The sequence below is a fragment of the Pithys albifrons genome, chromosome 5 (assembly GCF_047495875.1).
Source record: "Pithys albifrons albifrons isolate INPA30051 chromosome 5, PitAlb_v1, whole genome shotgun sequence".
Lineage (NCBI taxonomy): Eukaryota > Metazoa > Chordata > Aves > Passeriformes > Thamnophilidae > Pithys > Pithys albifrons.
The window spans coordinates 55,694,596-55,766,684 of record NC_092462.1 but is presented as its reverse complement, the minus strand read 5'-3'; the positions used below and the strand labels follow the sequence as shown (position 1 = coordinate 55,766,684).

The 72,089-nt window shown below is 36.1% G+C and overlaps 1 pseudogene; it reads left to right on the top strand.

Moving 5' to 3' along the window:
* Positions 1-18,315: 18,315 nt before the first annotated feature.
* LOC139672658 (octapeptide-repeat protein T2-like) lies at positions 18,316-54,775 on the top strand (annotated as a pseudogene).
* The last annotated feature ends 17,314 nt before the right edge of the window (positions 54,776-72,089 follow it).

Here is a 72,089-nt window from a genome sequence, read left to right as displayed (position 1 = left end):
GTATAGTCCCAGTGCTCCCGTAATCAAACAGATTTTTCCATAAAATAGTGAAACTTCCCTCACATTTCTCTGTTTGCTGTCTTTATTTTAAAGAGAAAGCACTAAAATAAAGAAATGCAAAACAGTTCCATTGATGTAACAGTAGCTATGTCTTCATTATCTTATTTTCAAGAAAAGGAACTGTGGAAATCTGTCCACAAGGCAGTACTCTGATCATGTTACCAGTTTGCACTTAGATTATATTACCAGGACTGCGGTGTTCCCAACAAAACATCTTGAATGAAGACACTCATCTTTTTCAGCGCAAGGAACCTATAATGTAACCCTTTATCATACCATTCATCATCATGGTTAAAGTACTTCTGAAATACAAATCAGATAGTTGAGAGATTGTGTAGGTGACTGTATGCTATTGGGCAGAAAGTCCTAGAAGCTGAGTCCTAGTTCACATCATAAAGCACCAGAAAAAAATTTACAGCGTCCCCCACGTTATGCATTCATATAGTGAGGTCACAGTCATGTATTAATAGTTGACAGTAATTATAATAGAGTAAGTAGGTAAATATATCACTGTTATGTATTGATAAACACCTGAAATCAATTTGTCATTGTCTTAATGCACTCTTATTTTTATAAATTTAGATATACTTAAATAAATATTGCTAAAAACCTCAGAAGTCTTTTCACTATACTCAAATAATCTGATTTTTAGTGATTTTAGTTACTTTACGATAAAGATATGTAGTAAGCCACATATGTTATGTCTCAATAATACTGTCTGTGCAATGATGATAGGAAATAGATTCCATGTATGGTTAGAGTGAAATATGCTTTCATGCAATGTGAGGTATTTTCATTCTTTTCATTTTATTGTATTTTGAAGAGAGATTTAATAACAACACTTTGGGATAATATGAAGCACAACATTTAAATATAGTTACCAGTGTGCTGTGTTGTCAAAAGGAGATGAAAGCTTCCTCTCACATAAATACCTATTAATAGGGCATTGCTCAGGCAAAATGGCATTTACATATATGACCCTCTTTAACCAAGATAGTTAAGTTTTATTCAACAATAAAGAATGGCATATAATTTATTATGGATTATAAATGTGTAAATATTATTAATTTTTTAATGAATATGCTAGACAATGATATATTCACCATCTTTTAAAAACTATTTTTTCCATAGTCAGAATATTTCCTTCTTTAGTATTGTTCAAGTAACTTAGTTCAGGATTCATTGAATATATAATAGAGACTTTAGGCCTAAAATTACCTATAAGTTATATTCTATCTGTCTTAGAAATCTACTTTCCATGAGAGATTGCCTGCTCATGAAACTGATTTCTATCATCCATCTATCATTGGCTTCAATCTTCCAACGGAATAGACTAATTCATCACTATTACTGTGGTGACATTCATCTCTAAGTTGTTACCCAACTGATTCTACTGCGGCCAATATGTTTCCTGAGGAATATTCAGATCCATAAGATGTCTCAAAACCAGTATTTTCTGGATGGAGCTTCTGTTGATTGATTCTACTAGTTTCAGTATCATTGCCCCTTGTGTGATGCATATTCATCTCTTAGGCATTGTTAAGGACATAGCTAAAATTACTAACTAGGGCTGTGGTGAGACCTCATCCAAAGTTCAGTGATATCAAATTACCAATATATTCTGGGAAACAAATTTTCCTTAATTTTATCTGCAATCATTTCATACCTCTAAGTGAGGTCTAAGCTTGTTTGGGTCTAAGTAAAACATATAAATTTCAAATAAATCTAACTATGGTCATGTTCTGAAAGACAATTTGTTTGAATTTTGAAAGTAGTGTCATACAGTTCCAGTAGAAGCTTCATAGGAAGTCTATCTTCTATCTTTCTCCAAATCTGCACAGCAAATTAGTGTGAAATTTCACTGAAAATCAGGAGATTTGGCAAATTGAATTTTCAGCAGAATTCTTGTTTGGTTTCTCCCAATATATTTGTAAGATGCATTGCTATTATTCATGCTGTGTTATGGTTTGACCCATGGCTTCCTCAGTAACCATTGTATCTAAGGAAGTTACAAGTATTCCACACGTGTCTTCCATGTAGCAGGGGAGGAGTGGTTTAGTGTTCTTTTTCCTTGGCTGGGGAGCTGGTGGGAGTGGTTGGAGTCTGATCCCTCTGATTGTTGGTGGGTCTCCTGTCCTGGGTGAGATTGTTTCATGCTTGTTCCCCTTCTTTGAGGTTTTTAATTGTGTTTGTCTGATTCATTTGTTTCTTTTGGTTTGGTTTTGTTTCTTCTCAATTTTCTGGTTGATCAGTCCCCTTTTCCCTTTCCCCTGGGGGTGGGATCCTACATATTGTGTATACAGTGTGGTTGTAAATGTTAGAAAATATAATTTCTTCTTTTTATTCAGTTTAGTTTCTTTTGAGTGCGTTTCTTTTCAGGTTTTTTTTTCCTTTCCTTTTCTGTGAAAGTTCTGGGAGGGGTAAAGGGGGGCCAGTCCAGGGTTGGTAACAGCTAGGCTAAACCTGCAGCATGCTGTCATATTAATGTTGTAAATATGAAGCTGTGACAGTAACAACTTCTTTGTACACATCTGCCTATGGCCTATCTATGTTGAATCTTTTAATGCCTGTGCTAGGTAGACTAAAAACTGACAAGAAGTTGTAACTTAATTTCAATGACACTACACAACTTTTCTTTTGCACTCATTTTTTCTGTTGCAGTTTAACTTTTATTTGTTTTGTGTTCCCCCATAGAAACCCAAAATGAAAACTTCCAAAAAAAGCTTTTGCAGAGAGCGGCATGAGAATTAGTTTTATGTTTAGGCAAAATATTGCATACCCAAGACAGTATGCACAAAATCAAGATATTTCCAGTTCATATCTCTCACTCTTTTTTCCAGAGCTGTAAAACGACATTACTGTACATATTGCATAGCATACATTATTCATGCTACAGTCTTAGGTTTTTCTTATATTAAAGTCTTTATCACCTGACACACCACTTTTCAGCTTCATAGTACTAACCCCTAATGGAGCATTCATCTAAATACCTTCTTTGGAAATAAGCTAGACAATACAAATTAATCCCTAGACTTTTAATTCTCATTCAAATAATTAATAGAAGTTTTTTTCCAAAAGAGCACAATGAGACTAAATTTGCTGTATTATGCTAGAACTGAATTTAATTCAAATAGAAAATTATCTATGAGACATATGATGTATAGCTAATCTGTGTACACATGGTAAATCCAACACAGAAAGTTCAGATGTGATGTACCTGTAATACTGGCCTGATGTTATTCTCTGTAGGAAAAAAGTGAAGAAACAAGGAAAGCCCACTTTTTTTTTCATTTCAAAAAATTAAAAAAGAATACAGTGATTACAGAACATAACATTTTTACTATTGGATATTTAACATTGGTTTCTTAATAGTTTGTCTCTATAATCAAATTTGATTATTTTACTCTAAGGTAATTCCTATCAATGGCAAATTCACAGGAATAATCTGGAGAATGTTCTGTAATTTATATAGTGAATAAGCAATAATTTGGCACAACTTACCTTCTCCGTTAACTTTGCTGTTCAGACTTTGAACCAAGAAAAAATGAAGAAGGGATTCATGCCACTTAATTTGACTATGAGTTTCTTGTATGAGCTGGCAGTATTTGTATGAGTGCAAGTTGTTACACTGCAGATTGATTATTGTGGGGTCAGGACCACTCTGTGGGGGAAGCATGTGTATGTGTGGATGGGACAGGGATGGATGGCACCTCACAGAGGTGGGGTGGCATCATGTCCCTCATGGCAGGGCCCGAAGCCCACATAGGGAAGCCCTGGAGCAGCTGCCAGCCACACACAGCCTGGGAAAACTATAATACCCCACAGCTCCTGGATCCCCTGACCCAGCTCGGATTGACAGGGACAGTGAGAACACTGCCCTCACCCTGGCCTGGAACCCAAGAGTGGTCAGAGGGTTAGAGGCCCCACCTGGGAGTTTGGCTGTACAGACCAGAGCAGATAAGGAGGCAGCACAAGGTCTTCATTTCAGTCCTGGCCTGTTCTCCTCAAAGCTGTCAATGTATGACCTTCAAAGTGGTAATTATGTTTTTTCTCTCCTCTTTTTCTCTCTTCCTTCTTTCTTCTCTTAATCTCTCCTTCCTTATTCTTTTTTTCCTCTTGTAGGTAAACACCCATTTTCTGTACCTCACTTGAGTTGCATGGAGTTTGTGTTTGCTGGATATAACAAAAGTTCCCTACTATAGCAATGCTTGTTAGTCCTGGTAATCTGTTGTAATGCTTTTGTGAAGTTGAATGTTAACTCTGTAAACTCCTTTTTGCCGAAACACTTATATTGCCACCAAATTAAAAGAAATCTCTTAGAGAAAAATCTGTAGGTATTCTCTGGAGGTTAACTCAAGGTACCAAAGAACCAATAGGTTTACAAGGGTTCATGTGGATGAAATCTCCTGAAGTCTAAAATTAAAATGTTCACCTGGTAAAGCAGGACCGGATTGTAGCACAGGTATACTGGAAGCAATGAGCCTACTGAAATACACTGACTGGGGAGTTAAAAGACTATAGTCTGGACCACAGATAGCTTAAGAAAAGAAGCAGACACTGATAAGACTGCAGTTATCTGATTGTAGTATAATTATGAAGCCAAAATTTTTTCAGTGTGAAGCAGAAAAACATATTTTAGATAGATGAATCTAGAATGTTTTCTTCCATTCAATGAGTAATTTGAGTTAGAATTATCTTTTACATGCATAAAATTTTTATCCTCTTTAAAGTGCTTACTTTGGGAACAGATTCTTTCAGGAGATCCTTTGACATTAACTGCTATTTTACAACTTTCAGGAGAAGGTACTCTAATGGAAAGACTGAGAAGAAAACTTAATTTTTTTCATCCTAGTTTAGCTGCCAGACAGGCAATTGTGACTAATGGTCCCAGCTTGACCTCACCATTGTCTTTGATAATGGAAAATAGAATCTTTAAAAGAGAAACAAGGGTAGAAATAGGAAAAGAAATTTGAATGCTTGGGTATTTGTTGCTCAAGATCTTATATTAAGTTTGTTATTCATAAACCAGGATAAACTGACCACATAAGAAGCAATCAAGTATGCACATGGCTCAGCCAATGTGGCACCATTATCTGTACTATGAGTCTTCTACAGAGTGTGAGTTTTCTAGAAATCTCCAGCTTTATTTTACTGACAACGAAAGTATTATCATAAAGGTAGGAAAGGTTGAAAACTGATATTATTTTCTCAGTATTACATACCTTCTATGCACTACTGAGGTACACATACAAAAATGTGAATTCAGCATGATTTTTGCACTTGTACCACATAGTCTTGTCTTTTCTGATAACAACATATATTTATTTTTATCTGAATAACCTATGGCAGAATAATCATGTGATACTTATGCCAGCAAACTCATTCCTGTAGCTAGTCTCCTGATAGAAGAGAAAGTGAAAACAAAAGGAGTGGGAGAAGGTTGCTTTTAGGTTAGCTTCTTCAGGAGAAAAAATTTTAGTAATAGTGATCAAGTTGCTGAGACATTTGAGAAAAATTACTGATTTAGAAATCCAGGCAAAGAGGACATAGTAGGATGAAACTCTTGTAGAGCTAGATACACGTGCAAAGAATAAACAGCATTAACAACACTACATTAAAACATTTTTATTTTAGCAAAATTTATTTAATATGCAACATACTTGGTGTCTGAAAAGTGTCTGTCAAAGAATGTGATTTGTCTTGCTTCTTAAGGCTCTTTATGCTACTGGTCAATATTGATATCTTCTTCAAATACTTTTTTTTAAAAATAATTCAATAGATTTATTTGAAATTGTTTTATTGTTTGGTTGGAGGGTTTTTTATTATTTTTTTTTATACTTCAGGCAGTTATTTATACTTACCATAGTTACCTGCATCAGTAATTGTGCTATTCATAGATCATTCGTCAGAAGTGTTGCTGAGTGAGTAATAAAATACAAATAAAAGATTTACTTTTTATTTGGTTAAGTAATATTAAGATCTGCATTCTAGTGAGCCTATCATTTCCTCATCTACAATAATGATGAATTAAAATTTAAAATTTTATACCCAACTCACTTGAAAGCTTACTTTTCCTTCCTATCTTTCACATGCTTACTGTGAAATAAATTATAAACCTGCCTGTGCACAGTGTGGGCTTATAACCTCAAATCTCTTTCTTTGATTAACCTCTGGGGCCTATGGTTGAAGTTCACAAGGTGTAAAGCTATACTCGTGCAAGCAGTTGCAGGACTAGAATTTAAATGTGTAAAATTGCTTAAAGACTCCTCATCTTTTAATAGCAGAATATAACAAAGTAGCTTTGAAAACTTTCTCTACTATATTATTTAATATAATACCTTGAATGTTAATTTATTTCTTTAATTCTTTTGTGTTATGCAATAATACCAGTAAATTAAAAAGACAGACTGATATTTTCATATATATAAAAAGGCTAATAAAACATAATTGCCAAGAACTCTATCTCCTTCTGTATTCTAAAGGATATTATAAAAACCCTTTATATTATTATTTATTTGATTTAATCTTATGGAGTAATTTTCAAATACATTGTTTTTATTCACTTTGCATGGTAAGTTAATCAGTTCCTTTAATTAGATATAATTCTACAAGCTTTAATATCATATTCCTTGATTTTTCATTATAATTTTTGTCTTGTGTAATACATGAGTCTTACTTTTTATTAGATTATGATTTAAAAACTTCATTCTTTTAACTAAGGACAATGTTCTCACAAACTTTAAAATAAAGGAATAGTAATGTAGCTATAGGTACAGATCGAGATGATGAATTATACTGAAATTTTAATTTCTCACTCTTCTGATCATTTATTTAAAGGGAAAAAAAGAAAAAAGTGAAACAACAAATATATTTCAACTAATTACACAAATAAGACCTATTACTGGATAACAGAAATATACCTCCTTGTAATTGAGATTTTTAGAAACAGGAGTTTGTTTGTTCTTTTTTGTTTGGTTGGTTGGTTTTTTTTTATTTAAATAAGTGGGAAAAATAAATTTTGGAGAGATTATAAAGCAGGAAAATTATCTTCCAGTCTTCAAAGTAAACTGTCAGCCTCATAGCATCATCATAGATGCATAGAATATCCTGAGTTGGAAGGGACCCACATGCTTATCTCTTATCTTAGTATAATTTTAATCTTCATTATCAGTGCAAATTGTGAGAATTAGTAGATAGACTGAATAATATAAAGTAAATGCTAGGGAATGATTAAGATATTTCTATGAAGATTTCATTTCTGTCTTGCTCCAGAGACTTTCAGTAATACATAATATTATCTCTTATTTTTCTCCCTGGCAAGTTTTTGCAAATTAATTTTCTGACATAAAAAGTGTGTCTTAAATATTAGAAGGTGGAATTAGAGAAATTGTTGTATAGCTGCCATATTATAGATCAAGGAAAAGTGTGGTTTAAATTTATCTTATATATAAACTACAGATTTCTCTTTAAATTTCAGAAAATAAAACTGATATAATAGTGTGAATTTAAATGATATTTTACCTATTGATTAATATGATTCCAAACATTAGAGTTTTCAAGTGGATTAGGAGTCTGAAGGGACAGAAGGAAAATTGATCCCTCCAGTCTCAATGAATCAAGCAAAACTTGTAAACTTGCAAGCAGTCATGACACCACAATTCTGCTCTCTGTATAATAAATAGTTATTCAAACAAGGTCCTTTTGCCTCACTCTCATTGGGTTACCATCTTTGAAATGTTTTGATTGAACTTAAGAGAACAATAATAAGCTTTACTGTCCTTAAGTGAATGAAAGGATCACAGTACTCAAAGGACCTTGTAGAAACACCCAGATACTCTTGAGTTTGCTGTATTGCAGGCACTTGCAAGCATTGGTCTTTTTCTTTGTTCTTTTACAAGAAGAAGTTTTGTGATCTGAGGACAAAGGTTCTCTGCTTTCAGATGTGACTGGGTAAAACTGGATTTTAACTATCAGTATCATATAAGATTCCTATTGAGGGTGGGGAAACAAAAAGACATGGGGAAATATAGATACACTGCATTATTACATACCCCAGACCTTTAGGACAAGTTATTGAAAAATGTTAAACACATGACTGGGCAGAGAAGTTCCTCTTTTTTCTTTACTAAATTATTTTGAGTTTGCTTCCATTCAGTATTTTTTCCCAAATCCTTGCTTTAGTAATTCCACTCCAGCTTGAATAAAGTAGAGAAAATTCAAATAAATGTTCTAAAGTCAAGAAAGCCATCTCCAAATTACTTTTTTCTCTATCTTAAGATCCATTAAGGTTCTCCTAAGACTACACACAAGTACTAGAGAAAAAATAATTTACTTTTTTTTTTGACTGAGTTATCACTCGAGGTTGTGTGTTACCTTGCTGGAGGTTATTTGGGATAAATTCAAGAAAAAATTATGTTTCTTTACAGTACTCAGAAGCTGAAACTCTAATCTTAATTTCCTGTATAACTTCATGTGAAAGAAAAAGATGCTATAAATCGGAAATTGAACTGTATGAGCAGACAAGTGTGAGGACCAGTAACTGGAGGGGGCAGAAAGGAGCGATGACAGAGTAGAGGGCATGAGCATAGGCAAGAACAGCATGATAGTGTTATAGGCACCTACGGATGGAGGGGAGATCATTTACCTTAGTAAGAAATAGAGAGTATTCAAATGCATTATGAACCTCCCAAACATATATGCAAATTACAGATTTTCTGAGGATGCTGTTGATAATGTAAAGCTGTTTGACAACTCGATGCACCTTTTTAAAGGACTGTGAGCATCAAAAAAACAAATTGCCAATGGCAGTGAGGGTTATTCACTTCACAGGACAACGCAAGCTGGGAGCTCAATTTGGTAGCAGGGCAGGAGGGAGCAATGGCTGCACCTGCAAGGAGCACGGATGCAAAGAAGCAAGCCTGGGTTAGGACCAGGTCCAGAAACAGGGATCAGATCAGACATAGTCCAGTGATCACCCAGCAAGGCTGCAGTGAACAGGTAGGTCTGAAGGCAAGCCAGAAAGCCAAACCAGAGAGTGTCAGTCATGGGCAGGGAGACAAATCAGGTACAGTTGCAGCTCCAGTGTAGAACAGGTGGGGGCCAGCACTACAATTCCAATTTAAATGCAATTCCCAAAGGAAAGGAAAAGTTGGCCCTGGATTCCATATTCCTTCACAGCAGCTTTTGTCGGTGAAGGGGCTGACCTTGGCTGCAGCCCTGAGCTCCATACCTTGCTACCTGGAATGAAGATGTCCTCAAGGTCCTTGAGTCTTTCTAGAATGCCCAGAAAACAGTCTCAAATTAAAAAGTTTAAATGATAGTTCACACAGTGTAGTAACAGTTTAAATAATCAGAGATTTGGCTGTGGCTTTGTTATACATTATTTAAATACACTGAAAAAAAAAAACAAAAAACCCAAACCTAAAAACTATAGATACTGACTCATCAGAAGACAGTTTACATATCTCTTGTTTAATGATACATTGTTTTTCAGACACTGTTTGGTGTACGCATTTCTGTTACACATTTGCTATATCATAACTTGAATGTAAGCTCTATTTGGATCTAATGTTTCTCCTGAAATAGACAAAAAATTTGTGATCATTTTATGTATGAAGCCTCAAAATGGAGAGTGGGTCAGTCTTCATCAGCAAGTGTCAAGCAGTTACCATTTTCTCTCTGCCTTTATGTGTGTAAGTGAATGGAATGGAGGAGAGAAGACAACCATGTGGAATCTAAATTGTGATTTTACATAAGTATGGAGGTTATAGGAGTGCTTCAGTTCCCATTTCCATTCATCTGAAGTATGGTACACCATAAGGTACATATCCCAGCATGGGCCCTCTTCTGGGAGTCAGTCAATTTTAGTTGAAACAGGAAGATGGGAGAAACCTGTAATTTTTTTCTGTATCTCTTTTCACTAACATTCATATCATAACAAATGTAATATCACTTAATCAAAACATCCTTTTGGTCACAAATTCAATTCAATTTACAAGGAGTTAATAATTTAAATAACATTTCACTGAAAAGTAAGTAGTGTCTTAACATTACAACCACATGTGTCCACCTTACTCTACAGTGCTAAAGCATTTGTGACCTTAAAGCATTGTGTTAATACCTTAATTGTAATTGACAAAGCAATTTCCTGTCTGGCATTGCGTGAAACAGAGATCACAGCCTTGAACTTTTAGCTGCCATGCTATTTCTTCTAATTATAAGTGGCGGCATAATTAACTAGAATATTGCCCAACAAATCTGTCTTGTGTTATTATTGGTCTGCCATAGTAAGGGTTCATTTTTCTTCATTCCATTTAATAAGTAAAACATATTGTTAAAGTTTCTCACATAATGCAAGTTTTTCTTACTCACTATGCCACATTTAAGCCTTTCAACAATATTCCAGTATGGTGCATGTTCCAGTATCAAAATTTGCTCATTGCTATATTTTTGAAAATTAAAGAGTTTCGGAACCAAGAATCAACATAAGCATCCAAATTCAACATCAGCTTTAATAAAAATACTGTCTGGTTTAGTATTTATGCTAATTGCATTATAACAGTTTCCGTTAATCATAACAAGACATTGAAATTAATTAATTTATGTATTTAAATTTAAAGATAGGTGTAAATAAATTGAAACTCTAATTAGCTGCAGCAACTAAAAATCCTTATTTCTTTGCTTGAATAACTTGTCTATGTGATGTAAAGACAAGAGATTTACCCCTCAGGACAGTGATTACTGTGAGTTTAGTTCTTGCCAAGGCATTAAAGTAGCTTTTAGGTTTAGCTGTGTCTCTGGTTTCAATGTACCTGAAAAGTCTGTGTCTCTTTCCCAAACTCTTTTCTCTTCTGGAGCTTCGTTATCCTTTACTATCAGGACGAAGCTTACTGTAAACTCTACCATCACATCTGCCAATATGTGGAGCAATTTTAGGAGTTGTCCTTAATAATTCAGAACAGGGACAAAATACATCTATACAGACCATATCTTTAAGTTCTGACTCAATTTTCACTCAGCCTTTACTCAGCCAAATGTCTATAGGTTTGTATTCACTCTAGGATTTGGCCAAATGTGCAAACAATGTAAGTTGATTTAGTTCTTTTCTTCAAATATTTACCTATCTTGATTAAAAATCGATTTGCACTACATAGTATGGCTTAGAGCTTAGAGATCTCATTCTCATTATGGACAATATTTGAACTTCTACATCAGAAGAGTTTTGAAGAATGAAGGATTTTAATATCAGTTCTTTCCATTGATGGTTTGTCAAGAAATATCAGTATTGTTGAAATTGTAGAACATTGATGTATAAGCTTGTTTTCTGTTAAGATAAACAATGGTGTTTTTAAAATGAAGGTCACTTATTATGATTTTTGGAATTAAAACTCATTCAACAGTATACTTCATCCACCACGTATGGTGAAAGGAATTTATTGCTGCTTCTTAGTATTGAAAAAGTTCATGCTGTCATTGATTGACCTTTAAAAAGAAAAATGTAGCTGGCTTATGGGTAAAAGCATTTCTTTCCCCCTCACTTTCTCCATTAGTTCACTGCATAGATTCACAACACTTTGTAGAGTCTGCCATCACAAATCAAATGTTCAATTGCCACAAGAGCACAATGACCTGATTGTATAAATTCTTGATTACAGTAATGTTTCATAATTTTTTCTTTTGCTAATCGCAAAATAGTTCACCTATCACACTTTTATAAAGTTGTCAGTATATTCCTGTTCTTTGACTTGAGAAGGAAGCACACATGCTTAGAAAATAAAGATTGATTATCAGATTTTCTGAAAATAATTAATTAATCTATCATTTCTGATACTGTGTGATCACTTATTTAAATGTGACACCAGTTTTATTATTTCATCTTCCACTTAGAAGCAGTAATTTTTACATTTCACTTATGCTCTTCTGAGTTGTCTGGGATAGTGTATTTTTATATTGAATTTCAACAACTATTGCAATGCTTTTCATGCATAGCAGTCTTGTTTAAATAGTATTAGAGGAATATAAATCAACTTGTCCTGAGGGCAAGAGTTATCTTTCACAGAAACACAGTGCTAATCAGTGAAAGTCACTCTTTAGGTAGAAAAATATACTTCAGGATAGGTAGAAATTTAAAATGTCATGACAGTACATCTGCCATCATATTCAATAAAAAATTGAACAAAGACTATAATTAAATTAATTAGAAACACTTTTTGTGTTTTTTTGATGAATACAAAAGCATTTTTCTCTTTTCACCAAACATGCAAAGTGGATTTTTTTCCATGTATTTCTTAGCACGTATTGTGCCCAAAGCTAATAGTACTGAAAACATTATTGAAAATTAGTGGATAGATTGCTCTTCTGAAGACATTAAAAAAAAAAAACACCAAAAAAAACCCAAACCCAGCACCCCCACGCCCAAGTATTCAATATAGAAACTAGTTTTAATTAAATACAAAACAATATCACAATTGAATTTTCCAGAAATTACTTCTGTCTTGAACACAAAAATGTGTATTTGCTAAATAATACACACATTGTAAATATATTTCCTGAGTGATGCACAAATAGGTCACAACTCAGCAAAAGTCAAAACAATTGTAAATAAGTTCAAAATATAGTTCCATATTTCTAACAGAGAAAGAGAATTGTGTGAGCAAAAAGTTTTCTCTACCTACTCTTTATATACTTTAGTAAGCTTGCTGGATTGTGAGTTACCTGTAGAGCTGAGGCAGACAAGACAAAGTCTCTTCCTATTATTTAATTTAGGTTGGTTTTTTTTAATTCTGAGGGTTGTAAGCACTTTTAATTTCCCATAGCTTGCAAGACTCCTCTTATTGTAGCCAAGGGTGAGGTCAGCCAGGGGAATTTTTTCTAATTAAAAGATTTTTCTTGTTTTTGATGGAAGCTGTGAACTAGATTTATTAACAAAGGTGATAGCATCTACAGTTCTACACAACTAATCTATAACTTCCAGATAAATCCTGCTTAAAATTATCTGACTATAGTATGAAGGTCTTCATATGGAATGTCTTCTAAAATGTTTCAAAAAATAAACTATTCAGTAGTCATTATTTATTTATGTCTTCTGTTTATGACAGTTCAAATTTCACAATAGTAACACTTGAAAAACTAAAAAAGATGGTACTTTTTACATTTGGAATTATTTTTGTCCATGTGTAAGAAGACTTTTACAGATTTTTAAAGTTATTACTTATCCAGAATATTTTAAAATAGGCTGCAGTAAGCTTTGACATGACTAGATGGAAAAAGTTTGCAAGTACAAAATATCATAGAATGGTTGGGGTTGGAGGGGACCTTAAAGATTATGTAGTTCCATCCCCCCGCCATGGGCAGGAATGCCATCCAGCCGGGCCTTGAACACTTCCAGGAATGGGGCATCCATAACCTCTCTGGGAAACCTGTTCCAGTGTTTTACCACCCTCTAAGTAAGGAATTTCTGTCTAACATCTAAAATAATCTGTCTTCTTTCAGTTTATAACCATTGCCATTTGTCCTGTCACTATTAGCCTGTATAAAAACTCCCTCTCCCTCCTTTTTATAAGCATCCTTAGGGTACTGGAAGACTGCTATGAGGTCTTCTCCATGCTGAGCAACCCCAGCTCTCTCAACTTGTCTTCATGCACATCAAGGGGATATGCTTCATTCCTCTGATCATCTTCATGGTCCTCATCTAAGACCCACTCCAAAAGGTTCATATCTTTCTTGTACTGAGAATCCCAGAGCTGTACACCGTACGCCAGGCTGAGTCTCACAAGGGCAGATAGAGGAGTAGAACTATCTCCCTTGACCTGTTGAGCACTCCTTTTTTGATGCAGGATACAATTGACTTTCTAGGTTGTGAGTGCACACTGTTGTCTCATATCCAGCTTTTCATCCAACCCTGGTGCAGTACCTTGCACTTGGACTTGATCTTCATGAGGTTCTCATGGGCTCACTTTTCAAATTTGTCCAGGTCCCGCTGGAAGACATCCCTTCCTTCTGTTATGTCCACTGCACTGCTCAGCTTGTATCATCTACAAACATGCTGAGGATTTACTTCATCTCACTGTCTGTGACACTGAGGAAGATATTGAAGAGCACCTGTCCGAAGAGAGCCCTAAGGGACACCACTTGTCACTGGCCTCCACCTGGACGTAGCACCACTGACCACTACTTTCTGGGTCCATCCATCCAGCTTATAATAAGCCTATCCTTTGTAATCATCCAGGTCCCTGTAAAAAAAGCAAAGAAATGTCAATGTAAATTCATCTTCTCAAACAGCTGGCTTTACAAATCAGCTCTCTGTGTTAATTGCAGACAACCAGGTGGAATGAATGTTACTTCCATCAATGACCAAAAATACTCTATGAACTCTTAATTGGAGTTGTTTTGAGTAACTCACGCTTATATAAATAAATCTGTGAGTTTGGTATAAAGATTGAGGTTCTGATATGGAAGAGAGTAAGTACACTAAAATCAATAGGAATCAGACACCTGTTTTTTTAACATCAGAAACTGGCCTCTACAATCCAACATCTAGCATATTTTTTGTTACCCTACTACACTGTCTCAGGCCTGAGTAAACACTACATGTGTCACATTGTAGTCTCACTGTGGAAATTACGTATTTGAATATGTATATTTGAAAGGGGAATTAGTCTGTTTACAAAAATCAGGAATTACATATTCTTTCCATCAAATATTTTCCAGGGTTTATCAGCTGATTTCAAACCCATTTGATTCTCCCATTCCAGCTCCGGAACTTAGTTCAGTTTTCTGTTTTGGTCTGCACTTTCCCTACAACTCTGTCTCTTGCTTTATTGTTTCTTCTGGCTCTGCTAAATTTATTTTGAGAAAATAATATATCAGACTTACTGTGTATGCCTATGTGTTAGGTAAGACACAAGTTGTGTACTGCCTTGGGCATGTCAGCTAGCAAAAAATAAATTAAAAAGCCTCAAATGATAAGTGCCGTAAGTGTGGAGGTATTGTAACTTTTCAAAGTTTGTAGTAGCTATTTTTGATGCTGATGACAGCTATCATTTGGGTTTGGGAGCATGACAGAAAAGTTCTTATGTTCCATGTACGTTTTCTTTCTCTACCATAGTTAATAATAAAGAAAAAGTGCCTTTCCTTCAACCCAGCAAAACATGTCTGATACACAGATATGTGCACATACATGCGAGTCATTAGCCAGTTTTAGATCCTTGCGTTAGAAATGTTTGGGTCAGTTACCTGTGGATGCTGTGACTTTGTTTGACAGTGGACTCCCCCAGACAGCAATGGTGCACCAACTACCATCTTAGCCCACAGCAGTCACTGCTGCACGCATTATTTGTTGCTCTTCCGGTGGAGATGATATTTCTGTTCTGATCTATTCTGATTGATGATATTTTTTATTTCCTGAAAGAAAAAAAAATTATAGTTTGGAAAATTTTTCTTATAAAGTACTAAACACTTTAAGATATTATACTTATTAATTACTATAGTATTAAAAGGATTATAACAAAAATCATTTAAAGTTGTTCTAAATTATGTGAAAAATGAATTTATGTGAAAATAGATCAATTATCTGTGTTTTATATTGTAGCACTAATGCTTACATCCAGGTACAAAATATTGTTATTAGTGATAACAGTAATAATAATTATTTCTATTGTTGTTTCTACTACTATTATTATCTGAAACAACTTTTTCCAGAGTAAGAAACTAAATTAACAAAGTAAAATCACTTCTGTGTGATGGGGTTACAAGATGTAGAACAAGATCTGCTCTAAGAGTATGCAATTCCTTTAAGTGCAGAGAAATAAATTATTGGAAAACTACCACCTGATACTACTTTGTCTTAACCAAAAAAAAAAAAAGTTACTTCAGGAATTGATTTATTCATCCCTAAATATTTTTTGTTAACATATTACTGTAGTATTTTTATGGGGTACTTATGCTGAAATAAGCTATTGCAGTAGTTATTTTTTTCTATCATTGATTTGCTTAAGTTAACCTAAAAAGACCTGTACAAGGAAGTCATAATTCATTGTGTAAATGATCTGCTATAATTTATATCACAGGTCTAGTGGATAAATATATGTGAACAATATAAATAATGAGTAGTATCTATAGAAAAAAAAAGGTTTTGTAGCTGTAAAATAAGCCTGACTTTGTGTCCCAGTGTGAAGACTTTGTGTCCTAGTTACAGTGGCCAGGACCAGTTTATCACTATGTAGGTGTAACCAAAACTGTGTATTCTGCACCCTATGTGTTTTTTCTGATGAACTGCAGATAATGGATTGTTTGCAGCAGCTGCCCAGGGCACACCTGAGACCTCAGGCTACAAGGTGGATATTAAAAAACCCTGGGAGACAGAGCAGTGTTTCTGTCTTCACACCAACGACTCAGCTGTGACAACTGTCCTCAGAGGAGGCATTAGCACCTTCGCACTCAGCCTGAGGGGTCATGTCTTCTAGTGGGCCATCAAAGATTCCAAAAATATCCAATGACTCACACTGAGAAACTCCTCACCCTGGGGAGGTACTGGGCATTCCTATCTGAACCTGAGCATATATAATCTTGGGGTTTGGGGACTTCTGGGGAGGAAGACCAGAACATCAACAGGACTTTGCCACTCCTGACCAGACTGTGACCATCATTCTCACCAACAGGTTTTATTTTTCTTTACTTTGTACTCAGGAGAGACCATGTGGTGCTCAACACAGGGCTAACAAACACCATTCTGTGTGTGCCCCAGAGTGCTGAGTTATATACTGATTTTTGTGGGTTAAAACAAATTTTTCTCTGTATAATTTTATTTATTATAATCCTTTTAGTAAATTGTAACTCTGTTTTGTAATGTATCTTGAGTCCGGTTCTTTTCTCCTGCTGGTTTACGTTTAAACCAGCACACTTCATCATCAAAAAGGAGTTTATTCCTGGAGCATATCCTTGAGTTTACTGCAGGGATTTTCTTTTGCTCTTGCATCAACGCATAAATGACTGACTCTTGTTCATAGTCCTATGGTCTGCTCTTTGTAAAGATTTCAAAACAAAAATTTTTGCCTAAATCACCATGCATCAGGAATAAACAATGAACTTTTTTAACACAGTCGTCTCACTCCAACCTATCTGTTTCAAGTTGAAACTGTGACCAACTCCTTTTTGCTCTTCATGTTATGAAAACACCTACTTGCACTTGGTGAGCACTGCTGGTAATTCTGTCAATAACAAAACTCCAGACATTTGCCTTATCTAGTTAATCATTGAGATCTGCAAAAAGCTCCGTAGTGCTTGGATTCACTGAACATTTCTTCATCTATCTTCAGTCAAGCTGATTTAGTAGCACTTACCTATCCTATTTCTTCCAGGGGTTAGCTGGTCCAGAGTTGGGACTCTAACCACCTTTTCCTCTTTGGATAACTGATTTGACAGAAGGAGATGAGCACTGTTGGTTTATCATCCTTTTAAGCTCAGAGCTTGTCCTACTTGGCATAAATGTTTTCTTTTCAGCTTGATTTTGAAAAAGAATGTGGAGAATGTCACATAAAGAGTAAAATACAAGTTTTGGGATTTTTTTAATGAATTTAGTAGTTAGCTACAATTTGTATTTAATAGTATATTTAGCAAAATTAAGGTTCAATACATTTTCAGCTTTGCAATAACTACTGTAATTTAAGAAGCAAAAGGTAGCACCTCTGCCTTAATCTAAATTCTGCAAAAAGAGTCTTTATCAAAAAAACTTATGTCCTCAGATCATCATAATGGGCAGAGAGGCCAGCTGATCATAGTGACTGCACATACAAAGAGCAAAGACTTGGATAATTTTATGATCTGTTGTTTAGATCTCATACTTATTTTGTAAATGATCATGAACCTTGAAACATGGTTTGAACTAGTCTTCCTAACACTGAAATTCCTGCTTGAATTAACATTGATAGGTATCTACTGACAACCTGAAAACTCAGAAAATTAAGGATTTGTAGGGTGGAATTTAACAGCCTGTGTAAAGAACTGAAGCATTCTAATGACCTTCAGAAGCTTCTTTGTGGCTTTGGAGGGGGTCACCATTTCTCTGTGGAATTTGTGAACTATCACGTGATCTGAAATTATGTTAGTGGAAAACATGTACCTTTCAGATCTGTTTGTCACTGCGATGAACAATAGCATTCTCTAAGCCTTCGAGTCTTCCATGATCTGTAACTATGGCATTCCCTCTAGGCAGCCTAGTATGACTTTCCTGGATGTATGAAGTAGTAGGGACTAGTAATGGAGAGCACTCCGGACTCTGAAACCCAAGGTCGTGAGTGCAAGTCTCACTGGGACTGTCCCCTGGCAGTTCAATGCCTCCCTGACATCCGATCCCGTCAGATCTCGGATGCTCAGCAGGGTCAGCCTCGGTTAGTACCGGATGCTATGACAGTCCCGAGGACTTCACTGTCACTGTCCAAGCTCGCTTGGCCGTGGCAGATGGACCTTAGGACCTAAACGGTGGGGCCAGTTCTGTGCACACTGTGCCTCACCTAAACAATCTACTGCACAGGCTGGAAGGGCACACCCACATGGGGAGAGCCCTTCCCAAATCTTTGTTCATGATGGGTGGCCGTACACATATTATAGTTACTTCCCAATAACTGTTGCTTCTTCTGTAAATCTAGAAAAATCACAGCAGCTAAGCAATGCAAAAACCACAGGATGCTTGTCTGGAAAAACCCATACATCCCTTTGTATGAACAGGAACAAGAAAATTGTCTATCTGTGCAAGTATGATTCCTTCATTTCAGCATGTACTAATAATGCTCATCTCTTGAAGAGCAGAAACTGCTGGCACATGTGTTGCCTGCCTAAACCTTTCTGGTTTTCTTCCCCAGGTGTCTCCCAACCACATAAGCTATGTTCCTGCACCATGCAGGAGGCATGCTCTGATTTTAAGCTCTTTGGGACACTTTTTTTAATTGAGAGCTTTTCAGTGTCTGATACTTCATGTTTCCAAGTATGTGCCTGAGTGGTTGAAAAATACTTACACATGACAGCCCTGACCTGATCTCACAGTAGGAAGGTCCTCTCAAAGGCTTTGTTCAGCTTGGCCTAGAACACACAGCTATGGCAAATAGCAGCTGTGGGCTGGCTCCTGTCTTCCAAGCAGATGTCTGTGACTATATGGGGTTTTTTTGCTTAAAAGCTATATGCCTTGGCATTTTGTTTGAAGTCTATCTATATCACCTCCCTTGCTATCTCACCTGCTACTTCCAAGAAATGTACAAAGCTTATTAGCAAAGCACACATTTTACATAGGTATTTGCCAGATCCAAGGCTTGCTCCACTCATAGATCCTAAGACCACTGCATTTAACTTTGGAGTTTTTAGCAGTAACTAAAGTAAAATATATGGGCTTTAGACACACTGAAGATTACAGAGCCTTCAGGATGTGCCTTCTGGAGAACAAGTTGAGATAAGGAGAGATTTGGCAAAGATTTTGTTCTCCTTCATTTTACAGGTGAAAACTCACTGTAGTTTTTGTTTCATAGTGAGGAAAATATTGTTTGCTCTTGAGTGAAACACAGAATGAATTAAGTTGGTGAAAAGTTAGTCTTGAGGATGCTGATCCAAACGGTGAGTAGCTAATCATCTCTGTAATATTTTTTCCTGTATTAGTAGCTGAGGATCTGTCTTCTCCTTGCCTGTAGAGAAAACAAACAGGTCCTCCTTTCCTTCAATAAGGGATTATGTAGAGTCATAACAGATAACTCCAAAACAGCTGGGCCATATCTAATTCTGGAGAAACAAGGTAAGTCAAACATTTTTCAGTGACAAGACAACTGAGCTCAGCTGATCTGCTGATGATATTTATAAGGAAAAAGGCAACAACCCAGACAATTATTTTCACTATCTGTGAGAAAGTGTTTGCAAGAATGGCAGATGATGCTGAAAATTTAATTCATCTGTGTAGATATGAAGAAGGGCAGTACAGAAAACACTGTGTGCACATTTCCAGGGTGCATAATGTGTCTTTATCAAAACTTTGTGAATGACAAGCTGTAGAGTTTTCATCATCTCACAGTTTATATTTACTGAAGCTACAAATAAATTGACTGTCACTAATCATGACAGTTTTTCATAGACTTTATTTCAGGTAGGCCAGTGGAGAATATCATTAGATAGCTTTGATCTCTACAGCAGCTGTTTTTTATTAATGTTCCAGGCACACTAGAGCCCCCTTCTTTGTGCCACCCCACCCTCACCTGCCACTTATTTCCCTGTTTTCCTGAGATTGTTGGTGATGTGGGTAAAGTCTTCTATATTTGTAAGCAAATATTGTTTATGTCTTGGACTCTGTATCCTAATTTACAGGGAAAATGCCCAAAGTTCTGAATCAACACCTACAATTCCCAGCTTCGAATAAATAGGTGTAAACAAATATTAAATTTGGAATAAGACCAAACTCAGTTCTAGACTGCCAAAGAAATATCAGAAGGTAATAATCTTCAGTCATTTACAACTGTAAATCTATCTTACAATAAGCTACTTAAACTTGTAAGATCAAGATGCCTTTGGCGTCTTGCATTCTGATACAGTATTAAACTTCACTATTCCGAATTATTGAATATCATGTTTTCTCAGTCCACAAAATTCTTTTCCATAAACCCAATGAAAAGAAAGCAGAAGTCCTTATACAGAGATAGACAAGACTGTTATACTTACCAGTGAACACAAATGCTAAAACAGGATTGCGATAGTCTGCAGAGCTCTAGTCTTGATCCTCTTGAATGATGAACTCTCTTCTCGCTTTAAGGTGATTCCAGGTGCTTCTAGAGTACTTGTCCAAAACTAGTCAATACCTTTTTTACCAGAAGGTTGGGGAGAACCGTGGAAGGAAAAAAAAATGAATTTGAAGCTCTAGCGGTGCTTCATTTTCTTCATGCAGCTGATACGGAGCTATGTTTTGGATTTGCACTGGAAATAGTGTAGGTAGCTCAGGGATGTTTTAGCCATTGCTGAACAGTGCTGGCAGAGTCAAGGACTTTTCTGCTTCTCACCCCATCCAGCCAGAGTGTAAGTTGGGGGTGCACAAGGAACTGGGAGGGGACAGAGCCAGCTGACCAGAGGGATATTCCATTCTAAATGACATTGTACTTATATATAAACGCATGGGAAGAGGTAGGAAAAGAGGGACACTTGGAGTGATGGCATATTATGCATGACAGAGCCCTGCTTTCCTGGGGATTGCCGAACACTTGCCTGCCCACAGGAGGTAGTGAATGAATTCCTTGTTTTGATGTTTGTTTGTGTGGCTTTTTCTTTACCTATTAAACTGTCTTTATCTCAGTCCATGAGTTTTCTCACTTTTACCCTCCCCATTCTTTCCCCTGTCCCACTGTGGACGGAGTGAGTGAGTAGCTGCATGGGACTTAGGTTCTGGTAGTGAAAATTCTTAGTTGTGGCATGGTTGCTGGCTAGGGTTAAACCATGACAGCCACTTGTGGTGTAATATAGCCTTTCATGCAAAGACTAATTCTCATTCCCCAACTGTTTTATAATGAGTGTGATAACCTTATATGACATATGGCCAAGTTTACTCTGGAGCAAGGACTACAAATTTAACTCTGTACTCAGTTGCATCAAAATAAATCAGGACAAAGATCATTCAAGCTACACCAGTTTCACTAGTCAGCCAGCACAATGCATTCTAGATCAGCTCAGAGGCTTTAGTTTTTCAAATCATAACAGATTGTAAAAGGCAAGATAAGTGAATGGCCAATCTAGCAACATTACCTCTTATATGAAAAATACCCACAGAATCAAATATTATTAGAGAGCAAGGCAGGTTCTAAATGTGAATTTTGCCTATGAGGAACAAAGGAGGGATTTTAAAGTAACCTTACTAATCTACTACTTTCATAAATATTCAGCACATTATTGTTGTAATGTGTTCTTGGTGTTAAACTTAACATTTGCTCAATTCCTTTTTCCTCAATTCTTTAGCTTTCTCACATCTCATTAAATACTATTTGAATACCTCTTTTTTAGCATTTTCTTTTGCATGTAGCATGACACCATGTAGAACTTTCCTGGCATTCTAATAATTGAGATGCAGTGTATTTTACTAGCACAAAGAAAACATACTTTAAACTGAGAATTATTGTTAGCCTCTTCATCCTTACTGTTGAACTATGCAGGCCCTTATCACATTAGTACTGCATGGTCTAGAAGAAAGGTAATTGCATCATCAGTCTCTCTTGGTTTCTGTCGCAGTCCTTTTAACATGCTCATCCTTTCCATTACTTCATGATTTCATTTAATATTCTCATGGGCTAGAATCATAGCTGCAGACAGAACATGCTGAATTAACAGTTGCTGTGTGCTCTAATCTAGATTTCTTCCTTGTGTATTGATTTTTCTTTTAATAAACAGTCTCCTTTTGAATTTTTACATCCAAATAGATGAACATTGAATATTTTTTTAGAATTTGAAATATAAAAACGTAACATAATTCTGTCTTTAATAAAATTACAAACCATGACTTTCTATGAAGTATAATCCTTTAGGCACCCAGTGCACTTGCATTCCCTTCAGAAAGTTAAAAATATGTAAAGGCCTCAGCATTGTGGCAGTTGCATGCATGCATGTTACGTTTTTTTCATATTCTTCTATTAATTTGTTTTGAATGGACAGAAAATGCAGTTCCTCAAAATGAGAAAAGCTAATTCTTGCTTTCAAATTTACATTGCTAAAATGGGATTCCTGATTTTCATATTTTCGAGGGACACAATATATGGAGAGGTAAGGAAGCTTATTATTAACGGATGTAAATTTTTCTTATTAATTATGTCATATATTTTTAGATGTCTATGCTGATGATAATAATAATAATAATAATAATAATAATAATAGCAATAATAGTTACACAACATGAAAAAATATAATTAATTTTATTACAATAAAAGACTTATGAGAGCTGACAGAGATACTCTTTTATATATCAAATGTCTTTTGCTCCCTAGTGGTGTGTATGCATTTACAGACAGACATAGATGTTATATAAAATACAAAAGTTCAATCTGTAGGTATAAAGCCTTATGCAGACACAGCCTCCTTGATAATTATAGGCAAGAAAATGAACATCTGGAATGATTAAAGAAATACTTTCATTCAAGTGCTCTCAAAGGTCAAGATGCTGTCACAAGTATTCATTAAAAGTGTTTGAATAGTCTTATTACAATAATGGGACTACTTACAGAGCTGAAAATTTCTGCAAGAAAGGAAGAAAAAGACCTAGCTAAAAGGCCTTTAAAAATGTTTGCTGGTGAGATAATACAGTTCCCCAATTTCAAGCCACGTGTCTGAACTGCATACTTAGGTGAGATGAAACGGATTCCTAAAAAGCCTGAAAAATGCCTTAGGAACCATTTCCTACTTTGCCTGGAATGCTCTGTATTTCTTTCACTACTCTGATGCTGTGCTTCCATGTTATAGCTAGAAGTTGCAGCATTATTTCTTCAGGACGTGATCGAGTGAGCATATTGGAAGTAGGAAATGATCTGCTGCATGAGTCTTATGGGTAGACATTACTTCAGGAAGGAATCCCCAAAGTCCTAATGCTTCTGTTGTTAGCCTGACATTTTTTCTTTAGCTTCACCATTTGTTTTTTTTTTTAAGAAATAGGGAGTATGCAGAAGGAAGAAGTCAGACAGTACTCTAGGGAATCATGTCACCAAGGAGAAAGCCAGGGAAATATATTGTGAGTTGACACTGCTGGCAACTAATACCAATTACTTTCAGATCTGTTTACTGACATTATGAATATATTTAAAGAGACATGTACATTGCAGTGACAAGGAAAGATATATAGAAGAAAACTTAATATTCATATTCACAAAATAGTAATTTTTGTTGTTAGAGAATGACTATAAAGTATCCACTTAGTTATCACCAGAAATACTTTATGTTCACATGAACACATCTAAGACTATAACAGATTCAAAATATTTAAAATGCATTTTCGTTGTTTGCCTCAACCACATCTTTCATTTTACTCTATTTTACTTGGATATATGACTTCTAACCTATTGCTTATTAACGGTGTAATTTTTAAACCGCTTAAATATTACACAGAAAGAGCTCTTCTGGATGTAAATTTAGATGATATCTTAAGCATCAAATTGATGATTGAACTTGAGCATTTTAGTTTAATAGTAAGTCAAACCAAATTAGATGTCACAAAGCTTTCTTCCAGCTTTCTAACAAGAAACGTAGTAAAGCTATCAATTTGGTATCAAAGAATCATGAAAGTAAATAATGCGAGAAACTGAATTAACTATATACTCGTATGATTATTTCAGAATTTATGATCAATTCAAGTATTTAGATATGACCCAGCAATCTGCGCTTGCAGCCTAGAAGGCTAGTAGTATTCTGGGCTGCACAAAAAGGAGTGTGGCCAGTAGATTGAGGGAGTTTATTTCCCCCCTCTACTTTGCTCTTGTGAGACTGCACCTGTAATACCACATATATAGCTCTGCAGTCCTTAATATAGGAAATGTATGGACCTCTTAGAGCAGGTACAGAGAAGGGCCACAGAAATTATTACAAGGATGGAGCACCTCTCCTAAGAAGATAGGCTGAATGACCTGGAGTTGTTCAGCCTGAAGAAAAGAAAGCTCTGGGGAAAGCTTGTTGGTTATGAGAAAGACAGAGAGATACTGTTTTAGCAGGGCCTGTAATGATATGGAAAGATGTAATGGTTTTAAACTAAAGGAGAGTAGAGTAAGAATGTATATAAGAAATTATTTACTGTGAAAGTGGCGAGACACTGTAATAGATTGCCTTGGGAAATTATGCGAGTATTCAAATCATTGGAAGGGTTCAAAGTCAGATTGGATGCAACTCTGAGCAACGTGGTCTAGGGGAAGGTGTTCCTATCCATGGCAGAGGAGTTGGAACCTAAATGAGCTTTAAAGATCCAATCTAACCCAAACCATGCTATGATTATGGAGTTATTACCTTTGAAGTCCATGTATGAGAAGATAAAATTTGACCTTTATGGATATTTAACTGTATTCCTTTGTCGTCTTGTGAGAACAGAAGAAATTGCTGGCAGTGATACAAGTATGATTGGATCAGCCAGAATTTTTTTGAGCTATATACAATTTCTTGCTTGTCACGACCTTAAAAATTCATCAATATATAGCAACCTCTTGGAATAAACACTCAGGCTGATAAATTAACAAAACTGTTGGGATTGGGACCTCTGGAGATCATTTAGTCCAACCTCTTTGCTAAAGCAAATTCACAGAGTGCAGGTTGCACAGGATTGTGTCCAGGCAGGTTTTGAATACCTCCAGAGAACGAGATTCCACAACATCTCTGGGCAGCCTGTTCCAATGTTCTTCATCCTCAATGTAAGAAGTTTTCCCCTCATGTTCAGGTGGAACTTCCTATGTTTCAGATTGTGTCCGTTACCAGTTGTCCTGTCCCTGAGCACCACTGAAAATAGTCTGGCCTCATACTCTTGGCACCCACAATTAAGGTATTTGCATCTATTACTTGTCCGAAGGAACAAGAGAAACAAGAGAAACAAATATCTTAATTAAGGCACTATCAAAACTAAAGGAATTGCAAAGGCTGTCTATTTTAAGTTTTCTATTATATTTTTCTTGTTCTTTCTGACCATTATATATCTGAAATATAATTTAAATTACTATCTATTCATCTCACATGCCAAGGGAGTAATAAGAAACTCATTTTGTACATAAAGAAAAATAAATCCAATAAACCATCTAAACAGCAGAAGTCAGTTCTATTTTTATTATACCTTTCCACAGCAGAATCACACTGAATAAATTATGGATACACTGCAGGTGTAAAATCCATTCCTTTCTGCCTATTATTTTGTACACTCTCTAATTCCCTTAAGTTACTATTAATAATTTCTAACCAATAACCTTTCTGTGGTTGTACGAACCCGAAAATGTAATGCCATTTATTCTTTTCCCCTTGAATAAACATCTGCCGACACTATATTAGAAGTTGATGGTTTTATCATAGAAGGAACATTCCATCGCTGAATTTAAAAAATCACTCGGTTTAATAATAATAAAAAAATGAAAGGTTTTTGACAAGACTAAAATAATATATTTAGCAGCAGCACTGTGATTTTCAGTAACATGCTCAAAAGTTAAAAAAATATTCTAAATGTTCTAGGCTTTGAGTTTACTAATATATTCAGTGATATTAAAATTAATTAAATTAATTAAAATACCTGTTTCATAAGCTACTTAGACCATGTGACTCACCCCTACTCTACTGGGAGCTGATGGAATCCATCAGAGAAGAGAAAGAGTGTCTTTGGTCGTAGGCTTGCCAAGCTGGTGAAGAGGGCTTTGAACTAACCTTGAAGGGGCAGAGGAACCTCAATCTATCCCATTCCTAAAAGTTCAATGACCATGCCAGTAAGAGATTCCCAGTGCCTGGAGAGGGATTGCAGAGCATCAGAAGAGCACCTGAAGAGCAGCATAAAGGAATTCCGGTCACTCTAGGTAGTAAGATGATTTAATTGGGGGTGCAACTTAAATGTCTTTAGGGAATGCATGTAGCATGGCGGTGTCACTTTCCTGGACTTATGCAAAGCATTTAACACTGTCTATGTAACATTCTTGTCTCTAAACTGCAGAGACATGGATTTGACAGATGGACCACTTGGTGGGTAAGGAATTGGCTGGATGGTCACAGTTAAAATGTTGTCGTCAATGACTTGATGTCCAAGTGGAGACCAGTGATGAAGGAATGGTATTGGAACCAGTGCTGTGCAACTTCTTTGTCAGCAACATGGACATCAGGATTTAGTGCACCCTCAGCTGGTTTGCTGATGACACCAAGCTATGTTGTACGGTTGACATGCAAGAAGCAAGAGATGCTGTTCAGAGGAGCCTTGACAAGCGTGAGAGGTGTGCCTGTGTGAACCTCAGAAAGATCAATAAGACTAAGTGCAAGGTCCTGCAGCTGTTTTGAAGCTCTCCCAAGCACACACACAGGCTGGTCGGAGAATGGATTGAAAGCAGCCTTGAGGAAAAGGACTATGTAAAGATTTAAAGATCACTGTCTCAAACAGTGTTTAGGCCAAAGAAAGACTTTGCCATGAGATAAAGCACAGAATGGAACAAAACAATGGTGCTAACTCCAGGCCTGGTGAAACAAGGTATGGCTAACACATCCTGGGTAATGCATCCAGATAAAAATTCTCACTGTGGCAAACTGAGTAAAGAAGCAACTGCTCATACACATATCACCAATCAATCAAAGGTCACCCCAAGTTATAAGACAGGAGGCATCTGCGACCAAGAATTGCAGATCCTCCCCAGCTCATATGCCTTCGAGGATACCTGGAACTTGGACTGTAAGTCAAGCCAATATGATGGAATAAAGGTGATACTATTGTTCAAGTGTTATCTCAGGTCTAGTGGGAGGTAAACAGAGCTGGAGGAGAGAGTCTATTACTGACACTGGACATAAAGAATGAAGCCATAATGAAAGCCAACTCAGCAGCTGTGCTGAAATCATCTTAAACTGGGTGTAAGGTAATTCTGGCAGGGGAAGATTGAGACCACCAACTCACAGTCCACTGGCTAAAGAGACCCACCAACTCAAAAGAAGAGAAAGACTGAGCATGGGACTAATTAATATTAGAAGAGAGGGAATCATTTCACTAATAGAATAAGACAACTGTGCAGCCAATGAACAGTAATTCCTTTGTTTGCAAAGAATGTATAAATAGCAAAAAGTTTTGAGTTACCTGGGGATCCCCATCATCGAGAAGCCCAGGATGAAGAGGGACCAACGAGAGGCCACTGGATCAATAGGTGATAAATATTTTCTGCTTAATCTCTGTCTCTCTTTTCTATATTTTTCTATCTACCTCACATTTTACTGTTAAATAGGTTCTGAACTGTTGACTTCAGCATATGGTCCTGTTTGTGTCTTAATTTAGGCAGAAGCATCCCTCAATAACTGGATCTTAAAAGACTTGAGGGGTGTTGGATGACAAGAAACTTAGCATGTCCTGGAAATGTGTGCTTTCAGCCCAGAAAGCCAACCATACTCTTGGCTGCATCCAAAAAGTCATGACCAGAAGGTCAAGGGAGGTGATTCTGCCTTCCTTCTCTGCTCATGAGATACAACATGAAGTACTATGTTCAGCTCTGGGGAACCCAACACAAGAAGCACATTGACACATTGGAGTTCAGAGGAGAGCTACAAAGATGATCAGAGGGCTGGAGTACTTCTCCTGTGAAGACAGATTGAGAGAGTTGGGATTGTTCAGCCTGGAGAAGAGAAGGCTTCAGGGAGATCTCATAGCAGCATTCTGGTACCTAGATGGGGCCTACAAGAAGGCTGGAGAGGGACACTATATGCTGGCATGTACTGATAGAACATGGGGTAGTGACTCTAAACTCAGGTTTAGAATAGATATGAGAAATAAATTCTTAATTGTGAGAGTAGTAGGATACTGGAACCGGTTGCCCAGAGAAGTTGTGGATGTCCCATTCCCAGAAGTGTTCAAGACCAGGCTGGAAGGGGCTCTGAACAACTGATCTAGTGGAAAGTGTCCCTGTCCATGGCAGGATCTTTAAGGTCCCTTCTGACTCAAACCACCCTATGATTCTATGATAGTGAAAAGTATAACTTCTTAGTGGCTGTAAAAATACCTGATACACTTGTACAAGGCATATGACCCTATTCATCATTTTTTTATGCAAGAAAATCCTATTTAGTACATTTTTTTCTGTAAATAGTGCAAAACGTAAGGGAACATTATACACCCCATGGAGAATTTAAGCATTTTGTCAGTAATCTGTTGGTTTCCCAAGGGCACAGGATTGACAGCAGAAGTCTGTACCTTAAAAAATATCTCAGATGCAGACATTTAAATTTCAGAACAACCACTTTAAAATCTGAGGATCAGATCTCTGCAGTCAAGTAATAAATGCATGTCAGGACACGAGGTACAGATAAGCAGATCTAGGTGAAACACATTTAGCTGAAATTGCCATGTGAGCAGGATTAAAATAAAAACCAAACAACAAAACTTGAAGCATTTTTGCTCAGCAGAAAGTACAACTGAGAAAAGAGCCAAATTTCAAGGCATTACATGTGAGCTAAGAGTTCTGATAGAAAAATCCTAATGATATCGTTGGGAATAACAAAACACACATAAGTACACAGTTAAATGTATTCTACTGAGAGAAGTCTGTGTCAATCACAGCGGAATAGAACTAGCACAGCCAATATCATGCACTGAAATTTACCATTGTGACTCTGGGTTAAGATGATGACACTGCAATAAAAGTACTTTCCTTGCTGTACTGCATATGTGCTTTCAAATTTACATTTACTCTTTTCTTTTAAAACACTAGGTTACGTCATACTAATTATGAAAGGGTACTTTGCAAATATAGGAAAGATACAAAAGCAGGTACAATCATCCTCTGATACTCACACAGATGGGAAGAACTGTTCTTCTATACTTCTGAGAACTGTGTTTTTTTTCTATTAGACGTTTCCAGGATCAGAATTTCTCATTTAGCACTGTGCTTGAACTTGAGGTTATGATTCAAGAAGGACATGTATTTTTATCCTTAATACCTTTGCTCTGCACATATTTACTCTGTTCTTTCTTTTCGATAGTTTACCAATGAAACAACAAAGATGGGGTGTTAACTAAATTATTTTAATAGATGTATAGGAACAATTTTTGTATTGCAGGATTTTCAGAGTTATTTAGTCTTATTTGTCGTAATGACATTTGCATGAGATAACTGAGATTAACTAACTTCAGCTTACTTGAGGAAGAACTTAGGTTGGATGGGTGTGAACTGCACTGCTCAGCTTCATGTCATCTGCAAACTTGATGAGGGTACACTCAGTCTTCCTGTTTATGTCATTGATAGGATAACAAAGAACACTGGTCCCAAAACAGAACCCTGAGAGACAGCCTCCATCTGGACATAAAGTAAACTTACCACAGATCTTTGACTGCATCCCTCCGGCCAATTCCCTATCCACTGAATGGGCCACAGTTCAAATTTTTGTCCTTTCAATTTGGAGATAAAGATGTCATGTGGGACCATGTCAAAGGCCTTACAGAAGTCTAGGTAGTTGACATAGGTCAATCTTCTTTTATGGACTATTACAGTCACAACATCGTAGAAGGCCATCAGATTGGTCAGGCATGATTGGCCCTTGGTAAAGCTGTGCTGGATGTCCCAGATCACCTCTTTATCCTGCAGGTTCCTGAGCACTGCCTCTATGAGGATCTGTTCCATGATCTTACCCAGGCACAAAGGTGAGGCGCAGCAGTCTGTAGTTCCACAGATCATTCTTTCTCTCCTTTTTAAAAATAGGAATGTTATTTCCTTCTTTCCAGTCACTGGGGGCTGCACCTGGTGCCATGACTTTTAAAATATGATAGAGAGGATCTTGGCTACAGCATCAGCCAGCTCCCTCAGGACCCTGGGATGCATATGTTAAGATCTGATTATTGAGAGATGACTCTACCCGAATTAAGGTACAAATGAGACCATATGCTGAAGTCAATGCTAAAGAACTTATTTAACAGTAAAATGTGAGGTAGAGAGATAAAGAGAAGAAAGGGGAGAGTTTGTGTGAGAGAGATTAAGGAGCAAATAGTCACCATCTATGAACTCAGTGGCATCGTGTTTGTCCCTCTTCACCTTGGGCATCACAGTAGTGGGCATCCCAAAGTTGTTAAAATATTTTCACTATTTATACACTTTTTGCAAACAAAGGAATTAATGCTCATTGACTACAAAGTTTTCTTATTCTGTTGGTTAAATGATTCCCTCACTTCCAAAGTTAATTAGTTCTTTGAGTGGGTGTGTTGTCTTCAGTCACTTGCTTTCTCAAGTTGGTGGGCCACAATCCCCCCCTGCCAGAATAACTTTTTAGCCAGTTTGAGCTGATTTCAGCACAGTTGATGAGTTGGATTCCCTTGTGGCTTCATTCTTTTTGTCCATTATCAGTGATCCATTTTTCTCATCCAGCTTTGTTTACCTCCCCCTAGGCCTGAGATAACACTTGGAGAATAGTATCACCTTTAGCCCATCACAGAGGCTTAACTTACAGTCCAAGTTCGAGGTATCCTCATACTTGGACGGAGCAAGAGAGGGCTTTGGTGCTTGCAGATGACCAGTTGCTTCTTTATACAGTTTGCCTTAGTGGGAGTCCTTCTTTGGTAACAGTGTTTGAGATAGACAGCTGTGATCTTTAAGTCCTTACAGCATGACATCACACCCCACAGATTGGTGGCTATTCAGTTCCTTCAGGAGGTCTCAGACCTGCTCCTCAATTGTAGTGTCAAGGACTTTGCTCTCCCAAACTCCACTTCAAGGTTCTAGAGGTTCAGGGACTTGAGGGACATGAAGGGCTGACTGCCAGTGAAGACTGAGATATAAAACTTGTTAAGTACCTCAGCCTTCTCCATATCTGTTGTTGTTACCAGTTGACCTTTATAATTTGTCAGGGGTTATACACTCTTTTTGGCCTTTCTTTTCCGACTTTGTACTTATAAAATCCCTTCTAGAATCCAACGTCATGGCACCAAGTCTGCCAGAGTTCAAGAAGTAATTGGGCTATGCTTTCAGGTAGATTGAGTGGTGCTTGGGGCTGTCCTGTGCAGGACCTAGGGCTAGACTTGATGATCCTTTTGGGTCCCTTCTAACTCAGAAAATTCTATGATCCCTTTTGTTATTCTTCACATCCTTTGCCACATTCCATTCTGTCTGTGCCTGTCTATCCTGATCCCATCGCTACACATCCAAACCATATCCCTGTACTCTTCTAACACCACATGTCCTTCCTACCACTGACTGTGCATTTCCTACTTAGTCATTAGTCTTTGCTCATTCATGTCAGCATCCACCCTGCCCTGCTTCATCCCCTGCACAGCAGGAAGGACAGCTCTTCTGCTTTAAGAGAAGTGGCCTTAAAAAGTTGACAGCTCTGATCAGCTTCACTGTCCCTAAGGACAATTTCGCAGTGTATCTTGTCTGCTAATCCTTTAAACAGCTGAAATTTCACTGTTCTAAAGTTCAAGGCCCTAACTTTAGTTTTTTTGCCAGGCACATATTCCTCAAGATCACAAATGCAACCACAGCATGGTCATTACATCCTAGCGTTCCTCCAACCTTAATCTCTTTTATGAGCCCGTTTGCACTGGTGAGTATCAATAGATGTATAAATAAATGTATGCACATACATTTGTTTATGTGTGGTGTGTAAATTACATATCAGAATTGCATTTTAAGACACAAAAATATATATTATTTTATGGGTTCAAATTACCATTTGCATTTTTTTCAAGTGTCCTTTAAAGTGAATCTAAATGTTAATTAAACTTCTAATTTTTCCTACTAAGTATCCTTCAACTCTCTAGTAAACATCAGTAGGATTTTTAAATAGATTTTATAAATAACTTATGGTTTCATTGGATGTTTTCTGCTTTCTGAGTTTTAGTAATTCAAATTCTCTTTGTCCTTTAGACTAATTTCTATTTATGCAATTTAGAAATATAAACTCTAAACAAGAATTATTACTCTTTGCTCTTTTTGTACCACAAGCACAGCCTTGCCTTTTTCTGAAAGCGCAGCAAGAAGCTCTGGTGAGAGCATCCTTTATGTTTTGACTGTAAAAATTATTAACAGGGTTGTTCTCTTGTAAGAAAATCCCATAATGGCCTGAATTATAGAAAGGAGGATCTCTGCTATGGATGGAGTTTACATGACATGCTGCATATGGATTGGAGTTCTGTTCAATGGTACAAGGATTTTACATCCCTTCAACATCTGAAGGGATGTAAAATGATCAATGATTTTTTTTTCTTATAGCATTAGTTCTACTAAATAGCATTTTAAATAATGCTCTGGAGTCTGATTGCATTTCTTATTAGAATCATGATAAAGCAGCACCTCCTGGTGTAAAATAGCTCTCCACAGATGTTGTGTGGTTGCTGTTAGGTCTCCCCAAAGCCATCTCTTCCCCAGGCTGAACATGTCCATGTCCCTCAGCCTCTCCTTACAGGAAAAGTGCTCTAGCACCTAGCAAGCATGGGATTCTTTAATGAAAAACCTCCAGTTTATCAGTACAATTTTTGTACTGTTTTTTCCAAAATTGGATGCAGTACTCTAAATGTGCTCTCACAGATGTCAAGCACAGGGCCTAGGACACTTTTTTTAAGACTTAGGCAGAAAAAACATTGAATTCCTCAGCCTTCTTCATCCACTGTCACTAAATCACTCACCCCATTTGGAAACTGCCTTAACACATTATTTTCTCGGGTTTTTCCCAACAGCTTAACAGCTGAGGCTCTTCTTTCTCCTTGATGCCCTCCGCATACTTAAAAATTACCACACAAAATGCAAGGCAATAAAGAGACAGGTCAATAATATTAAATATTGGAGGATTTTATTCTAAGCATTTTAAAGCTTGTTTAACAAAAGATTAATAAAACTGATTTGCAAAAGTCCTGAATCACCACCACTGGAGACAGAGAACACTTTAACAATAATTTAAAAGATTATTAGTTCTGTCATTGTGGTAAAAAAAAAACCAAAAAAAACCCCAACAATAGTTTATCCTCCTAATAGCTTGCTTTTGCACAAAGATAATGTCCTAACTGGAGAATACAAAAGTAAGATAAATTTTTCTCCTAATAAGATTCTTCTCATCAATATTTTCTTCATAAACTGAACCACCAAGACTAAGATCATACCAAGCGAGAAAAAGACAGTTTTAGAGGAAGTATCAAACATGTAAGATGAACTACTGTTCTTGCTCTTTCCCATAATGACAAGGGGAGACTGAAGAAGTAATATACACTCAACAGTGAAGTTTAGATAGTGAAAGTTACATGAAGTGGATCTACTTTCATAGTATTATCTAACCTTGTAAAATTCAATCACAATACGGTCCTATTCATAGGCAAGCATCTCCGTGTTTTTCATTCTCTTGTCTTTTACGTATTTTTTAAAATTCTAATATTATTACCTCCAGTATTGATATGACATGAAATGGAAAGCTACAGAAAAAAGAGAAAATTAATTTCTGGTCTTTCTTTAAGATTAAATATTAAAACTCTTTTTAAGTTTAAAACAAATTTTTAACCATCTAATTCCTTTTTGTTTTGCTTGAAAACAAACAAAAGATACTAATTTCACAGAAATTTGAAAGTATTGTAAAAAGCAGAGTGACTTAGTAGGAGCATTACTTGTACCAGGTAGTTGTTCAAGCTTCGTATTTACAATATAAGAGTATTTGCAGGCATTAAAAAATTCTGGGTTTAGGTAGTATTTTGATTTTTTTCCCCTCTTGTTAAATGTCTTACTTTCTGATCTTTTTGAAATGGTCTATGAGTTACAGAAATGTAGCAGCTGATAAAGAATGTAAGTCTATTACTCTATGTACATCTATGTCTTCTAGCAACAAGATGACAAATGGACAGGAATTTAGTCTCTGAAAGTTCAATAAGCTGGTGTTGTCCTGACATTGCGAACTGTTTGCTACAAAAATCCTCTACATCCATCACCCAGACCCAGTCTTTGCCTGATTCTAATTCTACTGATGTTGAAATCTGAAACCCTTTGTGAGTCATTTATCACACTTATTAAAATGTTCCATTGTGGATTAGAATAGCAATTCACTATTATTTCAGAATGCTGCCCAAGGGCTACTCTATGCAGAAGATTTTAATGCTTTATTGAAACAGTGGTTTGGTCTTAATAAATGATTCTTTGCAAATGCGCTATGCTTTCAATTGTGAAAAATGATGCTGGCATTTCAAAGCTGCCATCACTGCCCAGTATTATGCAAATCCCCTTACTTATTACTACATTTAAATCTGGCCTAAATACTTCACAGTTAATATTTTAACAAGTATATGTCAATGGGATTATATAGAAAACTGTAAGTAAGGAATGGCTTTCTGCTTTCTGAACTGTAAAGAGGAGTTCAGTCCTTTGGAACATAAGATAAATGATACAATCTTAAATGCTATCCAAAGGAATATTCTTTCCCTATTAAAATGACATAATTAGAAACATTTTCATAACTATTTTCCTACAAACATAATCTTGATTTTCCCCAAACCAAACTCTTAGTGAGAGCAAAATAAGCCCATGGAAAAAAATAATTTGAATCATGTCTTAAGTGATGGATTAACTTTAAAAGTGTATTAAAATAACTATAGATCTATGGTTGAAAAAATATTATTATTTAGATGTTTGAGTTATCGAAAATATGCCATATAAGACTGATGCTTATTAATGTGAATCATATATGAAATGTATATTCAGCACAATGAATTTATTTATATACTTAACTGAATGATGTCTGTTTCTTTTTAGTAGACTTTAAGTTCCATAATATTGCTTGCTGACACTGTTAGTGAGAGATGTTGAAAAGAAATTATGACCCTTAGAATATTATTCCTGTATATTTAATAACTTATTTAGAAAAGTGCTACAGCAGTTAGGGTGTTAGTCCCAGCTTTCAGACTCTGAAAATACTTTTTTTTATGACGGTCTTGCACCACATCCATGGATGAATCATTTAAATACAGATTTTTCAAGACCACTTACATAACTCCCATGTTCCACACAACTATCTCACCTTCGTGTCTTACTCTTCTTGTTTTGAAATGAGATTTGCAGCTCTTCTCCATCTCACAAGTGTTTCAAGAGTAAATATTGTAAATGTTCTGAGGCTTTCAAACATTACATGTAGGAAGTATAAATAACAACTGAAGTCAATAGACTCATAGTAACTTAGGTGAGTTTGCAATGACTTAAACTCCTTCAAAAAGATGTGAAAGTATTTATTCATCACTGCCCTTGTTCGTCAAAAATACTTTCAAAAAGTGAAAATCATGGAATATGCCACTGCAATATGTTTATTGGGACAAGTTCCAACGAATTTTGCTGGAGGAATTTTCATACACAAATGACAACATTTCAGTGACTGAAACACAGTAGTCATACTCTTAATATAGCCATTCTAAATCATTATTTTAATCTAAAAATATAAATACTATATCTCATAATCAATATACCCTATGCAGAAATATATCTGTTTTATGTGCTTTACTTTTTTTATGTTGTCTTATAAGTGACGAATGCTGTTTTGATCAATCAGAAATGCATATAGACAATCTGAAAATATGTATTCCTACAGCACAAATGTAGAATACGACAGAATTCTGCTAGTCCCTAGACATCAGTCTTTATACTGTGTATCTGTTTAACAACATGCTTGTCTAAGGTGCAGAGAGATAAAAGATGAGTAAACAAGACTCTTAAATTTATGAAAAATATTACATTTAAATAACCAAAATGAGAACTTAAGAAATCATAAGTAAGGCTTTAAACTTCAATTCTTGCTTCCTACTGTGGATATTTCTTTTTGTACTTTAAAAAAAATATATATAATTTAAAAAAGTTACTGAAGTTTTCTGCAGATCAAAAATGTGATGCAATTCTCACTGAAGCAAGTGGGAAGACTGTGCTGTCCTCAGTTTGCCTCCAACCAGGATTTAAAAACTGGCATTGTACACAAAGGATTTGTGCCACAGGATTTCTGCTGGAATGAACCAGGCAACTTAGTTCATGGACTAAGTGTGGAGGAAAGAACTTGCTTTAACTGGCAAGTGCCTCAGGTACTGGGCTTTTTTGCAAATGTCATGAAAGAGTTATAACAATGAGTACGATAAGTAAAAATCTAATACCTGCATCATAAAAGGAGTATTTAAGCAAGTACACAATTATTTGATATTGAGCTGAGAAGGAATGAAGCCCTTTGTTTATGCAGACAATGTTTTCCCAAGGGAGGGACTGGGACAGTGGGAGAATTTCTGCTGCCATACATGTACTTAACCTGTCATGTCAGATAGGAATCACAACTTGGGCACAGAGAAAAGCCATGTACTTAGTATCTTTTTAAATGCAAACATTTACCATGTTTTTGCACAAGAATCACATTAAATGGAAACCTTAGTAAAATTGCTGTTTTATATATTAAATATATAAATTTTGCATTTAGCTTTTAATATTTGTGGTCTACATCTGATTTTCAATGCTGCATGAATGAATTTTGGGAAAATAAATTCTCTTTTTGTTCTGACCATACTTTCATTAAATGTGCTTTGTATTTAAATGTCACTTAGCGTGAAACCACTGTAATGTCCTGTTTTGAAGAAGAGATGACACCTTCTTATATGTTTTCGAGTTTTACCAATGCTTAGGAATATCGAATATTAACTGCCTTAATTTGGTCTGATCAATGGTCAATATCAGTCTCATTCCCTCTGGCAGACAGTAAGATAGTATATGTATTTCAGACAATCGCAAGAAGTGGTATTTATTAAGAGCAATAAAATTCAGCCTTTTTCTGCAGATCATTCTTATGGGATCCTCCAGATGCTGATTCAGAGTTCTTAGCATGCTATTTCCTATACCTAGTCTTTTTATTTTAAATCAATCGACTTATCCAGTATTTTGTTTAGTCTTTCTGAATATGCTGATAACCTTGGTACCCACAACCTGTGGTGGAAGCAGGTGTTGAGAAATATGTTTTGTGCAGGTATCTTGATTTGCAGGCTACAGAGCAAGATGCAGATGGGGCTCTGGGTGGCAGGAGTCTGAGATAAAGGCCATGAACTACTGAACCTTTGCACAGCAAAGGGCACAGGGGCTTGTGGTCCAGCCAGGTGAATGGACACTCCGAGACACAGCAGGAATTGAAGACTCAGGAGGAAGAGCGAGAGTTTCATGAGCTTGGACTGTGAGGGTATAAAAGCCCAGAGGTTCCTTTGTTGGAGGTCCCTCCTTGGAGGCACCAGCTTGACCTGTTTCTCTGTTACTGTGCCACGATTAAATAGCTTTATGGAATGAGACTTATAAGACTGCTAAAGAAAAACTGGGGTCAAACTGGTAAGGAAGCGTGATTTGACTGCATGTGAGTGTGCAGAGAGTCAAGCGGGACACCTCTTGGATCACTGGAGCCACCCTCTGTGGAGGGGCTTTGGTCCCAGCAGTTGAAGTCTGGCAATGGGAGTGAGACTGCCAGAGTCTTGTGAATGGTCAGACTGGAAAGTTTCCTTAACAACAGGTTCCAAAATTCAAAACTTTATGATGAAAGAAAAACTTTTACCTTTTCCTAAAGTCAAAAGGAGGAGTCAAACAAATGAGGAACCAATAAATCTTCAGATAACCAGTTTGGCTACAGGATAGGCAGAAAATTCCATGCTGGACAAGTTATGACTGCTGCATGCTAAAACTAAAATTATTAACTATGCTAAAATAATCTATTTTAGCTACCAGTCTTCATCTGTTTTTAATCTAACCTAACTTTTCTTTGTTTGACTCATTCAACTACTTGATTTCAAAGTCGGAAACTAATATGTCTGTGATTAGGATACTTCACACACTACTCTGTATATTACTGCTACTAGCTATGAAGAAAGCTTTTTCTGCTTTTAATACAAGCCTAGCAAGTTGTTTTCCTTTTTAATTTAACTCTGGGTTATTTCTGACCTTGTTATATGTGTTGTATTTCATATTTGCAGACCTTTTATACATTTTTGACTGCTGACTGTTCATAATTTGGTACCCTCCTATGAAGAAGCTTAACTGATTACTATTTTTATTTTTATTCATATATTAGAAGGTGAGCTTTTAAAGCAGGCTAGTTATGGTTCCACTGGTGAGGTGAAATGTCAAAATATTTCATCAAATTTTTCAGAATAATGCTTCTAGAAAATACTTGTTCACAGAAGTGGATAGAAAATGCTGTCAGAACCATTTTCCTCTGGAAAAATGAAACTCTCATAAAATCTAAGTGGTTTACACCACTGTATCAATTTTGCTATTATTTAAGTTTTGGAAGACAACAAACCTAATGACAGAAAAATATATCTAATGTTTGTGGCTTTAAAATGAAAGAGTTAAATTATCTTACCTTGAAATAACCATCCATATATTCATTTTAATACAGTTTTTATAATTTTCAACTGAAATATATAAAAAGTATCAAAGATATTTTAGGTGGAGAAGGAAACTGATGATCCTTAAAAATCTTGCAAGAAGTCAGACATAATACATTTTGAAATCCTAAATATTTTTCATCTAATAAAATTTATATCATTTATATAACTACATTCCAGTCGGAATTACTTTACTTTTTCCCTTGCCTTCCTTTACTTCCTCATACTTTTCTTTTTGCCTGCTGTCATCATATAGTACAGCTCTCAGTTCCATTAAGGCAAAATGCTTAATTATATCTTCTGGTTTTCTTTGTAAAACAAATGAATGATAATGAGTATAAAAGATAACTGTATGATCTTTACTATTTGTCATACTCAGCAGTGCCATGCATCTATAATGAACATTTGAGCTTTTGGAAAAGAGAACAGTAAAGATGGGAGCAAGATAAACCTTTTCTTTATATGCCTTATGCTTTCACCTTTTGCAGAGATCATTTTAGGTAACGAATCTGTCTTTGCTCCCTCTCATTGGTTAGATGTACCATTTACCAGTTAATTTAAAAAATATATCTGTCTGCTTTCCTCTCCTTATACAGTATAGGAGCTCATTAAAACTGGATTTGTCTGTAGTTTTTCTTATAAGTATCATAATACAGGACCTCATTTAAATTGAAATGTGCACTTCTTTCTTTTTAGATTCCCTTCCAAGACTTGATACCACATAATGAATGTTTTTTTTAAAAGGGTAATCTTACCATGTTTAGCATCTAATAGGCCTACATTCTGAAACAAGGAAGAAACTAAAATAACTTGCTTCGTAGCATACAGGGACAGCATACTGCAATACAAGTCACTGTCTCTGCTCTTCCATTCTCCTTCCTATAGTGTCATTCCTTTTTATATTAAAAATGTCTACATAAAGGTCTGTCCTTCAGTGACAGTATAAAGCAAATGTGATTAAAGAACCACCACACACTCCTCTTTGATGGGGGGAGTAGACTGATTATTCAGTTTCAGCTTTGTCTTTTCCTCTGTTTACCCTTTTATTCAAATATGCTTTCACTTGTCCAATTATGTCACAAACATTCCATATATTGCAATGTACAGCTTCTGATCTGTTATGTCCCAAAACAAGATCTACTGGAATAATCCAGACCATATGGTGTCATATGAATCCAAATTTATAACTCCTCGAATTTATAACTTCTGTTGAAGCTGAGGTCAGCAGTGACAAGGCTGAGTGCCTGTGGGCCAGAATCAGGGGCAAGTCCAACAAGGCTGACACCCTTGTGGGAGTCTGTTACAGACTGCCCAACCAGGATGACGAAGGAGATGAATTATTCTACAAGCAGCTGGTGGATGTCTCAAAATTTCCAGCCCTTGTTCTTGTGGGTGACTTTAACCTGCCAGATATCTGCTGGGAGCTTCATACTGCAGAGAAGAGGCAGTCAAGGAGGTTCCTGGAGTGTATAGAGGACAATTTCCTTCATCAACTGGTAAATGAGCCTACCAGGGGTAAGGCCCCGCTAGACCTACTGTTTACAAACAGAGAGGGGCTGGTAGATGATGTAGTGGTTGGAGGTCGCCTGGGGCATAGTGACCATGAAATAATAGAATTTTCTGTCCTCAGGGATGTAAGGAGAGCCACCATTAAAACCTCTACCTTGGACTTCCGGAGAGCAGATTTTGGCCTATTCAAAAAACTGATTCAGAGCATACCCTGGGAAACAACCCTTAAAGGCAAGGGGGTCCAGGAGGGATGGACATGTTTTAAGAAGGAAATTTTGAGGGCACAGCAACAGGCTATACCGGTGTGCCGAAAGGCCAGCCAGAGGGGAAGACGGCCAGCTTGGTTAAATAGGGAGATTCTGCAAGAAATCAGGGACAAAAAGAAAGTTTACAGACTATGAAAAAAAGGGCTGGCTACTTACGAAGAATTTACAGATAGAGCTAGGTCATGCAGGAAAAAAATTAGGGAAAGAAAAGTGGAATTTGAAGTAAATTTGGCTATTTCAGTTAGGGATAACAAAAAGTTCTTTTATAAATACATTAATAACAAAAGGAGGGGCAAGGAAAACCTCCACTCTCTGTTGGACTTGAAGGGAAATATAGTTAAGGAAGATGAGGAGAAGGCTGAGGTACTTAACACCTACTTTGCCTCAGTTTTCACCAGTAAGACAGGTGGCCCTCAAGACAACTGGCCTCTGGAGCTGGTGGACAGAGAGAGGGAGCTGAATAGGCCTCCTGTATTCCAGGAGGAAATAGTTACTGACTTACTGAGCCAGCTGGATCCTAACAAGTCTATGGGACCAGATGGGATCCATCCCAGGGTGATGAAGGAGCTGACAGAAGAGCTTGCCAAACCGCTCTCCATCATCTTCCAACAGTCCTGGCTCTCTGGGGAGGTCCCAGATGATTGGAGGTTGGCGAATGTCACCCCAATCCACAAAAAGGGCTGCAAGCAGGACCCTGGCAACTACAGGCCTGTCAGCCTGACCTCTGTGCCTGGCAGGGTTATGGAGCAGTTCATCCTGAGTGCAATCACACAGCACCTTCAGGGTGGACAAAGGATTAGACCCAGCCAGCATGGGTTTAGGAGGGGCAGGTCCTGTCTGACCAACCTGATCTCTTTTTACGACCAGCTGACCCACCTGGTGGATGAGGGGAAGGCTGTGGATGTGATCTATCTGGACTTCAACAAGGCCTTTGACACTGTCTCCCATAATATACTCCTGGAAAAGCTGGTAGCCCATGGCCTGGACAAGTGTACCCTCTCCTGGATTAAGAGCTGGCTGGAGGGTTGGGCCCAGAGAGTGCTGGTGAATGGAGCTGCATCCAGCTGGTGGCTGGTCACCAGTGGTGTTCCCCAGGGGTCTGTGTTGGGTCCAGTCCTGTTTAACATCTTTATTGATGATTTAGATGAGGGGATTGAGTCCATCATCAGCAAATTTGCTGGTGACACCAAGTTGGGAGGGAGTGTTGATCTCCTGGAAGGCAGGAGGGCTCTGCAGAGGGATCTGGATAGACTTGAGAGATGGGCTGATTCCAATGGGATGAAGTTCAATAAAGCCAAGTGCTGGGTCCTGCACTTTGGCCACAACAACCCCCTGCAGTGCTACAGGCTGGACACAGAGTGGCTGGAGAGCAGCCAGGCAGAAAGTGACCTTGGAGTACTAATTGACAGGAAGCTCAACATGAACCAACAGTGTGCCCAGGTGGCCAAGAAGGCCAACGGGATCCTGTCCTGTATCAAAAATAGCGTGGCCAGCAGGACCAGGGCAGTGATCCTTCCCCTGCACTCTGCATTGGTGAGGCCACACCTTGAGTACTGTGTTCAGTTCTGGGCCCCTCAGTTCAGAAAGGATATTGAGGTGCTGGAGCAAGTCCAGAGAAGAGCAACAAGGCTGGTGAAGGGACTGGAGCACAAGCCCTATGGGGAGAGGCTGAGGGAGCTGGGGTTGTTTAGCCTGGAGAAGAGGAGGCTCAGAGGTGACCTCAGCACTGTCTATAACTACCTGAAGGGAAGTTATAGCCAGGTCTGGGCTGGTCTCTTCTCCCAGGCACTCAGCAATAGGACAAGGGGGCACAGGCTTAAGCTCTGCCAGGGAAAATTAAAGTTGGAGATCAGAAAAAAATTCTTTCCAGAGAGAGTAATCAGGCGTTGGAATGGGCTGCCCAGAGAGGTGGTGGATTCACCATCCCTAGAGATTTTTAAACGCAGATTGGACGTGGCGCTGAGTGCCATGATGTAGTAAGTGGACTAGAGTTGGACCAAGGGTTGGACTCGATGATCTTGGAGGTCTTTTCCAACCCAATCGATCTATGATTGCATGATTTCAAGTCAACCTCTGTTCTATTTAGTCTTTTGTTGTTCTCTCTACCCCATGCTCCACCACCCCAGTTAGAGAACTAGCTTTCTTCTTTTCCTCTGATTCTTTGAAACATGTTGCAAACCCCTCACCTTTAGAAAGAAAATTCGCATTAGAAAACTCTACCTTCAGGTATCTTGAAACTGTTCTCCAAGGTGTTTCCTGAGCCACCCCTGCAATCAACAGTTTATTTATCACAGGTTAGGACCACTCTTGACTCCTTCCCTGGCACACACATCCTATCTAAAAAACTGTGGGCAGGTTTTGCATAAGCAAGAGGAAGTGTACTTTGTTGCTATTGATGAGATAGAATAGTTTTGAAACACCTTAGGAGATTTTTCCACTATGTTCCAAACCTTGCTAATCAAGTAACTTAATTCCTAGTAATACAAGATCTGCTTCATTATTAGTCCCCATTCTTGCTATCCACAATAGTGAAGTAAACTGGTTTGCCTTCCTTCTTTGTAGCTACCTGAGAGACATTTAGGAGATTATCTCTCTGAAACTGGGAATTTCTATCTCAGCACAGGAGAAAAAAGCATATGCATTGCTGAAGCAAATGGATTTGTGGGAGGGAAGGAAAATCTGTTAGCTCATAAATTTAGGAAGTAGGGACTATGAGTTAATAAGCTTAGGGAGTAAGAATATATCCTGGGAGCAAACAGATTTATGAACACCTGCTGTGGAAGGATTTATGAAAGTGGATGAAACACATTAAAAATGATGATGGATGAAGGGTGTGGTAGAGGCGGAACAATAGGAAAGAGCCTGAGTTTCTAACATATTTAAAGGTAAAACAATAGGTTTCAGCAAATGCCTAAAGAAAGATGAAATGGATAAATATTACAATGTTGTATATTCATACATATCTATAAACATTCATATACATACATAAAATACTACTTAGGACAAAAGAAAAAATATATAAATGGAAATTAAAGTTTTCAGCTTAATTAGAACAGTTCATACTTATCTCTACTCCAACTAAGGTAATACTTCCACTCAGAATCCAATATAACACAAAGGAGCTGCATTAATAGTACCTTTAAGGCTGTTATGCAAGAACATTTTCTAGCATCTATCCCTTTTTCTTGGTATTATGCTGTCTAACCAGTGTGGTTTTGTGTCCTAAAGTCAGTGCTGCTAGTCTTTCCATAACATGGTGAGTAAGCTGACTACAAGAGCCATCAGTGAGATCTGCAGAGGAGCGTGTTATTCGTGACAGGCCTTTCTACCTCTCTGGGACTGCAATTCATTTTTTATCATTATTATTATTATATCTTCTTAGTTCACAGTCTGTCTCCTTTGTATTGGTTCTCAGCTACAGTTTGCAATGCCACAACAATATAAGGAAATGTTGCATGTTATTTAATGACTCCTTTCTTGAATTACATCTTTACCGTAGGTGACATTGACAATATCTCAACTGAAATAGATGAAGCAGTGCTCAGGAGGTAACCAGTCTGCTGTTTAAACAAATTAAACCACTTCAGGCCAAGTCAATCCCTTTGACTACCAATGACCAAAGGTCCTGTTTATTGGGGTACATTATACATAATCACAGATGATGTGTATATTTGCATAGAAAGGCCATAAACTGAGAGTTGAAATGGATGGATGGGTCCATAAAATATTTTATTTAGACTGTATGAAATGGCTTGTGGGATACTGAAATGAGCCCAAGACTGCAAGAAAATCAGCTAGGTAAATACAATCAGTTTTCAGCATGGTTTGAGCTTAAAGTCATGATGTCTGTGTTCTGTATTACCTTTATACTTTACTGAAAATTTGGGAATTTTACTTTTACTTTTTTAGTCTCATTGATATGATAAAAATATCATGTTTCCTCATGGAACCACTGTCTTATGCACAGCTTCTAGGTAGGGAATATAGTGTTCTGTTAAATGTAAGAATACTCTTTAATAATAAACTTATCATTCAGATCTATATGTAACATCTTCCTTCAAGATGTTTTACATTAAAAATTAAATTCACATTTTGAATGGAATCATAGAATCAATTGTGATGGAACAGACCTCCAAGATCATCAAGTCCAATCCTTGGTCCAACTCCAGTCCGTTTACTAGATCATGGCACTCAGCGCCACGTCCAATCTCAGTTTAAAAACCTCCAGGGATGGTGAATCCACCACCTCTCTGAACAGACCAGTCCAATGCCTGATTACTCTCTGGAAAGAATACTTTTCTGATATCCAACTTAAATTTCCCCTGGCAGAGCATGAGCCCATGCCCCCTTGTCCTATTGCTGAGTGCCTGGGAGAAGAGACCAACCTCCACCTGGCTAGAACTTCCCTTCAGGTAGTTCTAGACAGTGATGAGGTCACCTCTGAGCCTCCTCTTCTCCAGGCTAAACAACCCCAGCTCCCTCAGCCTCTCCCCATAGGACTTGTGCTCCAGTCCCTTCACCAGCCTTGTTGCTCTTCTCTGGACCTGCTCCAGCGCCTCAATATCTTTCCTGAACTGAGGAGCCCAGAACTGAATGTAATACTCAAGGTGTGGCCTCACCAACACAGAGTACAGGGGAAGGATCACTTCCCTGGTCTTGCTAGCCGCACTATTTTTGATACAGGCCAGGATCCCGTTGGCCTTCTTGACCACCTGGGCACACTGTTGGCTCATGTTGAGCTTCCTGTCAATTAGTACCCCCAGGTCCCTTTCTGCCTGGCTGCTCTCCAGCCACTCTGTGCCCAGCCTGTAGTGCTGCAGGGGATTGTTGTGGCCAAAGTGCAGGACCCAGCACTTGGCCTTATTGAACTTCATCCCATTGGAATCAGCCCATCTCACCTTAACACCTTCATTTTGCTTTAGATTACAAAAAAACAAACCAAACCAACCCAAAAAAAAATTAAAAAGACAACATTATTAGAGTATGAAAAACATTGGGATCCAAGACTTGAGTTTTAAATAGATTTCTTTTGCAATTCCAGGAATGTCATTTAAGGGTAAGGAAGGAAAACTACCTGTATGATTTAAGAAACTGGAAGTGGTGGAGAACACAAGGCTTCTGTAGGTAAATAATGTAACAGAAAAGCCTTGCTACATTATCATGAACAAAGCCCCAAACATATGTGATTGTGCAGATGTCAAGGCCAAACTCGATGGTTAAGCACAGTTCTGTTCATTCTTGTCCATGTAGACAAATTCTAGGTGTCACTAAAAGTCAGTCAGTTGAAGGGCTATAACCTTTGGGTAAGATTGCAAGTAGAATGAGTGTTTCAGAAGAAAGTCTTATGTAACCTGTACAGGACATAAGTTACAGCAATGTCTAGTAGTTTTGAACAATCTAGAGGGATGGTTAGAGGTCGTTGTTTTTGAGACAAAATCCATTCTAAATCTTCCCAACATCCCTAGAAGCAGTAAGAAATTGTTTGAAGTATTCAGTTAGCCTTTCTATTTTAAAATTTCTGTGTAAATGTAATGTTTCAGTCACCAGCTAGATGTAAGGTGTAGGGTGATATTTCAGTCACTAGATGATTGTCTAGTCATTAGAATATTCAAACAAGAAGGTAGAAACACAATTATAAAGTTGCTCTCAGCCTGGGGTGTTTAAAACACACTTTTCTTACCAGTGTAGCTATTTCTCTGCCTTAATTTTTACACTTATCTAGTCCATCAAATATTTTTCTCCACTATTGAAGCTACATGATGGCATAGAAGACAATCAAGACTTACTAACCAAGGAGAGGACAAGAGAGCAAGATAAAGCCAGAACAAATATGCAGCAAGCTGGTTGAGATGTTGAACCTAGAGGGAGTTTTCCAATTCCAGTTCTTCAAATAATTTTCCTGTATTTGGATTAAATATTTTTGAATAACTATGACCTAGATACACTGTTACAAAAGTCACCTTATCTAGACACTGACTGTGTGCTCTCTTCATTTCCAACAATTCTCAATTTATTTTTATTCCCCACAGCACAATTTAAAAGGGATAGAGAATTTCTCTCCATTTCAAAACTGTCTGTAATACTGAGTTTGGAATACAACAACTGTCTGTTACATTGGACTTTGTTCTCTGATCAGCTTAACCTGAGCCAACTTACTAACTGTCAAACTGAAATGATAGTCAAGTTGCATAGAATAGAATAAATGGATTTGTTGGAACAGTACAGGAGAGGCACAGGTCTGTTAGAGAGCGTCCAGAGGAAGGCCACAAAAACTATCAAAGGAATGGAACATGTCTCCTATAAGGAAAGACAGAAAGAGTTGAGTTTTTTCAGCCTGGAGACAAGAAGGCTCCAGGCAAATGTTATAGCTGAAAGAATAGGAAGCATTGACTTGAAATAATCTTGATAACCTAATAAAACTAAAGCATATAAAATTAAATATTATTAGATAGAAAAAAATAATAGATATCGCTGTTTTTAACCTGTTGTAGTTTAACTTTGCAGAAAGAATGTGAATGCACAAAAGGACAGCATGAAAGGCTGGAAACTGTTCCCCTCAATGGGCTTTTAAAATTAATTTACTAATTGTCCAGCTGTCGTAATACTTGGGTTAAATTTCTTTAACGATCAGAGAAACTAATGCCTTTGAAAAATAAATGAAATTAGATTTTCTGTCAACATTTTTATTTGTGCAAAAAGTATGAGTTCAAAAGAATTCCATCCAACTTTCACCTTATGTTGTTCATGACAAGTTCTGAGATGTGTCCCAAGTGAAAAAAGTGCAGAAAAATGAAAGAAGCCAGCTTTATCCAATCCCACTGAAATCAGTGAATCCAGTAAAAATGGAAACCTTATGTAGAATCTTATTTTTTCAGTAAATAACAGTTCTTCAGAAGTTGAGATTTGCAATGAAGCATGTATGCTATTCTAAATTATTTGTGCTGAACTTTAGAGTAGTGGTAGGAAGGAATTATTTTGTACTGATAGTTCTTTCTCAGCTTACCAATCATTATATTTGTACTGCAGACTAAAGACCAAAACTCATAGTCATGAAAAGCCTGTAGCTGGAGCTGTGCAAGATGCAAATATACAATTTTTACTATAATCAAGAAGCGAAACCTAGCACACTTAATTTCCAAAATTCATTGTTTAGTTCTGTGAAGTTTTTTTATTATTATAAAATCAAGCTAATATTGTTCATGAAAATAAAAATTGCAGAAAGTATCACTAGCTCTTTTCAAAGTTTATGTTTGCTGCAGTCTATGCATATTGAAGCACATTATTACTATGTATTATTAAACACAATATAGAAAAAAATCTAAACATAATTTTCAACTTTGCAAGTTTTTTGAACCATTTTAAAGAACCTAAGAGAAAAGGTTACTACTTCAGTGTCCTAATCTGTAAAGCACTGACATGTACTTGGTAAAAATAACAGAAATTATTTTTTGGATACTTTCAAATTGTACTTTCTCAAAATCTAAAAGTCACTGAACCATTCCCCTCATGTAAATGCAATCTATAGAACAAACCAAGCCCAAAGAAATTGTTTTAAATGAAATTGCATATTTTATCAACAATAGTTCTGATGGACAGAAATGAAAATTGATATATATTCTGGCTTGCCCTGAAATACAGAAAAAGGTGTTGTAGTCAAGAAATATACTCCTTTTCATCATAAAAACAAAACAAAACCCTCATTGCATTCATAATCATTTTAATTATTTATGCTTATTATTATTTACTTAATAAGCAAGTTTGAAAAGACAAACAAGAATCATGTAAACTTTAGAACAAATAAGAACACCCAATTAAAAAAATACAGTATTGCCATTACTTGTAAGAGGCCACAGGCATTATGATGTAAGACCTTAGTTTAATGACCTGTCAGGTTTATTTTGTCTGAAACTGTCTTGAAATGCCAGCAATTTTTGTTTTTACCTCCTTCGTCTGTAACAGTATTTTTTCAAATTATAACTAACTTTCTCATTAGAATTATGCTAGACAACACCTAATTTGTCTTGTTTTGTACTGTTCCACAAGATATAGATAGTAGTAATAAGTTGTTATTCTTTGCAAAGTGAGAGATTTACATCTAGCATGATGATGTAGTGCAGATACTTATAGACCCAGTACAATAGCAGAGGGCCTGAGAAGCAGACACAGAATGTGGCACAGGGGATCACAGGCCTGGCACGGAAAGTCACAGGTGTATAAGCAACTCACCCATGGTCAGTTAAAGGAATGTCCTAGAGTGGGACAAAACTGGTTTTATGGGTCCCTCCAAGAACAAAGTAAAGAATTTAACATACATAAAACATGCCACAGGTCATATACCAATGAAGAAAGAGAAGGATGCAAAACTGTTTTTAGCAACAATGTAAAATTTCCCCTAAATCACTTTCTAGGAGGAGAAGGAAGAAACTATTAACACCTTTTAGGGAGTATGTACGATTTTGATGAATTGACCTACCTCACCCCAACAGACAGAAACAATCAACTTTAAGATCATAGAATCACAGAACGGTTTGTGTTCAAAGAAACCTCAAAGATCATCTAGTTCCAATGCCTCTGTCATGGGCAAGGACATCTCCCACTAGACCAGTGGGCAACAGAACAATGAAAAAAAAGGTGTGGGGTCTGTGTGTGTGTGTGTGTGCACACAACACTTTTAGTTGTATGATTACTGAGACTTTGTAACACTCCAGCCCTGGAGCTGCAGGCTCTCAGGCTCACCTAGGAATTTAATTTTAATATATATATAGGGTTCTTTAATATCTGGAGATAACATCAAGAGAATAAGCCACGGACTTTTCCTCAAGGAGTTTCATTGTTAATTTAGGGGAGAAAATAAGGAGACTTGACAAAGGTTCAAAAAGGGCACTACACAAGCTAGAAAAAATGTTCCACCATAATATCAGCTCAGCACATATTAATCCACAACACCTAAGTCAAAATTCAGTCCCTCCAGCTCCAAGCCACCCAAACCATCAAGAAAGGAGGAAAGAGAAACAGAGGGAGCAAGAAGAGAGAGAAGGAGCAAGAGAGAGAGAGAGCTATCACTGAAACTTTATGAAAAACCAGCTCCAACACCTCTAGGTGGCAGGGTCATGACGCATGCCAGCCCTCTACCTCTGGTTTTATCTGTTCTGGTCTCTACAGTCAAACCCTCTGACCCACTGTCCACTCTGGAGTCCCAGGCCAGGGCGAGGGCAGTGTTTTCACTGTCCCTGCCAATCTGAGCTGGGTCAGGGGCTCCAGGAGCTGTCGGGTGTTATAGTTTTTCCAGTCTGTGTGAGACTGGCAGCTGCTCTAGGGCTTCCTTGTATGGGCTCCAGGCCCTGCCATGAGGGACATGATGCCACCCCACCTCTGTGAGGTTCCACCGATTCCTTCCCCCTCCACAAACACACACACACACACACACACACGTGCGCACACACGCACACACACACACACACAGAGACACAACCCACAGGGTGGTCCTGACCCCTCAATAACAGACCCTGGTGTGTACTACTTTTTCTGTAATAGTGGTATTCTCAACTTCATATTTTCTATTGTTTTCCACAGTAATTTAATCTATACCATACACTTTGATTAGAGTGAAGATTTCTATGCTAACAATTTCTTAGCTTTACATAAGAGCTTCTTGTTTTGTTTTTCCTGTAACAAGATTCTGTGTGTAATATCTGACTCCTTTTGATCCCAGATGAAACCTAAAGCTGAATTTTGTTTTGAAAAACTCGTCAAAACTGTCTCAGGTGTTTCTGAGATAAAAATTCAACCAGTTCCAGCAACAGATAAAATCAACACATTTTCAAGCTATAATAATCTGTAGCAAAGCTTGCGCATTTTTTATACCTCCATTGTTAAGGAAACAGAATATTCACCTATTATCTTGTAATTTCTTAGGCTAGAAAGTCACAAAATTGTTGGAAATTTGTTGCAGTTCCTAGATGATAAATTAAATACTTATTTAAAGTACGCCAAGTAAGTAAAGCAATTTGTATATTTTATTAAGCTATAAGTTGTTCATGCAGATTGCTCTGAGTATAGACACCCTTCTTAAACTTGTTGGGCAGTTATTTTTAGGTTTTTGCTTCTTCATCTGATTTTATCATCTGATCTTAGGAAACACTACTTTCCCTATGAACCTCTGTTACCTGTTTCACGACTGTCTGAGCTGTTCAGAAAAGAACACCACTTTGCTGTGTGAACTATATTATAATAATTTTAAATCACTTATCGCATCTGTGAAGTCATGACAGAAATATTTGTCAACTTCTCCAGCTGATACTTAGGTGATATTACATGCTTAGATCAGCCAACTACTTCAGCAAAGATATACTTTTATGAAAAATGAATGAAGAATATTTGCTTTCCTTAAACAAGGAAAGAAAATAAATACTTAAAAGCCTGTCGTAGCGGAGGGCATTGATCAGTATTTAGAACAACAAGAAACTACACTTAATTCTTGAATCATTTTGGGCTACTTTAAAATTATCAATATAGTAAGAAATTGACCTCACGTTCAAGGAATTTTTCCTATTAGCTTTAAAATTATGGCTTTGACACTAGTTATAGTTATCACCTGAGCTTAGGTAGCATTGCTAGGGGTAGGTAATCAAAAATATTAAGTATGCATTTCAGAAGACAACACAGAATAGTAGATGATGGGGAAAAAATCCTGCTATAACGAGAACTATTCCAAAGAAAAAATTCAGAGTCTCTTGCTTTTACATTTATGCAAATTATGTAAAAGCAACACTGATGCTGAAAGCTGTGTTTAGCCGTAACTTGGGTACCACATCAGTTTTCATTCTGGAGTAGAATGAATGGAGTATTCTGTTAGCTTAGGTTCTGCTACATACACTCTTGATTTTTTGAAATCAATACAGATCTGTAACTCTCAGGAAGCTTCATTCTGCTAGAACCACTTCCTTTTCAAATCTGCATGAAAATACACATTGCATAACATGGAGTAAATTAATATGGTGTCAGTCAGAAAAAAATAAGATCAACAAAATAAAAGGCCAGTAAATACCTAAAAGAAAAGTACCTCCTTCTCCTATATGGGTTATGATTTGAACTAGCTTTATGGCTTTTGTGTAATTTGTCAACATTACAAAGTAATGTAGCATCTTTGCTGAGTACTTCCCAGACTGAAAAATAACCAGTACAGATACTTAATCTTCCTTTCTGTGTTGCTGTTACTATTATTACTAGAATAAGCCGAGCCACACACACACACAATTATGTTTAGGTGTTGTGGATAATTCTAGAGTGAATATAATTTTTATAAAGAAGGTAATATCAATACTATTTGACTTCATGTGGTGTAACAAGTGTATGTTTTGTGATAATGCTACTGTTTAAAGAATAATTATAAATAGTAATAAAACTAAGTAAAATTCTGTTTAAAACAAACATCAGCTCGTAACAGTGGCTTATTCTACACCCAATGGAGAAACAAACACATTAAGAGTCCTGTCACTTTAGTTGAGCACAAGCCTTCAAATAGAAGAAAAAAATAACCAAAATGCTTTTGCAACTTACTATGACTTTAGAAATATATCCAGTGTATCTGCTAGAAGGAGATAGAAGTATGGCAACAACACAAAACTCAGTGACGGTAGTAGTGGATTGAAAATAAAATGCATGCCACAAGTAAGCTTATTTCAAATAATTCAACTGTAATAAATACTAACATTTCTGCCTATTTTGGGATATTTTTAAATTAAATGAGTTTTTCTTTTCCTGATAGTCAATCTTAGTGTACTCCTGAAGCAACTTGAAAATGGTCCCTCTGATCTTATGAATTGTAAGTATCAAGCATGTTTGAATTCAGTCATGTGGCAGTTTTGATTCTGAGTAAAAGACACTTTAAGTTTACAAAATAAATATCTAAAATTTTCAAATTCAATTCTGAAATAATCTCAAGATTAATCTAAAGGTCTGCTCACAGTGACAAAGTAACTCGAAGGAACATTTAGAGAATAGACGTTTCAAAATTATAACACTGAATGCATTTTAAGAGATGACAAATTTCAGATGAATAAAAAACATAAAATGTCTTTAATTTGAAAAACAAAGAACCAAATAAACCCTCCATCTAAGAATAAAATCTCCCACACTAAAGCTGTAAATACAACTAGGCTGATCTGCCCTTAGCCTGATTTTTAAGGTTATGCAAATAATTTTTATGATTAAGGTGCTTATAGGAGCAACTTAGCCACTTTAGATGCTTAGTGGCCGAAATTAAGAGTTGTACAATTAGAAATGATGGAACTACACACATTGTATCATAGCAAATAATGGTCTGGGTTTCTACTTTACAAAAGTCTGCTTCCCTTTTCTCCTTACATTTCTAATATTTCAAAATATTCCTTGGCTATATAAGACCCTGAGATTAACTCAGTTGCTTAAAACATGATTGTAATAATGCCAAGGTCATGGGTTCAATCCCCTGTGTGGGCCATTGACTTAAGAGTTGGACTCGATGATCCTTGTGGGTCCCTTCCAACTCAGAACAGTCTGTCTGTGAAATTCTGACTCTTATGAACAAGTAAAGAAAAAAATTTCTAATACAACAGTATTTTTTTCTCAGAGAAATGTATTCACCATAGCAAAAACTCAGCACACTAAGAGTCTGAGTTACCACATCTCATACAGTATTTTGACAGTCTGTTCTTGTTAAATGTCAATGAAGCATGAAGAACACTAAGTTGAATGGTAGAGCTGGTTTCAAAATAGATTCAGTAGCTGCTTGGTATTCACACTTTTATTATCTGTCCCGGAGTCTAAAAATTACTTGGCTATCTACTCTCTATGCTTGAAATATGAGCAAGGATAAACACACCATTCATAAGAAACTATAAAACTATGAACTTACCACTCCTCTAAGGTATTACCACCTTGTTCTGTCAGTTTTTCACTACTTAATAAGGGCTGGCAAAAAACCAGTTTATTAAATTTTGAAGGCTGGAAGGTGCAGACAGTTCACTAGCCTTTTATCGCATCACAAAATTGACTAATTCAAAGTATAAATATCATTTATTATATATTGAAATAATATAATAAATTAGATAATTAATGTATGGTCAAAGACAATGCTAAGAAAATAAATTTATCAAGTGATAATCTTTGTCAAATATCAGCATACTTAAATGTGTGAAATATAGTTCAGCACAAAATAACTCTATATTAGAAAGTGAAGTAAAACATCCCTAGATTATACGTGGTCACTAATTTATTACCTCAAGGTGTGTGAATTACTTGCAAGTGACATATTTACTCTAATAGAGTCCAAGAGAGAGAAAGAAGAGGAAGGAGAGGAAGGAAGGAGAGGAAGGAGAGGAAAGTGAGGAAGGAAGGAAGGAAGGAAGGAAGGAAGGAAGGAAGGAAGGAAGGAAGGAAGGAAGGAAGGAAGGAAGGAAGGAAGGAAGGAAGGAAGGAAGGAAGGAAGGAAGGAAGGAAGGAAGGAAGGAAGGAAGGAAGGAAGGAAGGAAGGAAGGAAGGAAGGAAGGAAGGAAGGAAGGAAGGAAGGAAGGAAGGAAGGAAGGAAGGGAGGGAGGGAGGGAGGGAGGGAGGGAGGGAGGAAAACAGGGAAGAAAGAAGGGAAGAAAGAAGGGAAGAGGGGTGGGAAGGGGCGCTAAGGCAAGGAGTGGAGAGGGAAGGGGAGGGAAAGGAAAAGGAGAGAAAGGGAAGGGAAAGGGAAAGGGAAAGGGAAAGGGAAAGGGAAAGGGAAAGGGAAAGGGAAAGGGAAAGAAGGGAAAGATAAAGCAAAAGATAAAGGGAAAGATAAAGCAAAAGATAAAGGGAAAGATAAAGGGAAAGGGAATGGAAAGGGAAGGAAGAGAAAGAGAAAGAAGAGAAAGAAGAGGAAGAGAAGAGAAGAAGAGAAGAGAGAAGAGAAGAGAAGAGAAGAGAAGAGAAGAGAAGAGAAAGAGAAGAGAAGAGAAGAGAAGAGAAGAGAAGAGAAGAGAAGAGAAGAGAAGAGAAGAGAAGAGAAGAGAAGAGAAGAGAAGAGAAGAGAAGAGAAGAGAAGAGAAAGAGAAGAGAAGAGAAGAGAAGAGAAGAGAAGAGAAGAGAAGAGAAGAGAAGAGAAGAGAAGAGAAGAGAAGAGAAGAGAGAAAGAAAAGAAAAAAAGAAAAGAAATGAAATGAAATGAAATGAAAAGGAAAGAAAAGGAAAAGAAAGAAAAGAAGAAAAGATAGTATATATTAATATAACCAAGAAAAACAAAAACGGTACCTCATATTTTGGAAACTACTTTTTAAACATTCGAAAGGTACTACTGTTGTAGAGTCCAGCTTGACTTATCACAAAAAAAAAAATTTTCATTTTAATTTATATACCTATCAGTGGCTTCAAGTAAAACCATATCCAGATTACACTACATCTCATACACATAATAAGCAACAGTATTTGAAATCTTACTTTGAAAATGAAGTTGGAAAATTTCAACTTGCAGAAGCTGTGGTCACAGCCTCCAAGTTAAAGAAATTCTATTTTTCTAGCATATAGAGCATACTGACCTTGAGAATCTTGTTTCAAGATAAGGAAGGCAAAAGAAACAGCTTTCTGTTATACTGGGTTTTTTTACATATGGAAGGTATTAGAGTGTGCATGGAGAGCTAAATTAATTATAAATCTCAAAGATATTTATATATATAATGTTTACAATAATTTTTCTCCTTTATCATTTACTTACCTTCAGTTATAAGAAAGAATTTCCAGCTACTGCTCTAAATTTGGACATCACTCAGGTACTATTTATTTTCACAGAATTATTTAAACTACAGTTGAGAATGTTCTCAACACTGAGTTAACCAGTGGGGCTCATCTCCATTCGTAGTCAAAAATTAAGAGAAATAAGCACCACAGGCAAATAGCAGCTATATTGAATGAGAAACTCTACATGTGAATATATCAGTATTTCATCTATCCAACAACAATCTTGCATCCATTCACCTCTCACCATCAATTTGCAGAGCTTTCTGGGTAAGGTGAAGACAAAGATAACAAAGGTGTTTATCCAGCCTGCGTTCACTGAGAATAATTAACCAGAACAATACCATATTTATAAAAACTCCAGCTGAAATTTTCTAGCAGTAGCTATGTGTTTTCATTATAGAACAAACCTTTATGCTGGATGCTGTCCTGAGTAAGAAGATGTATCAGGTTTGTATGGTAAAGTTTTGATGGCAGGGAGCTACAGGGATGACTTTTATGGGAGAAATCAGGAGCTGTCCCCAAGTCAGACTGAACCACTACCCACTGACTCAAAGACAGACCTGCTGCTGGCCAAAGCTGAACCCATCAGTGACACTGGTAATGCATTTGCAATAACATATTTAAGAAGGGACCCCAGTCTGGAGCAGGGGAAGAGCACAGGAAGGAAGGAGTGGTAGGGACACATTTTTACGACCTGACTACAAACTCTATTCCCTCAGAACCCACACGGCTTGAGGAGAGGAGGTAGAAAAGCCAGGAGTGAAGTTGAGCCTGGGAATAAGGTGGTGGTGGGAAGGTGTTTTTAGTTTTGTTTTTATTTCTCCATATCCTACTCTGGTTTTATTTGATAATAAACAAAACTGAATGGTGAAACAAAATTTCCAGGAATTCTCCCTTCCCCTGAAATGGTGACTTAGTTCCTAGTACAACTGGTTGTAATTGTGACATCTAAACATTTTACACTAGAGGAAATAATAGGAAAATCTGTATTTGTAATGATGCCCTACTCTGCCTATGAGCTGCAGCCAAAAATGCAGTGCTCTTTTCACCCTTTGCTGTATTTCAGGTTCACAGGATGGTTGAGGTTGGAAGGGATGAGTCATGAGACACAAGGAGCTTGCCCAGAGAAATTGCAGATACCCTATCCTTGAAAGTGTTCAAGGCCAGGCTGGATGGAGCTTTGAGCAACCTGACTAGTGAAAAGTATCCTTACCCATGGCAAGAGTTTTGGAATGAGATGATGTTTAATGTCCCTTCCAGCCCAAAACATTCTATGATTGTGTTATTCTATGCTCCAACAGCCAGCAGGTTGCCCAGGGCTGTCCAGACAGCTTTTGAATATCTCCAAGAAGTGGGACACTATAGCCTCCTTGGGCAACCTCTGCCTCACCTTCACAGTGCAATTTTTTTCATGATGTTCAGACAGAATCTCCTGAGTGTCATCTTATGCCTACTGCATCTTCCCTGTCACTGGACATGACTGAAGGCTCCTCCTTCTCTGAACCTTCTCTCTGGGTATAGATATACATTGATAAGATTCCCTGGAGCATTCTGTTCTCCAAGCCGAACAGTCCCAGCTTTCTCAGCCTTTCCTTAAATAAAAGATGCTCCAGTCCTTTAATTATCGCTGTGGCCCTTTGTTGAAATCTCTCAAATATCTCCACATCCCTCTTGTATTGGAGAGCCTAGAACTAAGCCCAGCAGTCCAGATGTGTCTCACCAGTGCTGAACAGAAAAGGAAGAATCACTTCCCTTGGCCTACTGACAGCACTACTAATGCCTTAACCTTTCTCTTCCAATGCATCAGTATTGGCTAATGCTCAATTGGTGTCTGCCAGGATCTCCTATTTTACATAAGGTATGTGTTTCATTTCTGGTGTTCATATTATTACCTATGCTAAATATTCTCTTTTTTGCCAAAAACAATGCACCACATAGGTAACACATAAAAAAAAAAAGTCCAAATTAAAAGTTGGAGTTCAGAGCTAATTGATTTCACTATTTCCAGCATGCAACATCTAGAATTTCAAAAATGGAATGGAATACAGTCCTTTTGCAGGACATGACCTAACAAGGTTTTATGGCAAAGGTGTGGAGTAGACTGGTAGTAGATTCCAATATAATCTTGAGAGTGAAAAGAATACCTGTTGAAACCTCAGCCAAAATGATGGAGTTAATGAGTTCAGAAGAATAGAAATAAATAGAAAAAAGATAAAGTAATGAAAAAGTATGAATGTGACAAAGCAGCAGAGAATACAGCAATAGATATGGAAGCTGAGAGAGGAGTGGCAAAGAAAAATGTGTGAGAAAATAAAAGGAATGCAGGAAAGGGAATTTTTTTTTAAGTAACAAATACCTCTGTACCTGCATTATTTCTTTCTGTCTCACCATCTCTCTCTATATATGACATTTTATGAAATTATATACTTACTTTCCTTTTCCCTATTGCCTATTCCTTCAGCTATTGCTGCTCCCTCTTCTATTCTGACTGTTCCTGTTAGACAAGAAGTCAGATGAGACACCTACATTCAAGTAGTATAAAAATGTAAAAATACTATATATGAAAAGGCACTTTAAAAAAGCCTATAGTATATTGTATGTACACTATTTGAAATGTTTTATGAATGTTCGATTTCATAATATTCTGGCTTATTTACTATTCAGAATATGAGGTTTATAGGCATGCCAGTTTTCACTACAGTTAAGACTGCGTAAGAGTTAAAGATCAAGATTGTCTAATTTCACTTGCTGTAACTTTTGAAATTTTTAACTTAGTTTCTATGATATACCCTCACCTAGAGAAGTTTCTGGAGAAGAGACATCAAGAGAAGTTCATAATTCTGTCTCTAAAGCAAACAATACATTTTCTTTTTCCACTCTAAAAAAGATGAAGTAAAATCCTGCAAGCATTTTATGAACAGCTCTAGAAACAAAGCAAGTGCAGCTAGGACTTTAAATTTGGTTTTGGAGAAGAAAGCTCTTATGGATTCTGCTGTAAATTGACTTTGATTCAACAGTTATGACTGCTTGCCACAGAGCATTATGCTTGTGCATTTCATTTTGCATGAGATTTTTCTGAAAATATGAAGCTTGATGCAAAACTTAGGATAATGAAAACAAATATACTATACAAGGTTTAAAAATCCCTGCAAATACTGTACTCCATAAATTTGGTCACAATCTATCCCAAAGTCTTAGCTCCTGACAGGTATGAAAGTATCTGCCGGTTACAATGTCATTAATAATTAATCTAACACATATGCTGAGATTTTTAGAGAAATAGACTATTTCTGCAGTAGCATGAAATAGAATGTAATTAGCAGTTATGATCAGTACATCATTGACATTTTATGTTATATAATATTATAAAATAATTTAAAATGTTTTAAAATTATTACTGAATGTTTTTCAATATCAGCTACATTGTACTGAAAACAGGTTATAAGGCAGGATAAACAACTTCATGAAAATAAATACAAAACATGCTATTCTGTTTTCATTTCACTCATAGAGACTAAGAAATAATTATTTCAAGAAGATAAAATATTATTTGCAATGTGAAGGGTCCAGAAAGGTTTGTGTTAAAAGTTACTGTTTAAATAGATATTTAAGCTCTGTAATTGTACCTGAAATCAACCAGTGAACCCATTTGACACTTTATAGTATGCAACTCATTCAAGACTGGAAGATCTTTTAAATTGTCCATACTTCTTAAATGCCTAAATCAAGGTAAGAAGAAGAACAAGGTGAACTGTGTCAGCACATTAAACTTCCATTAGATGGCATTCCTATTTCTTAAGCCATTGTTATATTTAAGGCATGACTACTGCATACCACTGGAAAAAAACAAAACAACCCAAAACCAAACCACAGGCTAAGAGCATTGCTGTTCGAATATTAAGCTGTAGTTCCTTCACAATGTCGAATGCCAGCACAAGAGTATTCAACTATGAGGGGTCATACAGTCATGATAAATTCCTCAGCAAACCCAGTTTTACCCATTATTACTTCATAAAACAGATTTTTCTCATATTAAATAAATGGCAGTTGAGGTGTTAATTTTCAGCTTTGATTTTGAGCTTTGTCCCAGACATGCCTTTCAACATCTTCCCTTTCCATGCATTAAACTGTTGTGCGCAGCTCGGACACTTCAGTGACTACTTCTGTTCAAAGCCTAAGCGCAGTCAGTTGGTTACTGAATTCTACCGTTAACTTAGAAATCACACAGTCCGATTCCTTCCTATTCCTTACCAAAGTAAACCATGAGATATCTTTCCTTGAAATATTGGGGTTTGTTGGTGTTTTAGTTGTTGGTGTTGTTTGGATTTTTTTTTTATTTGCTATGTGGTTTTGTTTTGCTGGGGTTTTTTTATAGCTGAAAGATTCTTTTAAAACTTATGGAAATATGTGCCAGGCATCACATTGTTACCTATGACTATTACTAAAGACTGAAACCTTTTTCCTCCTTTATTTTTCTTTAGATAAATTGTCTTCAAATGATTTTCAAGTCTATAGCCACGTATCATTTAACTATCATTATTACTTTGCTTTCTAAATATGAATAAATTTAATCTTTATTAAATAAATATTGTTTCTATTGTCTCTTTTGGGGGGTTCTTTTCTAGTGTTCCACTATTATTAGTTATTACTAGATATACCAAGATAACAACACTTTGAAAGAAAAAAATCCCTGGTTTTTGGATATGGAAATGTAGTTAAAAGTTTCCAAAAGAAAAGAGAAATTAGCTTCCAAAAAATCAGATTTTCCTGAAGGATGATTGAATTTCTTAGAGACATACAAAGTGTGCTGTGACTTTATTAATTCTTGCTGTATAAGTCCTTGTAGAATTACTAGTGTGTAAATGCACATGCCCTGTTAGAAACTATATTGTCCTCTGCCAGAAGTTCTCCTATGCTACATAAACAACATTTGAAGTCTGTCATTAAAACAGATCCTGGAAATAAGCACTGGAAATTGCTTTATAGTTGATTGAATAAATATCATTTCAAGTTCTGGGCAACTCAATGATAGCTCTAAAAATAGTTTAGATCCAGAAATTATCTTCAGTTGTCTGTAGTCTACCACCTCACACTGAAATACTAAGATAAAATTATTGGTCAATGACTAACAAAATACTTTAACAATGCCAAAATCACTGGGTTTTGAAAGGATTTAAGGGGGGTTATTCTAATAGTGAGTAAGCAGCATAATATTTGTATTTTGTTACTTATAGATTTGGGAAAGAAACAGAAATATAAGAACAATTAGATTTTGATCATTATTTTCTAAGTAATGAGAACAGGAGCAAAGCAGAAATAATAGCAATAGAAGCACATTTAAAAAACCCCAACTTTTTAAGTTATATTAGATTCTTAATACTTATTTCATTAATTCAGTAGACATTCATATAACAAGAAAGACATAAACATATGGAAATGAAAATAATAGAATTGAATCTAAAAAGTTAGTGATATCTCAGTCTTCTGGTTCAAACTGAACACAACAAACTACATGCAAAGAGACTAAACATTAGTCCAAGCAAATTGCTTCAGTGCAATTGCAAAAGCACAAGTAGAATATCATATGACTTTAATCTGATTGATTTTTTTTTTGCTTGTATGCTTTGGACAGTTAATATTAGTTATGTTCAAAAATGCCTGTTTCCTCTATGTTGCTATCACACAGAGAGGTACTTCTATACATCATGAACGTAAATCTTACAAAATTCTTGATGCAAGTACCAACAAAATAATTTTAACCCATCATTTCTTCTTCACCCCTCATCAAGTGTACCTGTATACAAAATTATTTCTTTTTTTTTTTAATGGTTTATTTTCCCTCAAACCTCAGGGAAATTCCAAAAAAAATCTAACAATGAATTTACATTAGTCATTGATATTTGAAAAGCTGCAAACATTTCCTCTCAGTCTGTTTGCATTTGCAAATATACTTCTCTGTAGGTTTGTGTGAACTATTCAATTTTTTTTTCTGTGCCTGTACACAGCCTGAATAATTGTCATTACTTCTTTGTTTTATATCAGCAAGGATACATCAACTGGCTGATACCATATTTACACCTATTATAATGCTAAAATTTATAGTAATACTTCAAGTGATCTCTATACATGTGGTATCTTTCTAAAATTAATTTTTTAACTTTCCCCATACAAACATACCTAGTTGTGTTAGGCTTTCAGGCTTTACTGATCATTGATGATCAGGGTAATGTTATGCTGTGGGGTTTTAACAGTGGCATATTGGTTTCATAAATATCAGTCTGTGTTTTGTCTAGAGTGCAAACTGTATAAGACAACAACAAACTGTGAAGAAAATAGAAGAATATACTATGAATGATTGATGAATACAGGCAAATAAGGAACTGTCGACTATTAATAATCATCAAGACAGGTGGTTAATTAGCATCTAAAAGAGTTAGTCCCAACTAATTCAGGTTATTTGCCAGAAGACAGAGAAATACAAATCTGCACCTAGAAAACAGGTAAAATGGGAACAACAACAACAACAACAACAACAACAAAACCAAACCACCACCACCACCACCAAAAATAATAAAATAAAAGACTGGAGAATAAAGGTGGCAGAATAAATAAAATTCTATATTGATTTGTAAAGAATCACAGTGGAATAACTTTAAATACTTAGAAATATGAGTCAATAATCTGCTTGGAGAAAGTTACTGTATAAACAGTTTTGAGGTTGTCAAATATTATGGTGATCAGCTTATGACCTTTCAAGAGAAAAAGTGACAACTGAAAATTAAGAGGTATTTAAAACTAGACAAAATGGAAAGTTGCTGAAAGCCTTCAGATGAGGGAGAAGTGATTTCTTTGGTATTAATTCTCTTCCTACTTCTTATCAATCTTGATTTAAATTACATGAGGTGGGCAAACAGGCAAATTTTAATGTCCAAATTGAAAGTGATGATGCTTTGGGTTCTCCATCAAAATAATAATATTAAAAAGCATAAATCTTGTCATATGTTTTATTTTTAAAGTTACACTAAGTATAGCAATTTTGTATAGACCATTGTTAAATGTGCATAGAAAGAGCCACAGTAAGTGACAAAATAACCATGGATGTGTTGTTAATTTACAGTTCCCTGTCAGCATATCTATGCAAACTCTTTCAAAAACTGTAGAGTCACCTTAATATATCATCCTAGTTCATTGTTTGTGTCTATACTATTAAATTAAAAAAGGTCGTGTTTCTACTCTCAGTATTCTCCTTTAAAAGACAGTTCATTTCTACATTTGCATAGAACAGAGTTATGAGACACCTATGACTCTACATAGTGATCCTCAAGGCTTATTATTATTTCTTGGATATTTTACTAATTTCAAAAGGAATGATTTTTTTTCTAGTAGTTCAAGTTCTCATTCTCATTTTTTAATTACTTAGGAAAGCAATGTAAATCTGAGTCTCTGATATCCCAGAAAGGATGCCTAATTGAAGGTCTTCAGGCTATAAGGCAGCTGTTCCCAGTGAGTTGTTTGGTTATGATTTAAGCCAGCACTCAAATTCCATTATTAACTTTTGTTTTTACTATGAAGTTTATCAAATAAATAATCTGGGACTTTTTTTAACTGTTTAAATGAATCCAGTTGTCATTATGTTTCCTTTTCAATTCAGTAACATGTCTCTCCTTTTTATTTTTCCCAAAGAATATACTTTTAGCAGCTTATCTGAGAAAGGGTACAAAATTGTTAAGAAAAAATAGTAATTTCTTCTTTTTAGTATAGTTTTTAACTCTTGCTATCCTTGCTATCCTACTCTTGCTTTGTAGATTATCTAAACGGTTGAATCTCATTTTCTTGGGTGTGAGGAACAGTGAGCTCAGTTGCAGAAATTGTCCATGAATTTGTATAAGTGAAGTTTTGGCTCAGGAATGCACAGAGCAAGCTGTATGGAAATACTTCATGCAGCACCACCCCTCCACAGTCCCTCCCCAGTCACTCTAATTTGGTTATCTGAATTACATGGATCATTTCCCCACTGACCTAACTTTCTGCAATCTTGAAAGGGCACAGGTTTTAAGGTGTGAACTGTCATTTATGGTGTTTTAAATCTCTTAGAACAGATCACTCAATAGAGCAATATTCTACAGCTTTCTTCCTCTGCTTTGCAAACTTGTGTAATGGCAGATCTCAAACTAACTGTATAAGAAAAGGTCATATTCTAGAAAATGCCATATAATCCTAAATATTGTATTATTGTGTCTGCTTCAGCAAATGATGCAATTCCAAAAGAACAAATCAATAAAGAAAAAGAAGTGCTGTTGAGAATCTGAGTTGGATGCTATTTCAGCTCTTTCTGAGTGTTTTGTTTTGGGGGTTTTTCAGGGTATTTTGTATTAATTTATTTTTCCTTTCATTTTTTCTCTGTCTCTGATGAGCTTCAATGGCTTAAATGTCCGTTTGTTGCTAGACTGCATTTAGTGTGCTCTGGGAGCACATTTTCCACTTTACTTTCATTCGAGAGGAATCCAGTTCGTGCACCAGACTGTTTGATTCTCATCATCAAACCACAATAAGCAAAGATAATTAGAGACACTGTTTCAAAAACACTTTTCTAATCCAAACTAAAATACTAATATAGAAAAACTCAGTTTTCTCAGTACCAGTTCAGCTTCATTGTTACTTTAATGTTGTAGCAAAATTACTGAAAGCTTTTATAATTTTGTACACATACTTTGAATTTAATCTCAGATGTCTGGATGCAAGAAATAGTGAGGTACTAGTCATCAAGTTTACTAAAATGCTTGAAGGAAGACAATCCAAAAATAAGAATCATTAATATAAATACTGAATCTTGTGGGGAAGAAAGGTTGCTAGTGTCTTAATCACACATGCTGCAGCAACCAAGGGATAATGTGTCATAACCCCAGCCAGCACCAAGGACCACACAGCCACTCTCTCATTCCCCCCACCAGCAGGCTTGGGGAGAATATTGGGAGAGTAAAAGCCAGAAAACTCATGAGTTGAGATAAAGACACTAATAGGGAAAGCAAAAGCCACTCACACAAGGAAAGCAAAATAAGGAATTTATTCATTGCTCTCCATGGGCAAGCAGCTGTTCACTCATCTCCAGGAGAGCAGGGCCTCGTTATGTGTGATGGTTACTCAGGAAAATAAAATCCATGACTCAACATTCCCGCACTTCCTTCTTGTTCCATCCACTTTACAAACTGAGCATGATGTCATATGGCATGGAATATCCTTTTGATCAGATTGGGTCACCTGTCCCATCTGTGTCTCCTCCCAGTTTTCCATACACTGCCAATCTCCTTGCCAGTGTGTCAGTATAAAAAGCAGAAAGCCTTGGCTCTGTGTAAGCACTTCTGAGCAATAATAAAAGCCTTTCTCTGTTATCAACCCTGCATTCAGAATAATCCAAAACACAGTCCCATGCCAGATCTTGTAAAGAAAATTAACTGCTCCAGCCAAAATCTTCAGCTTAACCTTCTAGCAGTGAGTTTGGAATAACTTCATGCTGCATTTCTGGGAAGCCATGAAATATAGCTGAAAAAACGGTAAGGAAGACTGCTGAAAAACACATAACTACATAAAGTAATATACAGTTTTAATACCCAAAGTTCTCAATTTAAAATTTCATTTTTAAATTATGAACAGTTGTATTGTATTTTAAATTTATCCTGTACCAATGCAGATTTTATCTACTGCCATTTTAATTTGACAGTATTCCATAAGCATTTTTCCCATTTGCTCGATACTCCATCACTTTAGATGAGATATCATTTATTTATAAAACTAGAAAATCATATCCCAAGGCAATGCACTACAGGAACCTTTCATGTTTAAATGACAGCTATTGAAGGAACAAGACTTACTACAAAAATAATGCTAGTGAATAAGAGCTTCCATTACAAGAATACATTAAACTGATTCATTACCAAAACTCTTTGATGTTCTGTATCATTTATCAACAACTTTAAGAATATGAAAGTATTATTCACAACGATTGGTTTACTAAATCTGTTTAACTTGTTTCACATAAAGTTAAAAATAATAATTATAGCTTTTACAAAATTTGTTATTTCAATAAACCAGAGTAAATATACTTCTAAGTTATTCTGTTTGTTAGTGCTTATTCTATTAAGACTATCTTCCTAAAAGAAGAAAGAGTATGTTTTTCCACAGCAGAATTAATAAAAACCAAATATATTTCAAATCTATGAAAAAGAATGACTTAGGTTAGCATGAAATAATAAATAATTAAGGAGCAAAGTATACCAAGACAGGGAAACTGCCACTGTTTAAAAGCCTTGGTGATCACAAGTCTTAATGGCCTCTTGGTCTCAGTGCTTACTTTGAATACTGTGTTAAAATTTTTTCTTTGTTCTTCACATTCTTGTATTCCTACAATATCACTAACATTCACAGTGTCTAAACAGCTGATTCAGTTAGATAAATTAATACAGTCATTTCTAGCTAAGATTCTAAAGAATTTAGTAGGTGTTATGTTGCCTTCACATTTTACCATAGAGCTTGGTCACAACTGTAGACTATTGTTCTGGACCAGCAATCTTAAAAGATGAATCTAAAGGTTAGTGCTAAAGGCAAGCTCGTAATGGTGCAGACACAGTGACAGGGAAAGGCAAAACACCACCTCCATCTGCCCAAAAGGATATAATAAGGACTTATTCTGCAGAAGTCAATAATAAACCACACATTTTGTGTCCTTTCTTCTCCCAGACAGTTAAATAGTGTTAGTTTTCTAGCAACAACCCTGCCATTTCCATTATCCTCCTCTCAGCTGCATTGCTAGGGCATCAAATGAACAATGCTAATGCTTCTGGCTAGTAGTTTGATGTAGTAAAACTGTTACTATGAACTGCAAATCTTGGAAGCATTAAAATTTGTGACAGTATTTCCCAAATCTCTATTTTCTTTTTTCTTATTTTAAAGTACTTTCTACTTGACTGAGAAAAAAAGGAAATCTGTCATAGCAAGACTATCTACTCTTATTGAATCATTATGCTTTTGTTTGATAAAGAGAAGCCAACAGTAACATTTTCTAAACTACAATCTCATGAAAGCACAAATAAGGCTAGCAATTTTGGAAATCCTAGGACTAATTTGTGTGAGAGATTCTGTGTATCTGTATGCAAAACAGCTCATGACTGAGTAGCTGGAAATACTGGGGTGACAGTTGGCCAGTTCAGCTGCTGATGTTATTAGAGGGATTGAAATGGATGTCCACAAAAAACACTATAATATGATTTTTCATTTACAATTTAAATGTATGATTATTCTGCTTCTGCTTTAGTAAATGGATTTTTTACTCAAAGAAATTTTCTCTATAGTCCTTCAGATTTTTATCTGCTTTTAATTAATAGAATTCAAATCCAATATGATTCTATACAGTAAGAAATCCAAAGTTACTTGATTATAAATGTGGTCCTTGCTTAAGAGTAAGAAAAAGCATACTTTTTATTTAAGTCCTTATGTCATCTATATAGACTGAATTAAACAAAAGCCCTTTCAGGAATAATAGGTACTAAATTTATATTCAGTGCAAACAATAGTATTCTCTCTGGTATAAAAAGCACAAATAGGATGGGATGAAGATAAAGGAGTACTGAAATAATAAACCTTGCTAGATAGTAGCAAAATAACCACAGGTATGATTTTCTTACAGTTTCCTGTCAAAATACCATAGTACATGAAACTAAAATATCATTGTTCCTAGTTATGAAACTATATTGAAAAGAACCCTGGAGACTTTTTGTGACTTTAATGATATGATCAGACTAAAACTCACCTGTAAAACCTCAAATAAAATTGCCCATTCTGCCAATTTTACATGATGTAATCTATACAGATGCTGAGATCTCAAATAATGTGAGGAACTTATCTGTCTTCTAAATAGGAACCAACATAGGGGAACTCAATATGGAAACACTCCAAAACTGATAGCAGCTTCCTCCCATGCTTCAGAACAGACTGGGTTTTTTCCTTCTGCATCACACACTTCAGAGTGATGAACTTCTAACATTTTGCTTTCCAATATACACTGACCTTGCCACAGACATGACACAATATTTAAATATATTTTAAAATGTGCAGCTCAGAAAGATTAAATTTACAGGAGGACCCTTATCACAGCTGTATTTTTGAAGAGGACCTCAGGAAAAACCTTTCTGAAGGGTGTGGCTGCATACCTAACACATGAATCTAAAGGAGAAAAATGAAATTGAGTGCAGTAGAAGCTATCCTCTCTCTCTCCCTCTAAAACAAAACAAAAAAGGCAAGGAAATAAAACAGGTATTGAGAGTGTGCTGGTATTGTTACACAAGACCATGCTCTTTCCTAGAGGTGTCCTGAGCTGTTCACAGAATCTGCGTGTTTGGGATAGCTAAATTCTCTGAGGTGTGGCTAAATTTTGTGTTTAGTCCACAGAAAAAGTTCTTCAAGATCTTCATATCTTTCACCAGATTCTCAGATTCTTTCCACTAAATCTCGCTTCATAAAAACTCTAAATATCTGTTCACAAATTAGTGTGCTCTCAAGATTGTTGACAAGCACTGTTGGTACTGTTTTTAAGAGTCCAGCCAGAAATCATGAGGTATTTTTTAACAGAAACCAGAATTCAAAAGCTAGCAGGTGCTGTCTACACAAACTCAATGTTATCCACCACCTTCATTTTGTCTATGGTATCATTTGTTTCTTTAAGTGTTTTAAAATATAACACCCTTAACAGAACTGGATTGAAAATTAAGATATCTTGGTGCCAGTACATTATATTTTAAAGATAAAATGAAACAGCTTCTTTGGTTGGTCCCACCACAACAGAAGTATAGAGTAATTTCCATTACTACATTGCAAATTCTTCATGGAAAAGAGAAAGCAGCTTTTAATGATTAAAACTCCTCCAGCAGTGACGAGTAATTCAGTGCGTACCTTGGCAACCTCACGGGACCCTGTTATTAATTTGAACTGTATGCTTTCTTGGCAAAGGATACATTGCTGCTGATTTCTACCATTTCTAACAAGGTCCTTTGCATGGACCCTAAACCTGGGAATTCACTGGTACAATCTGGTATCAAGCACACAGTGTGCAAATGTACAATGTGTGGAGCATTGAAGAATCAGTCCTACGTGGCCTGAGTTGAAGGGACTTCAAAACAACCATCCAGTGTGTGCCAGCTCTTTCACACGGCAAAATACCTGTCCATTCATAAAATCTGAAGGGTATTTATATCAGTAAACCTCTTTACCTGATTTGTAGGAATGTTCAAGGTAACTAGATGCACTTTAGGTGTTTAAATAAGGCCAACTATACCTGCAAATAATTGTATGTTGAAAAATACAACATTCACCTGAAAAAAAAAAAAGAATATTTGTATATTTTGCATACCTTATATAGAGTACACATATATTTTTTTAGGAATGAATCATGACTTCTGTACACTAAAAAGGAAGAAATAACACAGATATGCACTGAGTGCACAGGCATGTGGGCAGGAAAATTCATCATATAAGGTGTCTGAGCAAATCCAGAGGGAATTAATGATCTGCTCTATTCAAGAACATCTAAAAAACAATGCCATCTGGTATTAAGTAGATTTCAGGCCAAGAGCTGGAAGCAAAATAGGTTTGACAACCTTGACATAAAAACTACTTACTCTCAGTGCCAATTATGATCTCCTTGCCAGTTCAAAGGCATATCTTTCCAAGAATGGCATTTAGCCCCTAATGGTATCTAAAACACCACACAGTCTTTACACTAGAGATTAAAGTAAAACACTTATGCAAAGCATCAAACAGAAATAACAGTATAATCTGGATAAACACACCAAACACTAAGTCACTGTTCATTATGTTTAGAACTAATAAGAACTGGCATCAAATAGGAAAAAAGAAACTGTTCATTCCTCTAGCTAGGAACTTTGGAATATAGTTTGTGTTACTTATTCCAACATTTTTATAAGACAAAATTGTTAAAAAAAAAAATTAAAGGGTTCTAGCTGATCACTGCTTTCCCTATGGAAATGGAACTTTGGGAGCTATCTTACTAAATGCATTTTCCTACATTAGTGACAAATAGATAAAAGTGGAACCAACTTCTTGCACAATATTGTCTTCACTATTACAAGCTGAAAATGAACTTTATTCAGTTTTCAGATACTATTTAATGATCTCAGATGTTAATTTATCTGCTATCAAATCTTAAAGCTTCTGTGGCTGGCCAAAACTGAGAGGCATAGCTTCTCTTTTTTAAAGTGCACTTAAAAATGGATGTGCCATCATAATACAAGAGGGAATTTGAGAAAAAATAATGGCATTTCTGGGGGATAGCTATAATCACCTTCCAGTTTAACAGATCCCTCTTAATCTACAAAGAAACCCATTCTTATATTTAAGGTTCTCAAACATAGCAACATAGAGTGTTAAAATTTTTAGAAGTATGACAATTCTCAATCAACAGTTATCCACCTCTAAAATGCTGAAACAATTACATAAGACTTACTTTTTTGACTGGTTTAAACCATACAGTATGTTATTAGATGTGCTATATTATAAAGTACACGGCCAGTGCACGCAGAAGTTTATTTTGTAGCTAGCAGTAACCGCAGACGTTGTCAGATGAATTCTTCATGCTCATTTATTTTCTTTCATTGTTTCTAAAATTTAGACTTTCTACTGAGAAATCTAAAAATATAGAGGAAAAAATATTACATTTAAATTTTAACTTGTATAGAATATATGTGTCTCTTAAGATAAAATACTTTCTTTAAATGGGTACAAGTCAACTACTACTAATAAATATGGAAAAATGATCCTCTTAAAATCTGAATATAAAAAAAGGTAATAGTAGTTATGTCATATTCCCTCTAAAATGTAACTTGTTTCTCTCCTCTTTCACATTCTCCGGTTCTAGACTTTTATAAGTGTATCATCACTAGCTCTTTAAGAGGTGAAGGAGGAAAGAATAAGAGAATTGCAGTGTGGCTATGTTTAACTAAACTATCAAAGAGTAGAAATAAACATGTCCATCTACATGAATTACTGTAATCAGCCTTTCATATGTATTTTATAATTCATAAGACTAAAACTAGTTCAGGCAAAAAATGCAAAGTTTAAAAAGGAGCCAGAAATAAAAAAAATAAGGGAGAACACAAAATCTAAACTGACTTGTGACCTTTAATCTGATTTACAGACCTGAACTGAGTTGCAACTATGACAGTGGCTTATTAAAATTTTACTTTATGTGCTTCAATACCACTGAATCAGCAAAAAGAGAGTATAAGCCAAAAAGAAGACATAAGACTCACATATTTTAACATATATTTGCAAAGGTCATGTGCAATTATTTATGTTCCACAGATGACATATTTAGTTAGATGTCAGTGAATATGACTTTTCAATTACTTGTCAGGAACAGCATTTAAAGAAGTAAATAACAATGTACTTTTAATGCTGCTACTCAGAATATTATGCTTCCTAGGGAAGAAAGATGCTATAAAAAAGGGGAATTGATAAATAAAGCTTAATTCAAAGAAACAGTCACTTGCTAAGTAGAAATTAATATAAAATGTCAGAAAATCATATGAGTTGATGGAATTTATTGACATTTTATGACTATATATATTCATATAGAACATTGTTTCAGTATTTCATGTTAGCTCATAATTAATTTCATCCAGTTCCCATAAAACTATTTAGTGAGAATTTGACCTTAATCAATGCCTTCAAATAAAATGTAAATGTATCTTACCCAAAAATAGGGTGAATTCTTGAGAAAAAACATAAAAGACTAAACAAACCAAAATGTAAACTAAATATGCCTATGTAAATGTTACTGATGCTCAGACATTCCACAGTTCTATTCTACTTTGTGGATTAGACACACAACGGGGTCATCTTCTACATGCCAAAACCAGCTGTGATACAATATATCCCTTCCAAAATAGACTGATGAAACTAGAGGTATTTCTGTCACGTTAAGTGCCCTGAAGAAGGCATAAGATGTGAAACGTACTAATAAAGTACTAATAAAGTACGTCTGACATAGTCAAACATTTTCATAGTAAATTTGAAAGCATAAATATGTATATTTATAAAAATATTCAATTTATCTAAAAATTATGTATAGTGGCTTACATTTGTACATGTTGAAATAAGATGCAAAATACCAACACTACTACAAAAGAGCAAATGTATTAGATCAATATTGGGAATAATTTAAGAATAGCTTATTCTAACTCTATTAGAACACTATCCGATTAATATTTTTGAATCATTACAAAAACTATGTAAATGTGTAAAAGTGCTAAATTTTTTAGTTGCTGTAATTCCAAAAACTTTGTTTTATTTCAAGGATGACATTAGGAATAACATTTATCAAAAACAAGAACTGCCCTAGCCCTGTGATGATCAAGATGAACAAACATATATACTACAAAATTTTTCATTTATAGGGATTTTTTTATTTTGTATAA